The 60,948-nt window shown below is 40.2% G+C and overlaps 1 protein-coding gene across 1 annotated transcript; it reads right to left on the bottom strand.

Annotated features, from left to right (window-relative positions):
- Nucleotides 1–4,726: 4,726 nt before the first annotated feature.
- On the bottom strand, nucleotides 4,727–29,722 carry ITM2B (integral membrane protein 2B). Its single transcript, NM_001035093.2, is given in 6 exon segments — nucleotides 4,727–4,975; nucleotides 6,085–6,235; nucleotides 6,957–7,067; nucleotides 7,931–8,137; nucleotides 9,628–9,756; nucleotides 29,448–29,722. Coding segments are annotated over 6 exon segments (801 nt in total). The 5' UTR covers nucleotides 29,565–29,722; the 3' UTR covers nucleotides 4,727–4,889.
- Between the last annotated feature and the right edge of the window lie 31,226 nt (nucleotides 29,723–60,948).

Genomic DNA, 60,948 nt, shown 5'->3' with positions numbered 1-60,948 from the left:
CGCTCCCAGTTCATGACAAGTAAGAGCACATCATCTGACTAGAAGTTTTTTTTTTTTTTTTTTTAATATTTATTTGGCTGACTATGTCTTAGCTGTGGCATGCAGGATCTTCAGTCTTTGCTGAATCATTTGTTGCAACATGTGGGATCTAGTTCCCTGACCAGGGATGGAACCCAGGCCCCCTGCACTGGGAGTGTGGAGTCTCAGCCACTGGACCACCAGGGAAGTCCCTGTTCTCACCTTCTTACTCACTAGGGCAAGAATTACATCTTTCCCTGGTCATCTAAAAATTACATGCTACATTACACTTTCAACTGTCAACAATGGTGGGAATGGGACTAAAAAGGATGGTAGAAAGAGGGGGGCATTCGCTTTTTACCATCAACATTTCTATATTACATGACTTTTACAATAAAAATGGGAATACAAATGTAAGCTGAAAATTGAATATAGAAACGCCATCAAATTATTTACAAATATAAGCAAGAAAGCTAGGATTACCTTGTTTTATGCCACTTAGAAATGGATTTTGAGCTCTCAAAAGCCCACTCCCACCCATCTGCTTCTTGGGACTCATCTGCAATAGAAGACTGGAGGGATTAAGAGTCCACACCAAATAAAGGCTACAGTATGTGCAGGAGATGCAAGGTACGCGAGTTCAATCCCTGGGTCAGGAACATCCCCTGGAGAAGGAAATGGCAACCACTCCTGTATTCATGCCTGGAGAATCCCATGGACAGAGGAGCCTGGTGGGCTATAGTCCATGGGGTCGCAGAGTCAGACACGACTGAGTACACATACGTATTTTTTAAATCTTAAATTGTGACTAATATTTTGTCAGTAAGATAAAAGCCTGACAATGATCAATAGTGAGAGAGCAGACTAGACTCTGCTTTTCCCTCATGTAATATTTGAATGAGAAAGACCCAGAGAGAAGAAAGCTAACCCTGACTTTGGACAAGACATTTAACCAACTGACAGCTCTGTAGTTTTGTGGAGCTGAAACGATGTCCTTTTTATACACACATACACATGAAGTCCTCACCTGGGAAGCTGAACCCCAAAGAGTTAAACATGCAAGGACTGGTGCCCATCATTCAGAGCAGGATTCATATAATTCCAGCCAACAAACTCCTCTCTAGGTGGAAAGGAGGTGTCCAATGAACTATTAAATGTGCACTTAGCAGGATGTTAGCCATTCAGCCAGCATTAACTCATAACCGCATTCAAATGTGGAATCTGGACTTTTTCCTTCCAATAATCCATTTGCTTCTTGTTTTATTATTAAACTGCCTTTGAGTTTCTTTATAGTCTACACCCCACTTCTGCTGTTTGAGATGAATACCCCTGAGAACACTGTTTTGTTTTGCTTTGTTTTTGCATCCTACTTATTTTAACATGGATGTGGAGAATCTAAAATGGACACAGCAAAAGCAGAAAATTTAAAAACATGCACTGAAAAACAGGATCAGTGTTTACTTGCTAACACGTACCAGTGACGGGGGTTCCCAAAAACCTAGATAGGGGTTGCCAACAACTAGACGGCCCTGTACAAAGCTTTCACATTTATTATTTTGTTCCATCTTCTGCCACAGTGATCGGACCCGAGACCTAACGACATGCAGAGATTTTAATCTTCTGACGTGTGCTCTTTATTCAGCCATGCAATAGGATGTTGCTGGAAGGGAGCTGGATTAGAGCAATCGTAGATAAACAGGCACATATACAAGACGGAGAGCCTCAGGGAAGTCAAGGGGAGGGAAGCATGTATGAGTCTCCCCCGCCCCCCCAGGAAACTGGGCAGTCCTCTCTGCCTGGCTGGTTCGGTCATCTTCTCACTCACTTCCTCTGCCTTCTGCTTTCCCCAAGCTCACGACCACACCACGACTGTAGTCTCAGGCATGGCATATGAGGGTACATATGCCGTGTATGGCGTATGGCATGTATGGCATTCAAAGGGTACAACCCTGAATCTCAGCTGGAGCTCCAAAATTCCTGGGCCACATCTGACTGACCAAGCTTGGGCGAGAGGGACACCTCTGGTCAACTGACTCTAAAAAAGGGATACACAACTCAGCATTTTTAATGGCAAAAATGTCATCCATTACCGAAATGTCCAACAAGAGAGCACTTACTAGAAAGTTACACCACACCCACAATAAATACAATGCACCCTTTAAGATGCACAATGTTCAATGACCTGGCAAAGTGCTTACGTTAAGTGGAGGAAAAGACTATCAAACAGTGAAGACACAGAAGTGCATACACCAAAATAACAACAAAAAACACAGTCAGTTCTTGGTAGGGAATAATTTCCCCTTTTCCTTGTGTTTCTATGTATTTTCCAAATCTACAAAGAGCATGCTGCTATTACAGTAAGATGATACAGTTTTCAATATACACTCGATTCCTTATTATGATTATTGCTGGGTAATGGAATTACAGAGGATCTTTATTTTCTTATGAGTTTTTTTTTTTTTCTTTCATTCATTTGAACTGTCCACTCGTGGTAAAAAAAAAAAAAAAAAGACAACGCTTTGTGTTCAGCACATCATTTTGGTCCTCTTCCTGGACACACCTGATGACTACATTCCCCACCTCCCTTACCACTGGCCTGAGGTCATAGGGCTGGGTTCTGGCCAATGGAAATGGGGAAAAGTGATGCGTACCCTAGCAGGCCCACCCATAAACCCCTGCAGGATCTACCACTCCCCAACTCTTCTTCCAGGGCAAGTCTGAGGATTCAAAGCTGGCACTGTCACAAGATGGGCAAGTCTGGGTCCCTGGGAACCTTTTTGCCACATTGAAGTAATGATGAAAACAGACCAAAGTCCTGCTGTCCGAAACCACTGAGATGCTGGAATTGTTACAGCAGTTCATCTATCCTATTATCCTAAAAACTAAGATGCTCCATCCAGAACACAAACCTTCACTATCAGTCCATGATCTGTTAGAAAGAAGTCCTCAGGATGGCAGAAACGGCCACCATAACCTGGTCTCATGCACTTCACATCCCAAAAATCTCACTGACCCTTCTATGCTAAGTCACTTCAGTCGTGTCCGACTCTGTGTTGACCCCAAAGACGGCAGCCCACCAGGCTCCCCCATCCCTGGGATTCTCCAGTCCATGGGATTCTCCAAGCAAGAACACTGGAGTGGGTTGCCATTTCCTTCTCCAATGCATGAAAGTGAGAAGTGAAAGTGAAGTCGCTCAGTCATGTCCGACTCTTAGCGACCCCATGGACTGCAGCCCACCAGGCTCCTCCATCCATGGGATTTTCCAGGCAAAAGTACTGGAGTGGGGTGCCAAGGCTTCTAAAACGTCTGGACCCAATCTTCCCCTATTCCAGCACCAATCACAACTGTGTTACAATTAGTTGGTTATTAATCAGTTCCTTTCATGAGACTGACAGTCTCTACTAAGGCGCAGTTGTCTTTGTTTTTCACAGGTATAACTTTAACACTTAATGCCATGTGCTGGGCATATAAAGGATGCGACGTATCTGCTCAATGAATTAATAATGTGTTCCTAAGTGTTCATAGCCCCTAAAAACCATGAAATTTTAGTGTCTTGGAGGCAGGGAAAAGCAATTCTCATTTCATCAGAATATATTCTCTTCTAAAACAAATTTCAATCCCCAAGTATCTGTCTACCAGCCTAAAGCTTTTACAGTATTACTGAAAGGAAACCAAGAGCCAGGACTCAAAATAATATCCTTGTTAGCCTAGTACTGGTTCCTAGACTAAATCCTTTATGGGTTTGTAAAGCTTTAAAAAGTCTGACTTCTTAAATTCAGAATTGGAATTTGTCTCAAGAATTTACAGTGAAATTACTCTTAGATATTTTAAATAGAGGTGGATTCTAAATTATTTCAGACAGGAAACAAACTTAGAAATATAAGAATCACCACTGTAACTCAAAATGCTCCGTTTGTGAGGAGATACTCCCAGGAAAGCACTTTAGTTTATGCTTCTTGGAAAGTTTAGGTTTAATGACAGCCCTTTCATTAAATACAAAAACATTCCTTCAAAATGTTTAAACAACATCTTGAGTCTTAGATGTTACTTGAACAGTATCCATGAAGAATACAGTTATAAAACCTATGACTTTACCCACTGTATATAGAGAACTGGATTTTTAAGAAATAGTTTCTTCTTTAATATGGATTACCTCAAGATATGAAGAACCAAATTACTCTTTGGTTTTATTATATGGGAAAAACAACACACAGTCCTTTAGTCAAACAACTTTGTGATATTTATATTCCATTGCACAGGTAGAGATTATACAAATTAGTAATACAAGTTATTTCCTTAAATTCCAAACAGTTTCTAAAATATCATTACACCAGATGCCTAGAATATTAAAACATCGAGGTGGAAATCATACTCTAAGTAGTTAAATATGACACTGAAAATATTACACATTTTAATTAGAGGAGAAAATTAAAATGTGTGCTAAAATGCTCTAACAAACTAAGTAGCAGGGCAACAGCTACAAGTAAGTCCCCGTGGTCCATTTTTACGTATGCATATATGTGATTATTAGAGAACCTCTCTTCTTGAAAATGCATAATTAAAACAAAAAAATCTGGATACATGGATTAATGAAATTTAAACATTTCCTAATACCTAAGCTCTATGATGAAGTGTACTATTACCTATGACTTCATATAACTAATTCAAGAGAAAAGACACCACACTTGGAAAAAAAAAAAGATTTTTAAAGATAATGGTTTTAATTGAGTTAATGAGATGAAAAAATCGTGAAGCCCTATGTTCTACTTACATGAAAGAAGATTTTTTAAAAAATAATCACTGCACAAAATACAAAGGGTGGGGTTATGCTGTGGTATTAAATTTCTCTCCATTATGTTTTTCTTGACTGTTCAAGGGCAAATTAAAGTTTCCACGGCAAATCTGTTCTCAAAATGCCGAATCGTAACACAGACGTCAGCTGAACGTTTCTGAATACCTGTTTGAAAAGAAAAGTTTTTAAAATTTCTGGTTCTTTGGTAATAAATATTCATATTAATCTTCACAACTATTATTCAGACATATACAAATATTTTACTCTATCTGTAGTCCATTAACTTCTGTAGTTTGATTTAATATGGCAGAAAATAATTTCCTCTCTTTTCTAAACTAAGTATCTTTACAGAGGTTGATAACAGTAACAATGCCATACGTACAAATTTGTGACCTTGAAGGTAACAGAAACATTCTATATCTTGATATGGTGGTGATCTGTTGAAATTCAGAACTACACACTAAAAAAGGGTGAATTTTATTATACGTAAAATTATGGCTTTAAAAAAATTATGAACCATGAAGTTCATTTCACAATGTAAGACATCAAGCCTCAGGTTTCAGGTAACTCATCATCAAAGTATCATCAAACAGCAGATCAGAATCATCAAAAGTGCCAACAAAAAGCCAGGAATGCATTTAACCAGGTGCCACAATTTCAAAGAAATCACATCATAGTGTATCTGCGTGGCATGTCTTACTTTCTAAAGCTCCCTCACCTGTACTTTCATTGTATTTTTTGAATGATCTTGAAAAGAAATGAGGAGATAACATCATCACATGAGAAAACAAAGGTTAAGTGATTTGGCAAAGCTACCGTAGTTGTGTCAATGCTTTTAATTCTTCAGTCCAGTTCCTTTCTAAACCACCTGACTGGTTATCTTCAATGTGATCCAAAAGGCACACACTGCTTAGAACCTGAGTGCACACCTGAGAGCTACTTTAGAGACTCTTTGGGTAAGCAGAGCTTGCATAGTGTGGCTGAACCAAAGTGGGAGAGTGGAAAGGCAGACAGGGGGACCATATGGAAAGTGAACTAATAGCACATCTAGGAAATGAATTTCACATTCACCTATGCTCTACATCTGAAAAGACGAGATTTAGAATTAAGATGATTCTTCAGCAATCTAGAAATATACAGTGTACAATATAGTTTTATTTCTTACTCATGGCCAATGTATTGGTAACAATGACAAGCTTACAACTAAATCTAACTTAACACAATGAAGTGAAACAAACTTTTCTGCCAACACTCTTAACATTCAAAAGTATTACCTTTAATGGTTTCTCTGCGTTGCAGTTTATAAGTTTCCTTATCATGGCACAGTCGATAAATATAGAAACCCAGGTGATCAATGTTTTCAATGCGATCAGTGATGACCATGTGTTCATGAATCAGATATGACTGAGGCAAGTAGGTCCCAGCCTACATTTGGAAAAGAATTATATTACATGGATATCTCAAAACATACATTGAACAGACAAGGAAAACAAACAAAATTTTTAGAGATTGTAATACAAAACAGAGGTTGGCAAACTATTATCCACCATCTGTTTCTATAAAGTTTAACTGGGGACTTCTCCGATGAGCCAGTGGTTAAGAATCTGCCTGCCAGTTCGATCCCTGCTCTGGGGACACAGTTCGATCCCTGCTCTGGGAAGATTCCATATGCCATAGGAAAACGAGGCCCAAGAGCCATAACTACTGAAGCCCATGTACCCTAGAGCCCATGCTCTGCAACAAGAGAGAGCCCGCACACTGCAACAAAGACCCAAGTGCAGCCAAAAATACATAAATCAATAACTTTTTAAAAGTTTTATTGGAGTATAGTTGTGCCCATCTGTTTACATATTGTCTATGGTATCAAAATTGGATAGCTGCAACACTGACCTTATTTCTTTAAAGCCTACTACTTATTCTCTGGCCCTATGATGTAATTTAAGAAATCACATTTTAATTTCAATAAATAAAATATTAAAAGAGACAAGGGGAAAAAACCCCAAACCACCAGTCTCAGTTACCTGTCATAAGATGCTTATTAGCTATACTGTCAGTAAGATGGGCTCCTATAGGGCTAATTTCTCAATAAGGAATTCCAAGATCCTATAACAGCATCAATAAGAAGAAGTGTCTGAAAGTTTTATACCTTTATGTTAATAAGTAGCTCTAATAGGTTTTTGGGTGGCATGACAATGGAAGTGTTCAGAGGAATCACATAGCACTTATCCAGGTTAAGATCCAAATAGGCGGTAAGTTTCTGGGAAGAAAAAGACGATATTTTTGTTAGATTCATGTATAAATATTACAAATATACAAATAGGCAGCAACTGGATTTTTTTTTTTTTTTTTTTTTAGCAACTGGATTTTTAAGAACAATTTGTACCATTAAAATGGGTTGGCTTTACAATGTGTCAATCACTTGCATTTCAACAAATCAAGAATTTGGTAGGATAGGAATGGAAGTAGTAAGGGGAGAGGAAATTCTGCTACTAGTCAGTATTTACATACTGATTAGGTAATAACAAACTATTAAAACTAGCTCCAATACCCTATCATCTGATTAAGAGACTTAGTCCCTGCACTTATAAACCATCATGCCCTCCAAGGCATCCATCTATTGTACATAAAAATTAACTTCTCTCTGATGCATCTAGAAACTATTGGCTAGTTACTACCATCCACCAGAGAACGGGATGAAACTGACTGAAAGAAGTCAATTAAATGACTCTGTTCTTGTGGTTCAAATGAGAAACCATGATTGAGAAAGACTAACTCAACAGGATGGTTCTAAGGATTTAAATGAGTTAAACCAAAACATGTAAATATTTAGATTTCTAAAAGCAATTTAACAGCAGAGAAGGAACAGCATCTGGTGTGCATTAAGACAGACAAGGAAAGGGGAAGAAAAAGTAGGTTCCCTGAGGGTTGGCCTCAGACAAAGAGCCCATCAAATGTTGGAGTTTTTCTTGTAGGGCAGAAAAAACCCAAGGCCTTTTTAAAAACTTTCTTTTCAAACAGTAAACCGTAAATAGAATAAATTAGCCAATATTAAAATTAAAACTACAAAAGCATCCATCAAGGGACCTGCATTCTTTTTACAGTTCAGGGCACCTGGCTCACCTTGTTGAAGTCATGAACGATATTGGCAGGGTCACTATCTGCAAACTCTGGGACAGGCACGCTGATGAATTCAACCTCGTCTTCCTCAAAGATCTTGATATTTTCCTCAATGGTCTGGTAGCGAGAGGCTGGGGCGTCTGCAGAAGGCTCATTTAAGACGACATCATCTTTGATGTACTTTATTCCACAGTAGTAGACGTCATCTGGCTATAGAGAGTTTAAACACTATTTCAGCAATGCAGTGGGAGACAGGTTTTTAAATGGTAAGTATTACTTAAGCTGCCACCTTTATCTAAATAGCATTTTGCTTGCAAACTCCTACTTTTAGATGACAAGTCAGACAGTTTAATTACAAAGTGAACACATTCTTTAAGATCAGGTGTTGAAGTATTGTAAAAAAAAAACCAGTTTCAGAAGGAAAAAAGCAGTTGATTTCTCCTTTACTTTTTGTATTTGATTAAAAATAGACTATAAAAGCAATTATCCATCTGGTGACAAGTAAATTTGAAGAAACACACACCTCTTTCTACCTGCAGACCTTAATTTTATAAAAGGAATATATTCAGAAACCAGGAATATTTTTCTTAAAGAATATACTTTTAATTTTGCTGTGATTCACTGATTACATGATTTTTCTCTTATTAGCCAAAAAAGGGATGGTTTTTCTGTCACTTCTATAGGCATACAGGTAGCTCTCATTTTTCCTTAAAATATACCACAATTAAATGGAAAATATCATATTACAGCAAATCATTATAAAGATTTTTTTAAATTAGGCATATATAATAAAGATTATGAGTATATAACAAAAAGATAGATCAACAAATATCTCTTGACAGTGGAAGTGCAATGACTTTTTATGTCGAAAATACATTTCTTATAAAAAACTACATTAAGAAAGATGACTTGTATTTCACTAATGTCTATCACCATGCTATTATCTCAAACATACAGAAAATGAGCACAAAACTTATACATGCACTATAGAATGTTTCATTATTTTAATAAAATCTATTTGTCAACAGTTTCTCCAAATTCTGGTATATTAAATGAAATAAACCTACTGGATTAAATCCAGAGAAATAAGTCACAAAAGAGAAATCATAAATCTTAATAATCAGAAGAAAAAAAACTATGTCTCAATCCACTGGGATTCCTATTCTATAATAAATTACAAACAACTTTCATCCTAAATTACATCAGCATTATTGCCAAAGTCCCAATTCTTACGATAACCCAATGGCTAAGAAAGAGGCAGAGAGAAATGCAACAAGTGTACTCTGGGCCCAGAAGCAAAAAGCTACTGTAGGGAAGCCCAAAATGTCAATGCAATAAACTATAGTTTATCAACATGACATCTGAGGCTGGTATATTTATTTAATTGGCAACTGAAAAATCCTATAACTTAGCTATTAATTATGGTAGGAAAACTGAGGGTTAGTCAGTTTTGAAAAATCATCCAGCAATCTATATCTTTCAGTCAGCAGCATTTCAAAACAATGTTATTCTGCTTTTAATGACTGTCTACTAGGTTCAGCGAACTTATGCTCAGGGAATTTTTGAACATAACCAAAAACAGAACCACCACTCTGGCTAAAAGGCCACGGACAAAAAGCACAGCCTTAGAGTAAGTTTGGGCCAATCTTCTAGTACAGGTGACAGAAAGGCAGAAGTGTCCTTAGCATTCTCCCACTTACTTGAAATGCAAAGTATTTGTACAGGTATGCTCCCCCCAGAATGACACCTGCGAGCATAAACGCCAGTCCAAAGCACATGCACCAACACCAAGCTCTTCTTTGGCCAACCGGAACCACTTCATCTGGGTCCTGAAACGTGAAAGACTGAGGGTCAGTATCTTATCTCCAGTCAGAACCACAGAAATGTCAGGCCTGAAAGAAACCTTAAGAATTAACACTTTGTAAACAAAAATACAAAAGACCAAAGAAGTCAGATCGCTACTCACAATTCACCAGGAATGATTCAGTGGTGGCACCGGGCCCCAGCACGATGCCTCCTGAGCTGAGACACCAGGCCCTTGGGAGAGTTTTCTTCTGACGTTCAGCATCCCACCTGCCACCCATACCTCTAGAGCAATCAGTAACATACTCAACAATTTCTACTTTCTGTGCATAATTTTTGTGGTTAAAATATCTTCTAATATTTAAAAATTCAGAAAAGGCTACAACTTTGTCATGCAAAATTATGGTGCTGAGTCATGTGTATCGGGCTTCTCCTATGGCTCAGTGGTAAAGAATCTGCCTGCCAATGCAGGAGATTCAGGTAGGTCCTTGGGTCGAGAAGGTCCCCTGGAGAAGGAGATGGCAACCCACTCCAGTATCCTTGCCTGGAAAATGTCATGGACAGAGGAGCCTGGCAGGCTATAGTCCATGGGGCCACAAAGAGTCATACGTGACCGAGCACGCATGCACGTCTTGTGTATTACAACTTCAGGGTATGTGAGGTTATTCATAAAATTATATGTCAGCCTGCTGCGGTAGTTAATATTTCACACTAGGTACAAAGCCATTCCTAACCAAACACAAGAAAAATTAACCGGAAAACTGGGACAGACCAAATAATATTAAACAGATTCTTTAAATAATCCGAATCTCAAAGAAGTAGGACAAATATATTCAGAAATAATTCCATTAATGCATTGCTCTACCCTAAAGAATCCCAGTTTAACAAAGTTTTTCACTTTAAAGATAGAAGCAGTAGAAAATTGAGGAAAGACTCAGTAGGAAAAACTTAATGATTAAGAGACATACAACTAGTATGCAATTGTTAGAATTCTGATTCCGACCCATTCAAGGAGGTAATTTAGCCCTGAAACATCACATCACCAAGGATCAGGATATGAACAGTCCTTAGATACACTTGCCTTCTAACTCAGTCCTTCCACCCTGCCACGTCAAAGTTGCAGCTAACTTATCTGTACCCAGGTTTATGTGCAAAGAGCTAACAAAAAAATGAGATTAGCTGCTGGTGTTATATAACAAGTGGCTCAAAAAACAGTACAGACAGCAAAAGAGAGGCTCCAATGGACTTGGAACCAACATAATAAAAGATGACCTAGTAAGTAGGATGTGTGTGCAGCCTCTCAAGTACTGTACATAACTCTGACCTTTACTTGGAAAACTCACTATTGGATGGGTTAAAGGACAAAGTAGACTTGACCCCACAATTACATAGATAAATAGGATATAACTTGTAAGTTAGGAATGAAAACTGTATGAACGATGCTGGAGGGAATTCTCTGGTGGTCCAGTGATTGTGACTCCGAACTTTCAATGCCTTGGTCCGGGATCAATCCCTGGTTGGGGAACAGGGATCCTGCAAGTCACGTGGCACAGCCAAAACACAACAACACAACAAAAAAAACAACACTGGATATAGTTGAAGCAAGAGCTCAGAGAGGAAAGAATGAAAGCTAAAGCTACGTTTTCAATTCTAAGATGAGGAATCTTAACTTGCTATCACTCGGGAAAAGCCCAAGCCCATGTAACCCAGCCAACCAAGGACAATTTTAAGGCACCTGGGTTGGTTGAAGTTTAAACACTGTAGAAAAAATGTCTCTAATTCTAGGGATTAACTCAGATGCTGTGAGATCATCACACTTTGCTGTGGTAGGTGTACCTGTCAACAGACTGTACGTATACTTAGAGAGGACGACAAGTGCATTGCAAGAAGTAGTGTGTACCAGAGAATACACCTAAGGAATGTATCAGGTCAGGTAAGACATCCCATCTGTGAACAGAATTCCATGGAGTCATCAGGCATTATGAAACCCGAATACCAAAGAACATACAGTGTTTTGCTTGAGCCCTTGTCTGACACCAATATCTAAGAAGACAGGAAACAGTTCCAAGGATAATTAATTTTAGGGTGGAGGCAGGGTGGGGAGATGCAAATGACAGATGGACAACAGAGAATTCTACATATTTGGTATCAGCTGCTGAGACCGTCAGATGTGTGTGTAACAGCCCCCTGTTTTGGCAGGCCCTCTTCAGTAGCAGCACTTCAAGGAGCAGCCAGAGAGCATGCGCAGACCCTCGTAAAGGAATACGCAGTCCCAACTGTTAATCTGATGACAAGTTTCCAGGCCTTTTGCTCTATCATTTCTAACGAGTCAACAAGCAATATTTTCAAGACTAAATTATAAACGTCCACTATGGGCCAAGTGCTATGGGTATATAGCCACGGCCAAGAAAGAGAGCATTCAGGTCAGCCTGGAAAATCAATCTACAAAAAAGAACATAAATATGATACAAGCTCTAATAGGAGAAGGTAGAGAACACAGGAGGACTGATTTGGGAAAGACTTCTCAGGGGAGAAAATACTGGAGTGGAATGAAGGACAAATACTCATTAACGCAGAAGGTGGAGTTAAAGGGCATCATATGTAGGGCAAAGAATGAATAACCAGAACGCGCTACTTCTCCAGAGCCCCCTGGGGTATGGCTAGAGTGCCCAACGTGGTGGCAACTGATGCAGAGATGGGAATGGACAAGTTACTGGGGCAGCTCACAAAGGTACTTTATGCAACATGCTATCTCTTGTTCATTCAAAAATCACATTTCAGGACTACGGCAATAAAAATTTAAATTTCCCCAAAGAATCTAACTTCTACAATCATTTATTTCTTAAAAGAGGTACCAGGTCTTCAAAGTCTAACTAATCTCTTGTTTTCTCTAAATTCCTGTAAGGTTAGTATGGTAGCACCAACCCAACCTTGGCATTTAGTTGGCACTCAGTAAGTAATTGATGAGTGGATAAAATTTAAAAGCTTTAAAACTTGGTTATTTTTTAATGACCGACCCCCAAAGTTACATCAACAGCCAGCATGGTAATGAAAGGTGGGGGCAACATAAGAATTTATTAACCCACAAGAGACTGTGGCTCTTTAGCGAAGAATAGTAGCCCTAAGTGGGAGAAGGCAATGGCAACCCACTCCAGTGTTCTTGCCTGGAGAATCCCAGGGACGGCGCAGCCTGGTGGGCTGCCGTCTATGGGGTCGCACAGAGTCGGACACGACTGAAGTGACTTAGCAGTAGCAGCAGCAGTAGCCCTAAGTACTTAGCCCAGCTCAACATTAAGGGCCTGTTATTTGCAACGTGCTGTGCTACGTCCTGTGGGAAATTCAAATGTGATTAAGACATGGCTGAGACCTTAAGCAATTTACAGTTAAAATTAACAGTATGCATGACAGTTAAATGATGTTCCTTTATTACAGTCTTAGTCATGGAGAAGTGATGAAAATATACTCAAGATAGAAGAGTTTTTAACCTAAGTGACTTAAAAATGTATTTTAAATAACTAAACTTTAAAACTTGAAAGAGTAAGCTCAGAGGGAAAAAAAAGCCACATATAAGATTAAAGAAGAGCCCCATGACCATCTCAAAATACGTAGGAAATGCATTTGATAAACTCTCACTCCCATTCATAATAAAATCTTTTCAAACTAGAACAGTTGAAATTCATTAACATGAAAAAGGTTAATGATCAAAAATCTGTCCCAAACCTCATATGTAACAGTTAAGCTTCAGAGTTAAACCATAACCTTTCAAGTCAGGAATATGAGGACGCTCACTAGAAATGATTCTTTTTGTTCCAACGCTGTACTAGAGATCCTACGTAGCACAAAAATGACAGAACGTGGACAGAAAAGATTAGGAAAAAGAATACAAAGCTGTCATTACGTTAAGTGATATAACTGTCTCTGCAGAAAACCTGAGACAGCCACATTATTCAAACTAATTAGAGTTCAGCAAAATTGCTTTAGATCAGTAATTAAAAATCAACAGGTCAAAGATTTATACATAAATAGTCAGAGCACCACTATTCATAATAGCCCCAAAGCAGAAACAACAGAACTATCCACTAACTGACACATGGATAAATAAAGTGTGGTTTAATCACACTGAATCTCAAAAACATTAGTGTGAAAAAATTCCAACACAAAAGACTAGCTATGAAAAGGAAAAACTACAATGACAGAAAGCAGCTTAGTGGCTGTCAGGGTGAAAGGAAGATAGAAGAGCCCTGGGGAAATTTTTTAGGGTGATGGAAATGTTTCATATCATGAGTGGTGGTGGATATATGACTTTACACAATGACCATAATTTCAATCAAGTTATATACATAAAACAAGTGCATTTTACTGTCTGTAAAGTTGTGTCTTTTTCTTTTTGGCTGCTCTGGGTCTTCGTTGCTGTGCGTGGGTTTTCTCTACTTTTGGGGGACGGGCTTCTCGCTGCAGTGGCTTCTCCTGTTGCAGAGCATGGGCTCTAGGGTGCACAGGCTTAGCAGTTGAGGTGCACGGCCTTAGCTGCCCCTTGGCATAAGCAATCTTCCCAGACCAGGGATTGAATCTGTGTCCACCACACTGGCCGGTAGACTCACTAGTTCACCAAGGAAGTCCTACTGCCTGTAAAGTTTATTTCAATATGGGGAGTGAGAGAAAAAAATATCAACTGAGTTCCCATACTGTCAGAAATAAAAGAAAGTCTAACAACACCAGCGCTGGAGAAGTGTGGAACAATGGGAATTGAGAACTTTCGCACAAAGACAGGAGCTGGTACAAATGTTTTGAATGACAATCTGGCAGGATCTACTACAATTAAAGGTATGTATATATCTTACAAGCCAGTAATTCCATTCCTAGCACTATAACCCTAAACACTTTTGTACACAGAAAGAGGCTCAATAATGATAACTGCAGAATGGTCATTAAGAAAAAAACTGGAAATAAATGTCCATCAAGTAAAAAATAAAGTATTACAGGTTCATACAATTAAAGTCTAAATGAAGCCAACTAGCACTGCTGACTTTGAGATTAATCTTAGAAACAGAATTCTGAACCCAAAAAAAGTCAAGTTGGATTAAAAAATGACACCACATATTCAACACTTAAAAAACATTTAAAAAAACATAAATGGTACTCTAAACTCTTCTTTTTTTTCTGGTATGCTTGGATTATTTCATAATTAACCACAACAGTAAGAAAAAGGAAAACCACTCATGAACAAGAACATCTTCACTGAGATCTGTAACTTCACTTGGCCTAATTTAAATAAGTAACAGACATTTCCTCCCCTGGTACTGCAATAAAACTGGTGCACCTTAAATTATGCTGATAAGGTAAAAGAACTCCCACAGGTGCTATACAATTATCATCTCATTAATCTTCCTAAAACCTCAAGTTTTATCCCAGTTTATAAATGAAGATGCTGAAGCACACGCTGGCCCAGAATCACCCTCGTCACCCTCCACAGTAGGAACAGAAAGAAACTGCTTCAAACGCATTAGCACTCTGACACTACTAATCTCTGGTTCAAATGAATCTTACCACCGTATTATAAAGTCAAATTATTTAACCAGTTATATCTTAAGCAAAATGAAGGATAAATTCAGTTCTGGTACTTCAATTAGTTAAGAATTAGGTCACCTCAATGAGTTCCCTAAGAGGCTTTAGTAAATGTGCTTCAATTATAAACTGATCTCAGACAAGATGCAAGGGTTTTCATATACTTTTTATTCTGTTCCACACTAACAACTCACTTCATGAGCCTTCTTTGCAGAATGAATGAGGAGACATTTTTTCAAAGCTCCCAGAAATATTACTTTGCATTATTAGAGCAAACGCAACAACAATGCTGTAAGAACCAGAATCACCAAAGAGGAAACTCTCTCTCAGAGTTAAAAAATCATATTACAAAAAAGAAAAAGAACGTGATGGTGTAAAAACGCTTTAATATAAATACTGACATTCAGGGGAAAAAATACAATTTATTCAACTCAGAATAGCATCAGAAGTAGATTTAGTTTATTTCAAAATATGTACTTTTTAAAACACATTCAGTAATATGGATAAACATGGGGATGCACAGTCTGGCTGCCCGGGGGTGTGCTGTTTAGCCTGTACACTTTTTTACAAAATATAGAATTAGCTGCCAACATTTTAAAAAATCTAATAATTCAAATTTTCATAAATAAACTTCTCATCTATGTTCTACTTTTCTCAACTCCTCCTTCATCATTTTTCTTCCTCAGTTCAGTCGCTCAGTCGTGTCCGACTCTTTGTGACCCCATGAATCACAGCACGCCAGGCCTCCCTGTCCATCACCAACTCCCAGAGTTCACTCAGACTCATGTCCATCGAGTCAGTGATGCCATCCAGCCATCTCATCCTCTGTCGTCCCCTTCTCCTCCTGCCCCCAATCCCTCCCAGCATCAGAGTCTTTTCCAATGAGTCAACTCTTCGCATGAGGTGGCCAAAGTACTGGAGTTTCAGCTTTAGCATCATTCCTTCCAAAGATATTCCAGGGCTGATCTCCTTCAGAATGGACTGGTTGGATCTCCTTGCAGTCCAAGGGACTCTCAAGAGTCTTCTCCAACACCACAGTTCAAAAGCATCAATTCTTTGGTGCTCAGCTTTCTTCACAGTCCAATTCTCACATCCATACATGACCACTGGAAAAACCACAGCCTTGACTAGACGGACCTTTGTTGGCAAAGTAATGTCTCTACTTTTGAATATGCTATCTAGGTTGGTCATAACTTTCCTTCCAAGGAGTAAGCGTCTTTTAATTTTATGGCTGCAAGCACCATCTGCAGTGATTTTGGAAACCAGAAAAATCAAGTCTGACACTGTTTCCACTGTTTCCCCATCTATTTCCCATGAAGTGATGGGACCAGATGCCATGATCTTTGTTTTCTGAATGTTGAGCTTTAAGCCAGTTTTTTCACTCTCCACTTTCACTTTCATCAAGAGGCTTTTGAGTTCCTCTTCACTTTCTGCATAAGGGTGGTATCATCTGCATATCTGAGGTTATTGATATTTCTCCTGGCAATCCTGATTCCAGCTTGTGCTTCTTCCAGCCCAGCGTTTCTCATGATGTACTCTGCATAGAAGTTAAATAAACAGGGTGACAATATACAGCCTTGACGTACTCCTTTTCCTATTTGGAACCAGTCTGTTGTTCTATGTCCAGTTCTAACTGTTGCTTCCTGACCTGCAGACAGATTTCTCAAGAGGCAGGTCAGGTGGTCTGGTATTCCCATCTCGTTCAGAATTTTCCACAGTTTATTGTGATCCACACAGTCAAAGGCTTTGGCATAGTCAAGACCAAACACACTAAGTTCTTTTCCACAGTCACTTAGTTTTGAACTTCAATCTTCACTTCCATACCTATGACTAGGTATGTATGATTCCCTCTGAGTATCTAATTTTAAACCAGTTCTCCACATAAAAGGATTTAGAGTTCTGGGTTGTAGAGACTAGATTAATATGGTGAATAAAGCATCTTAATCCTTTAAATGACAGAACAGGTATTCTTTGGCAAAGAATAAATCCAAGCATGAATGGCATAAGCAAAAATGGTGACAGAGACGAGCCGGGTATTGGATAAGCTCAGAGAAAGCTATGGTCCAAGAACTGTGGGCATCAAAGATGTTCAAGATGACGCCCAGTTCTCAGGACAGGAACAATGAGAATGAAGGACAGCCACTCCCGGTATAATACCATCAGTATGAGGTTCTGGAAAAGGTAAATTATAGAAACAGAAAACTGGAACAGACTACGAAGTGATATGATCACACAACTGCATATCTTGGTCAAAATTAACAGAACTGTATAAAGCTCGACAGGCTGAAATTTTCAGTATGTAACTAATACTCCAATAAATCTGAATTCCTCTCCTTTCCCAGCTTATGAGGAGCAAGGAGAGGATTTTTTCCTAAGACCCCATAAATGAAAGATTGAAGGCAGTAGGAGAAGGGGATGGCAGAGGATGAGATGGTTGGATGGCATCACTGACTCGATGGACATGAGTTTGAACAAGCTCCAGGAGTTGGTGATGGACAGAGAAGCCTGGCGTGCTGCAGTCCACGGGGTTGCCAAGAGTCGGACACAACTGAGCGACAGAACTGAACAGCAAAGTACTGAAAAAGCCAACTGAAAAAGACATTACTAGAGAGGAAAAGAAAGTGACTTCCTATTCCAATAAGAATTAAAAATAAAAACCTTGGTCATCACTGAAGATCTATTTTTAAATATTTCCAAAATAATTTCCTAACTAGACCCTTCAAACCACTGAAGTAACATAGGCAATTGCTCCATCTGATTCCTATCATGTGGAACAGCAGTGTCATTCATTTACCATAGCACTTGTTCTAAAGTCACCTGGCTTCTACATTAGCTTTCTTTCCCCTCATGGAAGCATCAAAAAGACATGATCCAGCAACCTGTTCACCATTAACAGCATTAACTGGTTACCAACTATATTCCGCTATATGTAAAACACAAAAATCTACGGCTAAGAAGCTAAAAAATCTATAAAGCCACCAAACATCTGTTTGCAGTTTCTGTTGCTTATTTAAATAAGTAAAACTGAATTTTATCTCCTCATTTGATTTTTCAAGTAAGTAAGACTGCTACTATCTCAACCATGTGAGAAAGTCCACATGAGAAATCTTATGTACGAGATGCAAAAAGGGAGCAGCTTTCAAAGTGATTGGCATTATATGGATAATAAGGTTATTGCATTATTTTACACTTGAGTAGGGAGAGATTTTTCAAAACAGAAACTAATCTAAAATTATAATGTCTACAAAACCAATTTCTCTTTAATGTCCTTTATTTGTTAACAAATCCTATGACACAAAGAGCAAAACAGGAATTAAAAAATTAATAATTTAAATCCACTGCATAACAATTTACGTGAGAAATACGAAAATCTGAACCAAATTATTGGCATATGTAAAATTAGCACAGGCCGAGGTTAAACAAAAAAATAGGCCAGAGCTATAAAAAAGAAAAAGATCAGGCTGTAAATGCTTTTAGTGATGGATTGTCACTTGATCACTTTTTACATGATTAGGAGCAAGCAGAGTACCTGGTACATAGCAGAATATTAATATATGAATACCTTAAAATCTTCTATTCTTTTTTCTACTTATTTTAAAAGATGACCATTTCTACACAGCATTTATTCCATTTACACTGAAGAGAAGTGTAATATTTCATCAGGTTTTCAAATTCATATTAGTGAGATATAAAGGTAGTGGGTAGTCAAAAGAAAAACCTAGACTAGCAGTAATAGACAGATGTTTGTAAACAACACTATTATATACAAATGACATTTACTGTTAGTAACAGTCTTTACTAGGGATAGACAAATTGGTCAAGACAGATTTCTTCTGCTACTGGTTGAATCATGAGTTCATACTGTTCTTAATGAGAGTATCAACCATCTTCCAAAGATTTTCAAATATGATAGGAATGCTCTACTCTATAATTCATCATAGAATTACGTGTCAAGATTAGAGGAGGGGGAAAGGAAACCTGTTCTGGCCTCATTTTTGTATACATCTTTGATTTTAATGTCATTCAACAAGATAATTATACATTTGTATTCAAATATGAGTCATTCCATCTAAAATGCAGAATTTTTGACAAGAAAATTCCACGTATAGTCTTTTAAAAGCATAAAATAATTCAAAGGTGGAAAGCTATATCTTCCATCCAAGTTCAGAAATTCAGAAGTTATACAAAATGACTATTAGAAAAAAATAATTCCAGTCCTGAGGTCACAGATATTTGTATCTATATAGTGAATACACTGTAAAACGTGCTTTTCACCTACGCCTAGCACCAAATACACGTACAGTAATCAGCCAGCAGTCATGTGATCTCGCTCCCTTATCCCCCTACTCGCCTCACTCTTGGATCCAGGAGGGTTGTTTTCTTGTGAAAACAGATACAGATATTTAAGTAGGTTGTGATTAATTTGGTTTACATAGTTGGTCGGTCTCTCTGAGTTACACTCGGGGGTTTTTTGAAGGTTGGGCGTTCAGTAAATTTTAACTTCTTAGTATAAGGTCTGGTCATGCAACAGTGGCCTCTGACTGTGTGATCAGTATACTTCTTAGAAAGAAACGATCCTCTCTACAAGAGCCATGAGAGGTCCTTTAGTCCAATACGTCATTTTACAGATAAATATCCAACCAGAAATGACCGGAGTTTCTCCAGCTTTCCCCTATCATAAGAGGTTTACTCAATCGAGTCACACTCACAGGAAGCACCACGTGTTAACCGTTACAACAGTAGTGTTGTTGTCATTAACGTGCTGACGAAGTTAACAGAATTTTTCTCTATTACTCATCAAATTCACAAAGGATAGTAAGAAAAAGTATTTAAAGCATATGCACATGAAGGAAGAACAATGAAGGAAAATAACTCAGGCTCACTAGGATATAAACATTTCAGAGATGAAAAAGGCAAGATGTTATTACAAAAATGAAGCCAGTAAAGTTACAGAAATAAAGCCACAAAGCAAAAATCATGAAGTTGGCAGTGAGGGAGTTGTGTCTAAAATTACTCATGAAAAGACAATTTTGGAATATTAAAAAAGGAGACAAACAGATGCCTCTCTATAGGTTATCCTGTCAGACCTTAAATTGATGCTAATAAAAATGAACATGGTTTCCCATTATTATCTACTATTCCTATTGTTTTCTATTATTATCATTAAAATTCCATTTTCAATGTTAAATAAAACGATCTAGTAAGTCTTAAAGCTACAAAGACAGCTGAGTTGAAAGTCCTGTTATTGATTTCCAGTTAAACAGTCATCTTTACTTCCTCCTGAAAGCTCAACAGAGTGATGGTAAAGGGATAAACAAATAAACCATAAGCCAGAAAATGGAAATGACAGAAGATAAAGTATGTCAATAGAAATTTTAAAAGCTGAAAACATAAGGGAAAAAAACCTCAAGCTTCCTGAGGAAAAGTAAAACCAAAGTGGTCATATTCAAAGAACCAGGAACCAGAATGGCATCAGACTAGAAGATGGAGCAACACCATTAAAAGCTGAAAGAAAATTACAGCTAACCTAGAATTTTATGCCCAGATAAATTATCAATTGAATGTAAAGACAGAATAAAGATTCTCAGACAGGCTTAAAAAAAAAATTCATCTAAATGCTGTTTCTTGGATTTATAAAACTGAAGATCCAACAGAGGATGGAGGCAAAGGCAGAATAATTCGAGGATAATAGTTACTCTCAGGACATCTGTGCAGCCACATACCTAGAGTACAACCCTCTGGGTGGAAAGATTGAAGAATGACAAGTGAAATATCACCAAGAAAAATAGAAAACTCAGTAAATTATCTGATAAGTTTGTAGATATGAAAGTTTGTTATCTGAAAGTTTGTCAGAGACATTGAGGATGAACTAACAATACACAGAAAATTAAGTAACCCTCTTTCGACTCAAGAAGCCAATTATCAAATTCAGGGAAAATAATGGCTTTGTACAAGAAAGGAAGTAGAAAAAGTTATACTACATTACTCCGATCTAAGTTTCACGTCAATTACAATAAAAGCATGGATCAGCAATTTAACCAGACATTACTATAACTATACCAGGAGAAGAGACTATGTATATACTATATAAACAAATAAAAAAGGCTAAATAGTCACTTCGTATTTAGGAAGGTAAATACCTACCTTTAGAAAGGTATTACCAGTAGGTAATACAAAAATTGCAAAAAACAAAAATGAAAACAAAAACCATGAAATAGCAAGTATTTAGAAGTTCTCCAAATGCGCTCTAGGGACAGACACCACAATGTGAGGGGGGTCCACAATGTCAAAACTAATTTCGTAATAAAAATAAGACTCCCCCCCAATTCTCATTCTCTGGACAGTGTACAGTGGAGTTTCCCAGAAGCTGAATGTGTGACACAGCACAGAAGCTAACTGGAGAATTCAGCTGTCTTCTATTAAGCCACTCCATAAAGGGTAAAAATTTAAAACAACATTGCTCTTACTGTTCTTAAAGTCTGTTGGTTATATGGAAATTTTTATTTATAAATGTTATTTTTGCTAACATGTTATAGGTTTTGTATTATTTTAAATCTATAAATATTGTTTTAATTTTGAATACCGTTAATAAATATAACCAACATAAATCAAAAGCTCCTTGGGACCCTCAACAATTCTTAAGAATACAAAGGGGTCCTGAGACCAAAAAGTTTGAGAACCATTAACGTACAAAGTGGGTTCCCCAAAAAATGTGCGTTCTTCAGAGATAGGGCAGGACAGTTATTTGCATTTTAAAACTAAGTATTACTTTGGTTAAACCCCAAATTAAATTTATAAAATTATATAACGTTCTATTCTGTAATAAGAAATACTTCTATACAAAAATGGACATAGCTACTGAACGCTAAGGATTTTTATGTTGCAGGAATGACTCTCTGGTAGAGTATCTCAGGGGAGCAGGGTGTTATGTAACAATACTGCAATTTAACTGACATGTGAAGTAGGGATGAGCAATAACAGTAACACAAGAAGTAACATTCCAACAGAAGAATGAGGAGGGGGGTAAAAATGGGACTTTTAACAGATGGGGATTTGGGGGAAAGTGCTAACATTTAATGAGTTTCTATGTACCAGGGACTGTTAATTCTACCACAAGAACACTGTTTAAGGTCAGTGCCATTATATTATTTTACCAGTGAGGGAACTGGGGCTTGGGAGGTTCTGGGACTTGCCCAAGTTATCAGATCCAGGTAGTAATATTAATCTTTGCCAGTAGGCTCTAACACTATCTGAAAACAGTGTTGAATTTGAGGTATTAGTCTATAAAAAACAGTATAAAATGAGTAACTGCCCTGCTTCATTAATTTTCTTCTACCTGGCTTCCCCTATGGCTGAGAGGGTAAAGAGTCCGCCTGCAATGCAGGAGACACAGGAGCCTCAGGTTCGATCCCCTGGAGGAAGGAGGAAAGGGCAACCCACTCCAGTACCCTTGCCTGGAAAACGCCATAGACAGAGGAGCCTGGCGGGCTACAGTACATGGGGTCGCAAAGAGCTGGACATGACTGAGCACTCAGGGACATCCACCCTGAAGTCTACTTCCAGAAATCTTGCAGTGGTGCCAAATAAAAGTTTGAATCATTAAAAAAAAAAAACTGTAGTAGTAATAACAGCATCTACTGAGTCATACACTGTTCCAGGTACTGTGATACACTTTTTATAAGTTATCTTATTCCCCAGTTAGCTGATGGAGGAAGACACAGAGAGTTATAGTAACTTCCCCAAAGTATTGCAGGAGATGGTAGAGACAGAATCTAAACCCTTCAAGTATAAACTGCATAGTCTGAGTTCTCAATAAGCAGACGGTGTGGCTTCCCAAGCGATACCCCTTTTTCGACTGTGAGGGAACTGGGGCAAATGGAAGAAATTGACTATTTCTCCCCAAACATCTAAAAATGTATTTTAAAAAAATCATTCTTAGCTCATGGGTTATACAAAAACAGGCAGTAGGCCATAATCTGCCAGTTCTGCTCTCCACTGTAAAGGAGACTGTAAAACAGTGGCCTGTGTCCGTCATCTGTGTCTCTGCATGAAATTCTTGTATGAATTAGTTGTTAATATTTAAAAATCAAGTTTTAAATGAAACTGATTCCAGCTTGCCTTTAAAACCTGGAGGATCAAGCAACATTGGATCCTTCACTTTTTAAATGAAAATGAAGACTAGTCTAAGTTGCTTAATATGCAAAAAAATGAAAAAAGAAAAAAGCTTGGCTTCACTAAAACATCTACTTGGGCCCAAGAGTATTGAATTTGCCAACTCTGCTTAACATGCCTAGTTTTTGCTCGAGCTAAAACTGATGGAATTGGGAAACTCTTCCTAGCATTAAAATGAAAGCAAGGTAAAATAAATTGAAGAGAAAGCTAGAAAATGAAAAATGAAAAAACTGCCATGGTATATACAGCAGAAATGAGATACTAGAGAGGCTGGCTGGAAAAAAAAATGAATTTTAAGAAATGCAGACCTAGGTTCCCGGGTGGCCTAGTGGTGAGGATTCCAGGCTTTCTTGCGTGGCCAGGGTTCAAATCCTGGTTGGGAAAGCAAGATCCCACAAAACCCACACAGTGTCCTCCCACCCCCCAAAAAACTGCAGACCTAGATGGACTGACCTTGAAAAGTCATTTTTCCAAGCATAAAGATGATTCTTCTTCTGGATGTTGCAGTACGTGACTGAATAATGCAACTTACCTTTTAGGTTTTTATATTACAAAATTTTAAACATCATAATCATAGTTAAAGCAGAGAAAACAATCCAAGATTAATTTTGGCATTAAAAGTTAAAAACATCCAAGCATACAAAACTTCGTTAAACCTTCTTTTTTAAAATATGAAATTCAACTATGCCAAAAAAGGTTTATGCAAGTATTTCAGAATATGAAAGTACTAAACACCTCACACCCACTTAGCATGAATTTTTCAAATAAACTCCCTACATTTTTAAATTGAAAATGTTTAGGATTTATAAACTGTGCAAATTTAATTTCAACATTAATTTATCTTTTGACAAATATATCTTAGCTCTAGCTCATATAATTACTGCTAGAAACTTATCAATGTTAATATTATCATTTATCAATAAATATTGATAATTAAATGAAAGATTAGAATATCTATCATAAATACAAGAGTAATTTTGTCACTTTTAAAGAATTCTTCTGTATAAGTTTATGTTCATTTTACTTGATTTTCCCCCAAATGACAGAATTATAGAAATACTTCATTAAGTTATTAAGTTCTTTTTTTCCCTTTGATCAATTCAAGAATTCAAAAAAACTTCAATTGTTTACAATTTTGCTCAATTGTTGGTAACATAAAATAGGATTATTTAAAGCTATTAAGTATATGTATCATAAACACTGATTAAAAGGGAAAATCACAACTGAATGATTTTTAATGATATTCTTAGGGTGTATCTGTAAAAAAATTTCTAATTTTCAACTTTCAGTTGTCTACCCTGTAAAATTTTCATTATTAAGCTGTGCAAAGTAAATAGGAAAGACAGGAAATAACTACACATAAGCTTCTTGAAAACATAACTCCAGTGTTATTGCTTTCTACAGCATTTTGACAAAAACCACCACATTCAGAAATTCAGCACTGTCAAATCCTTTATTTTTAACAGGCAGCAGCTATGGCCTGAAAAAGTCCTTTGACGGCAAAGTCCTTAACTCCTTTAGTTGAAGCTCTAATAAAAAGTGACAAGTTTACCAAAAAGTTTAAGAGGATGGATTCACTGATGTCATTTTGAAAAGACAAATTTTTTTCTGGCTCTTCCTCTGCTGACACTGTGATAAACGAAAGAGTTCCTGAAGTTCTAGTTGTGCCATGAATTCAGAAAGCATTTTCCTTTGGGGGTGGGGGGGGGGGGCGGAAAATGCCTTTTAAACAGACATTCCAGGTATTTAGGTTAGAGTATGAAAGAACAAATAAGAAATAAAATGTCCCACCTTACATCAAGCTCTAGCAAAACACATTGAAAATTTTTAAGTTAAATTCTAAGTGAATTTAAATAGGCCTGTACCATGTGTTCCGAGAGATATTTCTGGTTAAAGTAATACTTCTATGCACCTAAATCTCTAATATGGCTGAGATGAATTCCAAAATGTCTTACAGGTTGATGATTTTGCCAAGGATAATATATTTGGTTCTATCTAGTCCGAAGAAGATTATGTTTAAGGTGACACTGGGAAGACCCCAAGCAGGGTCTTGGGGCAGTTTCCAGCTGCACAACATACAATTTTTCCACCCTCTGGAGCAGCAGCTGCCCATGAGGCATGTGGACACAAGAGATTCTACCAAGGTCACTTGGTATGCACAGGGGCAATTAATTTATCTCCCAGCACTAAATCCTCACTTCAGATATCAATACCCTCATAAAGAACTAAAATGCAGCGACTGTAAAGTTTTTGCTGGTCAATGGTTTACCGACACTAAATTATACAACGGGGTAATGATATGCACTTTTGTTGAAGGGAAGCAAGCTCCCCATCCCTTCTCTAAAGACCAAAACATTTCAGTATATGGCGTCAGATTTTATGTTCCTCCTCCCCTCTACCTCCCCCCCAAACAAAAAATAAAATGAACACCAACATCACCAAAAAGCTAAATGACCAGTCCTGTTTTATGCAGAGAGAAATGCCAGAAAGTGAAAAGAATTAGGAGGGAGATAGCCGTTTTGTGATGGGTGACTCAGAACTTACTGGGTTAGTAGTCCTTCACTTAGGCTTCCCATCCTGCCCTTTCTTTCCCCTCCACAAGCATTTCACTTTTCCTTTTAAGGATGTCTACAACTACGATGCACTGCAGAGAAGGGGCAACATTATCAGCAAAACAATTTACAGGGATACCTAGGAAGAAAACTTGAGCTTCTTCAAGGCCTGATACTGGAAAAGGCATTTCATAATCAGGCATGACAACACGAGTTATTGACAGCTACTGTTCTACAGTGAGGTAACCCAAAATGAAAATTTAGCTTATTACATAATACCTCTAGCCATCTCCTTTCTCCGTGACCCACAGCTACTTAATAAGAGGAAGGCATGTAACAAGCTGAACAAGGGGAGGAAAAAAAGGAACAGTCTAGTTAGGGTGAGAGGGGAACTATTATTTTTCACAGTTAAAACAATCCGACTCCTGCCAAATATAATTATGTAATTCTTGCCATTTTCATAGAATTTTAAAACTGGAAGAGTCCTCTACAGACCATCTGGTCCCACCCTGTCATCTTATACATAAAGAACTCTTCAAAAAAAAAAAACCTTAAACCCAAGATCAAGCAGTTGTGTACTGACAAAACTGGGACTTCTGACTCAGGACATTAAGTATTTTCTTTGATATTTACACGTATATAACAATGTGTCAAAGTTCAAAGTAAAAACACAAAAGTTCATGAATGAATTGCTGCCTCTCACATAAAACATTCATAATTTCAAACTCACCTCTATTACATAAAACCTAGGGGGAAATGTAGAGAAAGAATAATAAACAGCAAGCTAGTTGAGACAATATAACCCACAGATGTGGCTGCTGGGATTAATAGCTACTGAAAAGACAAATCTAAAAGATAGGACAATGCAACAGCTTCCAGAGAAAAGAGCTAAAGAAATGGCCAAAGACAGGAGCAGTGTAAAAGTACTGGAATGTGAGTTACATAAGCCAGCCGACTGGAGGGATCAGAATTCTTTACTGCAGAAGGTCTGAAGAATCTGCATTTTTAAACCAGAATCCCAGGTGATACCAGGTGATCCTTAAGGGGACATCTGGAGAAACAATGGTCTTCAGGACACTGTGGTCTGGGAGAGTTAAAGATACTCAAAATTCTTGTTTAGGAGTTCTTGCTCATAACTAGCTAAACCGGATCCTCTAGACCAACCAGGCAAGGAAATGCCCCAGGCAAACACAGGAAGGCTGATTCTGTGCAAAATTCGGAGAGTCAAACTCAGTGGTCAAGATACCGTCACCCGAAGGAGTCAGAGAACATTATGTAATCACTGTCCCAGCTCTAAGAGACCGTCTGCAAATGCCTGTTACTAAGTAAGGTTTGCTTTTACTGTTAAGTGACTGACGAGTTATAATGATTCTCCTTCTAATGTACAGCAATATTCTGTCACTCACTTAAGAGGTCTTTGAGTTCACAGCTCGAAAAAGTATTAGTCATTTTATATCTGCCAGTTCATCCATGACTGCTGTGTGGTTATAAAGGAAGACAGGCCCTCACAGCTTAGTTCCAGTATTTTTCTTTGGATATGGGGATCTGAGAAAACAGAGCTAGGAATGGTTACTTTTTTTTTTTTTAACTGCTGCTATGACCACAATATTTGAATATGGTGAAATTGTGAGAATCTGAAAACACAGTCACCGTTTCAGAAATGACAATAAATGGCCAAAATCAGATTTACAGCTACCCAGCAAATTATTTCTGATTTTTTCAAATCTCCTTCACAACAGGAACACGGAAAAGCTATCTGAAGTGACATCATTGGATCCTTTCTTCCTCTCTTTTTTAATGAGAGGAATTGTATTTGTTCATAGGATTTTTAAAAAGATATGTAATAGGATTAAAATCTACCTAATCTCTATATATGTATTTCAGTCTGTTATGATGGGGTTCTTGAATATCAAATTTAGGTACAATGAATGTTAGACAAATACAGAGCTCTGATAATAATTTGCTGCTGGAATTATCCTCTGTGGATTCCAAACATTTTCTCTAAAACGTAGACTCTTTGCAATGGATTCAGGCAAACAATACCAATACCAAAACGCTTAATCCTTTTAGGGAATCTGTTCACTTCCTATTTCAAGGCAAGACAGTCATTTAAAAATCAACTCCTGACATTTGTGTTTTTAACTAGAACATTTTCAAAAACCCAGTACAGGCACGTGCAGATTAACACTGTATTTTCAAACATTTTTCACACTGCGTTTCCCAGTAGTAGTAATATATTAAAAAACAGTCCTTATATCTGCCCAAGTTACTGGGTTTTTTAAAGTTAAAACTAAGTTTACCCTACTTATAGCAGGTCTTGAAAAATGCTAACAAAAAAATAAAAAGTTACGATCATAAATAATTCTACAACTAATTTGTATAGGATTAAATTTTTGCAGCCTGAAGAGGATCTGGTAGAAAGGTTGTGAACCTTTCCTGTTTATTCAACTTCTGAGACAATTACAATCACATCCTAAATGAGTATTACTGTAGCACGATAACAGTTCCTCTCCGGATTTTTGCTTAGGGCTAAAGGGGGGATTTTGTAAAATAAAGAAAAGTTGTTGAAGGGACGGAGGACAATTTTAAAAGGGATGAAGGACAATTTTGAAAGAGACGCAGAACAAGTTTGTTTAGTTTCACTTAGCTTAAGGGGTTCTCGTAAAGTTGCTGATATAATTTAAAAGTGAACTGTCGGTTTTACACTAACATTCAGATAGCTATCAGTAACCTTTACTGGGAATATTTCAGTTACAAAGTGAACAGCCAGAACCTATTCTGAGCAGACCATCACCTTGCCTTCTCCCCTCGCCCGCTTCCTCCCTCTCCAGACCCCAAGGCGAAGTTCACCTGCCGCTACCAAAAGGCCGTGGAAAAAGAGGTTAAACGAAAAAAAAAAAAGAAACGCTTTTAAAATTAAGAGGCTTACAGGAGCCGGACTTAGTCCCAGTGCAGTTCAGCCTGGAAACGAAAGTAAGGAAGCAACTGCGGTTTAGGCTTGTAATGATGTCAGCCATCTTAGGGACATTATTTATACTGGGAGGACGTGCCAAACTCTTGTTGTTGTTTTGTCGTTTTGCATGTCGCCGCTGGTCTCCAGGCGGAACGAACCCCGGCCCGGACCCACGCACATTCCTCGACTGCACCAAGCACCGTGCACTCGGCCCGGTTCTCCAATCCTCCCGCCCTGGAGGCCCCCAAGCCCTCGATTGCGCGCCGGGCACCGCTTTCTGCACACGCACTTTCTTACAAAGAAGCTGCGCCGGACAAGAACGGAGAGCAACCCGAGAAAAGGGAGCGCTCGGCCCTCTCGGGGACCCCCGTCCCGCGCGCGCCCCGCGCTGTCCCGGGGCGCACAGCCGCCCTGGCCCCGCGCAGCTCTCCCGGGGCCCCAGCGGGCCCACTTCCCAGAGCCCCGGCCCTCGGACCTTGCAGTCCACGGCAACGGCGTCCGGAGGAATGATGAGCGCCTCCTCGCCGCTCTTGGACTCGTCCTTCTTGGCCTCCTTCTGGGCCAGAGCCGAGTTGAACGTCACCTTCACCATGGCGCGGCCTGGGGCGCCCTCGGAGGGCGGTGGCGGCGGGCTCGGGGCACGGGCTGCGGGCTCCTGGCGGCGGCGGCAGCCTCCTCGGCAGGGCTCCGAGCGCGGCTAAGCGGTGGCGGAGGTGGACCGGCAGCTGCGCGGTGGCCGAGGCGGCGACTGCGGCACCAGTCCTACAGCCTCGCAGCTCGGGGGCGAGGGCGGAGACGGCTAGCTCCCCGCCGGGGGCGGGCCGATCGATGTGGGCGGGGTCAGGGGCGGGGCCGGAGGCCATATGGGCGGGGTCCCGAAGTCTGACCCCCAAGTGACCAACCGATTGCTGGGGGCGGCGAGCCCTGCTCTCATCCCGGGTCGGAGGAGGGGATCGGGCAGGGAAGGAAAGAGGGGTGCTCCTGCGCGAGGGCCTGGATTTTGCAGTTCCGATTTCGCTTTCCAACCCTGTTTACCTCTGCGCACAGGATTTGCAGCTTTTTAGCAAAATCAGGTGAACTTTCCTGGATCCGCCCGGACCGTGCGTTAACCTCTGGCAGAACCAGGTCGACCCTTCCCTGCCTGCTGCCCCCCACCGAGAACCTAAAGGCTGTGGACTCTGGGGGCCTCCATACCTCCACTGTCTAACTTTATTATGGATCCGACTCAGTGGAACACAAATGTTCAGTGCTCTCTACCCTTGTGATCTCACTTATCTTTCCCGGGCCCACCCAAGGGCGTTACCTGGCTCACACTTGCCTTGTTTTCTCCCCCCGCCCCCCCACCCCGCGCCGCCCTCGCAAGGTCCCAGGCTGCCCTGCCTAGTCCCAGAGCAATACGGAGGAAGGTTCTTGGCAGATTTGCATTTCATACGTCTCACATTTCTAAAACAAAATGTTCCCCTCTTGTGTAGACTTGGACAGAACCCACATGCACACGGGGCTGATTTGTGATTCATATTCTCTGATGAGTCTTTAGCGGCTTTCTGCAAAAGTAAAAAAAAAATATGGATAAAGCAAATGTTGTTTTGAAGAGATTTCACTTACAACTAATTCAAGAGAGGATAAGGGCCTGCAGTGATAACCGAGTTAATGACGGTCAACAGATGACCCTTTGGACTAATGGTTGATCTTGAATCCTTGTTCCACTCCACTCTGTCCGCATTAAGCCAGAGATGTGGGTGTACTCTAGAATGTTTCAGTTGTGTCAACTCTGCTCTGAGTCAACCGTGAAGAAAGTGGGTTGAGTGTGAGGTTCTGGGGAATTTGGTTCTGTTCAAGGAGGGGGTTAGGTCTCTTAGACTCTCCACAGAATCAGACCATGCCTGAGTGCTAAGTCCCTTCAGACGTATCTCTTTGCAACGCTATGGACTGTAGCCCACCAGGCTCCTCTGTCCATGAGATTCTTCAGGCAAGAATACTGGAGTGGGTTGCCATGTTCTCCTCCAGGGGATCTTCCCCATCCAGGGATGGGAGTTGTGGTCTCTTACATCTCTGCATTGGCAGGTGGGTTCTTTACCACTAGGGCCACCTGGGAAGCCCATAATCAGACCATAATTCCCTGCAATCATACCAAGATCTCAGAATCTTCCAGATCATATATTTCCAAGAGTCATCCTGGACTGAGGTAGAAATCCAGCTCAAAACTTGAGTCTGCTTAAGCATTCTGAAATTCGAGTACAAATGAGTTATGTGTTCAGTTGAAAATACTAAGAGATAGGTTCAAGTCCTGGCACATATGACCTAGCTAGCCATATGACTTGCAGTGACTTATTTAAACTCACTGGGTTTCCCTGGCCCAGGGATCAAGTCTGTGGGGTTGACTCTGTGAACTGACATAGTTTCAGAGATTTCTTGAAACTCTACAATTGAAGACCAATAAATTCTGGAAGCAAGATCTAGATAATTATAAATGGTTGTACATACATCCTTCCTGCTTCCCTTTTAATGATACTAGAATGGTGGGAAAATACCCAAGGCATTTTGCACTATAGAGAATTGGGGAAGAAAACAAAATTATAAACAGCACTGTTAAACAAATTAAGAAACTGAGGCAAAGAAAGAACAAAGATGTTTGACGGAACCGAAAATTAACTAGCCCCTCCCATTTCTAGTCTAAAAACTCAGGAATAAAACACTGTTCCTTGTTTTGTGTACCAGCAGCAAGCACTAATTTAAAATCAGCTGGCAAGCAGTCTGGGAATAATCTGGTTTTGTTTCTCCACTTTATCTGGTGTGTCTATAAAACTGTGTTGTACACAACAGAAGAGATAATGAAGAAGCTGGAACAAGACCAAACAAAGCAAATCCAGTCCCATGATTTATAAAGGGTTGCCCAATGACCCTGGAAACTGAGAGGGGAGGAGGAGTCAATGACTCCACAGAACAAAGTTGAAAACATAGTCATAAGTTACCACTAACTACTGAATGTAAAGAGAGTCTTGGAAGACCTCTGTTTTCCCTTTTCATGTTGATTTTGAGAGAGTGATGGGAGGACAAACGAGTCAGCAAAATAAATTCAAGGATCTTAGATCATTTAGATTTGTGTGATGTGCTGGAAAGGGAATCTGAGGGGCCAACACCCTCCCTGCCCCACCCCCTGTCCCTGCCTGCCCCAGGGTTCTTTTACATCTTCATACTTTCTGTGCACTCTCCTTCAGATTTAGCAGTTTGATTAGGAAAACATTTTTGCAAATATAGGACCCTTAGTGAAATAACATCCCTGAATATGTCCTTTAAAATGTCTTCTTGACAATGTCCCTCTTAACCCAATGTGTGACTGTAGCTGAACAACTTGTGGCTTTGTCTTAGCTTTTATTTATTTATTTATTTAAAGGTGTTTCTTCTAGGCAAAAGGTGAAGGCATCTACTTGCTTCTCTCTAGACTTAGGAAGCATCACTACAAACAAAGCTAGTGGAGATGATGGAATTCCAGCTGAGCTATTTCAAATCCTGAAAGATGACTCTGTGAAAGTGCTGCACTCAATATGCAGGCAAATTTGGAAAACTCAGCAGTGGCCACCAGGACTGGAAAAGGTCAGTTTTCATTCCAATCCCAAAGAAAGGCAATGCCAAAGAATGTTCAAACTACCGCACAATTGCACTCATCTCACACGTTAGTAAAGTAATGCTTAAAATTCTCCAAGCAAGGTTTCAGCAATACATGAACCATGAACTTCCAGATGTTCAAGCTGGTTTTAGAAAAGGCAGAGGAACCAGAGATCAAATTGCCAAGATCCAATGTATCATCGAAAAAGCAAGAGAGATCCAGAAAAACATCTACTTCTGCTTTATTGACTATGCCAAAGCCTTTGACTGTGTGGATCACAATAAACTGTGGAAAATTCTGAAAGAGATGGGCATACCAGACCACCTGACCTGCCTCTTGAGAAATCTGTCTGCAGGTCAGGAAGCAACAGTTAGAACTGGACATAGAACAACAGACTGGTTCCAAACTGGGAAAGGAGTATGTCAAGGCATTATATGGTTACCCTGCTTATTTAATTTATATGCAGAGTACATCATGAGAAACGCTGGGCTGGAAGAAGCACAAGCTGGAATCAAGATTGCTGGGAGAAATATGAATAACTTCAGATATGCAGATGACACCACCCTTATGGCAGAAAGCGAAGAGGAACTAAAGAGCCTCTTGATGAAAGTGAAAGAGGAGAGTGAAAAAGTTGGCTTAAAGCTCAACATTCAGAAAACAAAGATCATGGCATCTGGTCCCATCATTTCATGGCAAATAGATGGGGAACCAGTAGAAACAGTGTCAGACTTTATTTTTTGGGGCTCCAAAATCACTGCAGATGGTGATTGCAGCCATGAAATTAAAAGACGCTTACTCCTTGGAAGGAAAGTTATGACCAACCTAGATAGCATATTCAAAAGCAGAGACATTACTTTGTCAACAAAGGTCTGTCTAGTCAAGGCTATGGTTTTTCCAGTGGTCATGTATGGATGTGAGAGTTGGACTGTGAAGAAAGCTGAGTGCTGAAGAATTGATGCTTTTGAACTGTGGTGTTGAAGAAGACTCTTGAGAGTCCCTTGGACTGCAAGGAGATCCAACCAGTCCATCCTAAAGGAGATCAGTCCTGGGTGTTCATTGGAAGGACTGATGTTGAAGCTGAAACTCCAATACTTTGGCAACCTCATGCGAAGACCTGACTCATTGGAAAAGACCCTGATGCTGGACAAGATTGAGGGCAGGAGGAGAAGGGGACAACAGAGGATGAGATGGCTGGATGGCATCACCAACTCGATGGACATGGGTTTGGGTGGACTCGGGGAGTTGGTGATGGACAGGGAGGCCTGACGTGCTGTGGTTCATGGGGTTGCAAACTGAGCAACTGAACTGAAATGAACTGAGACTTAAGCAAGCACTGTTTTCCTCACTCCTTCCTAATTTCAAAATTGTTGTTCTTGTTCAGTTACTCAGTCATATCCAATTCTTTGTGACCCCATGGACTGCAGCATACCAGGCTTTCTTGTCCTTCACCATCTCCTGGACCTTGCTCAAACTCATGTCCATTGAGTGAGTGATGCCATGCAACATCTCATTCTCTGTGGTCCCCTTCCTCTCCTGCCTTCAATCTGTCCCAGCATTAGGGTCTTTTCTAATGAGTTGGTTCTTTGCATCAGGTGGCCAAAGTATTGGAGTTTCAGCTTCAGCATCAGTCCTTCCAATGAATATTCAGGGTTGATTTCCTTTAGGATGGACTGGTTGGATCTCCTTGCAGTCCAAGGGATTCTCGAGAGTCTTTTCCAACACCATAGTTCAAAAGCATCAGTTTTTGTCGCTCAGCCATCTTTATGGTCTAACTGACACGTCTGTACAGCTACTGGAAAAACTATAGCTTTGACTAAATGGACCTTTGTTGGTAATGTCTCTGCTTTTTAATATGCTGTCTAGGTTGGTCATAGCTTTTATTCCAAGGAGCAATCATCCTTTAATTTCATGGCTGCAGTCACCATCTGCAGTGATTTTGGAGCCCAAGAAAATAAAGTCTGTCACTGTTTCCATTGTTTTACCATCTGTTTGCCATGAAGTGATGGGACCGGATGTCATGATCTTAGTTTTTTTGAATGTTGAGTTTTAAGCCTGCTTTTTCACTCTCCTCTTTCACTTTCATCAAGAGGCTGTTTAGTTCCTGTTTGCTTTCTGCCATAAGGGTGGTGTCATCTGCATATCTGAGGTTATTGCTATTTCCCCCAGCAGTACTTCAGATAGCCTTTATTGTTTCTAAATTTCTTACCTCCCAAGTTAATATATTTTATTGCCTCCCCACCTCAATTGTTGTTTGTTGTTCAGACGCACTAAGTTGTATCTGACCCGGTGACCCCATGGACTGCAGCATGCCAGGCTTCCCTGTCTTTCACTGTCTCCCAGAGTTGGCTCAAACTCATGTCCAATGCCATCCAACCATCTCATTCTCTGTTGCCTCCTTCTCCTCCTGTCCTCAGTCCTATATATGTTTTCCAATTATTTTATTTTATACCATGTAACTGCTTTCCCTGATGAACTAAATTAGTTTTTAAGGGTTTTGTAATATGCCAGTATTAGTCACTCAGTCATATCTGACTCTTTGCAACCCCATGAACTGTAGCCTGTCAGGCTGCTCTGCCCAAGGAATTCTCCAGGAAAGAATACTGGAGTGGGTTGCCGTTTCCTTCTCCAGGGGATCTTCCCCACCCAGGGATGGAACCTTGGTCTCCTGCATTGCAGGTGGATTCTTTACCATCTGAGCCACTAGGGAAGTCAACCTGTAATATGCCAACCCTTTGGGAATTGTCTTATTTATAAATGCAGTTCTCTTTTGATTCGATTGACTGTGGCATTGACATTTTTACAGTATTTCAGTTTGATTGTGGGAAGAGTAGGTATGTTCCACTCTGAGTGCTTTAGTTTTCTAGTTGCCATCTGTCTGTTGTCCTTCTCCAAAGCCTGGCTATCAAGTCCATTCATGCTAAGGATACGCTACGAGTCTTCACATTTAAAAGAGAGGGCTGGGGGAGAAACCATAAGAAATCAAGTTAAAAAAAATAAATGACAGAGAGGAACTGAGAGATATGGCAAGAAGGCACAAAGATAGTCCAACGGACAGAATCCACTCAGACCTGAACCCTACTCTGGCTTAAACTTCATCTTGCCTCAGATCTTATCAGCAATACTCAACAAATAAACCATCTGTTCAGAGTAAGAGGTTGGAAGCTGCAATGCCTGGAGGGGCCTGGTAAGTTTTCACCAAGACAAGATTTTAGTTGGAGGAATGGGAAGGATTCGGATACAGGGAAACCAAAGGGAAGAGCACCTGAGTGGAGGAAACAGTGAGAAAAACACCAAGACCACTAGAAAGGACTGAACCAGGCAAAGAGCAGCCTCTGGGAGAGGGTGTATGCTCAGCAAGGCGGGCATCAACAGCTGCAGAAGGTGGATGGAGCTGCAAATCTGCATGTCCTTTTAGAATAACTAGTGTGGAATTTTTCCTGAGGGGATTGCTGAACATTTCTGCAAATAACCTGTTTGAAAAAAAAAAAAAAAAAGTTTTCTCTATAAAGATTAATCTGGCATTCTGAGCAAATAAGAAAGAAGGAAACACCAGAAACCATTAAAACAGCTTTCCAGACCATTGAATCAACTTCCCTCTTTAAAAAAAAAACATGAGGATAAATGTGTTCCTTAATGCTTTTATTTATGTTAGAATAAAGGATACCATATAAACCAGCATAGCTAATAATAACATATGATAGAGAGAGAGAGTGTGTGTGTTTCTAGGTCAAATAAGTTATTATAAAAGTCAGGCGCGCAAAGACTAGCCGAAGACTATAGAAACTCTGCCCTGCTCTAGTTAAATTTTACCAAGCATCATAGGCCTTCCTTCATCCAGGAAGCCTAAGAACTTTCAGGCAAATGGTGCAGAGGTGCTGCTGTTGTCATAACTATTATTTTGGCAACACAGATTGTGGGGGAAGGCGCTAATATTTCTCTATTGTGAGTGCATGCGTACAGAGCCCCCACACACAGGCAGTGTGTGTTTGTGAGAGTGCATGTGCATGTGTGTAGCCTAAACTTTGTAAGGTCCTCTATCATCGAATCAATCTAATGTCCCCAGTGAACTCTCTTCAGTCTATTCTGGGCAGTCTTCAGTGCAGGAGTTTGTCTGACTTGTACCTTTATCAGAATCTTTTTTCTCATTAATACAGAGAAAGCAGGTAGTTTGCCATTTTGTTACAACAAAAGAGGAATGAATATGAAATCAGTACTCATACATTTATTTTCATGAGTTTCTTAGATGTTTGATGAAATTTCCAGATAGTTCCATTTTTTTTTGTTCACTTTTTAAAAAATTAGACACTGTATGTAGTGTTACTGACACTTTTGAGCCCCAACAAAGGTTCTCATGCCCGATGTTGCTTGAACCAATAGACCAAGACCAAGTTCAGTTCAGAAGCAAAGGAAATTAAAAAAATTTTTTTATTTACAGTTTTATTTGGCTTCACCAGGTTTTAGTTGCAGCATGCAGGATCTCTAGTTAGAGGATATGGGATCTAGTTCCCTAAGCAGGGCTTGAAACTAGGCCTCCTGCAGTGGGAGGGTGAAGTCTTAGCCACTGGACCACCTGGGAAGTCCTGGAAACATTTCTTTTATCAAAGAATGGAGAGCCAGCTGTGAGCTTGGGCTCCCGAGCACCTAACTCCACAGGCTGTGGGCGAAGCTGCTTTACAGGGACCTGTTCAGCAGGGAGGGGGCAGGGTTCTCCCAGGAAGCTGCCCCTGAGCAAAACGGCCTGTCCGCACACAGCCCGCCGCTGCCATTTTGAATTGAGGTATCCCGTGTGTGTGTGTGTGTGTGTGTGTGCGCGCGCGCGTGCGCGAGATCTGCAGATGGCCCTCCCAGCTGAGGTGTGGAGGGAGCCATTTTGAACCAGGAACTCTGGTGTGAAGTGCCAAGTTCAAGCCCTCTGCACATGGCCCTCTATGAGCACGTGAAACTAGACCAAGCACAGAAGAAGAAAAAAGGTTGGATTTTATTTTCTATTTTGGTTTCCCAGGAATTATTAACAGGCTTGGTCAATGATAGAGTAAAGTGAAAGTGAAGTCACTCAGTCGTGTCCAACTTTTTGGGACCCGGTGGACTGTAGCCCACCAGACTCCTCTGTCCATGGGATTCTCCAGGCAAGAATACTGGAGTGGGTTGCCATTTCCTTCTCCAGGGGATCTTCCCAACCCAGGGATCAAACCCAGGTCTCCCGCATTGCGGGCAGACGCTTTAACCTCTGAGCCACCAGGGAAGCCCATACAAACTCCTGAAGGCAGACTTCATCTAACACTGATTTTTTTTTTTTTTTTTTGATGTATTCATTACCCTAGGATTAACAGTCCCCATGTGATTCCTAAATACTTTTCTCTTCCTTACTTTTTGACTTTTTCTTTACAGCTGAAACAAAAACAATGCCCACTACATGAATTCTGCTGAGTTATTTACCATTCCGACACTTTAGTGACATGAAGGAAAGACTATCACTTAAACCTAACTCCAAAAATATTATTTGAAGTGTAGGTGCATTCATTATTGGAACATATGGCAACATATATTCTCTCCTGGAAATATTTTCATAAATTTAATTGCCAAATAACTTGTAAAATTAATTTGCCTAGAAGCTTTATGAGAATGGCTAAGATAGTCTAATCATGGTTTGAGATACCACATCTCTAAATATTTTTGTATATTATATCTTGTATTTAATATATACTCATTAATTACATCTAAGGTATATATACAATGTTAAATCTAGGTCAAAAATAGAAAAATTAAGGTTGGGCAGGGAATTTAAGAGTTAACTTGGCTGTTTGGGAGTAGTCAAATTTCTGAAAACCGTAAATGTAAAATCTCATGTTCTCAAACTAAATAGCCGGAAGATTTTGCCTTGTGTTCAGTGTTCTATCTACTACAATCATAGTCCTAGAAAAGCCTTCAAGAAGTCTTCTGATAGTTCTTTTACTGCTTTGTCCAAGAACAGACTGCAATATAATCTAATGCGAAGGCCATGCTTCCTCAGACACAACGCAAAATAACTTTCCTTCCGATCGTTAAAAAAAAAAACAAATTCAAAAATCAACAAAAAACTTGAATTTGTTTGGTCTCCTGCACAACTGTTGTCAACTGAGCTATGACCACTAAAATGACATTTCCAACTTGGGACCTCAAGATACATTGCATCCAGCAATGGTTATTAAGCAAGGAAAACATTCATAAAGCAGCATAATTAATGGGGTAATAAGAGTAAGGGCTTTATTCCACATTGAATCTTCATGACTTCTAGGTGGTAGTACAACCCAAACCCAGCCATAGATACTGGTAAGGAGGCTATGTGTGTGTTCCTGCTAAGTTGCTTCGGTCGTGTCTGACTCTGTGCAACCCTATGGACTGTAGCCCGCCGGGCTCCTCTGTCCATGGGATTCTCCAGGCAAGAATACTAGAGTGGGTTCCCATGCCATTCTTCAGGGAATCTTCCTGACCCACGGAACAAACCCACGTTTCCTGCATCTGCTTTTTCCAGCGGTAAAAAGAATCCAGTACCGCTGAGCCACCCGGGAAGCCCAATGAGGAGGCTATTTCCTGTTTATTCAGAGATCATTTCTTAGATCACCATGACACTCTATGCCTAACTAAAACTTTCCCTGTATTTCTAACCCTTAGTAGACACAAAGACCTGGGAAAGACCTTACAATGAGTTACTAACAAACCCTTAGCACCTACTGGCACAGTTAATCTGTGTTGCCCGGTTCTGACTCCTTGCTACTACACTCCCAGGGCAAACAGAGGTGGGGCATATATTCAGAGCTGTGTTTCTTAAACTTGGTAATAATTGTAAGATCTTTGGGATGGTGACTGAATTGTTTTCTTCTCTTCAGTTCTGCCCCAGTACTCTCTAAAAATACTTTAAGGTTGTTCCATGCCCAAGAGGAGACTATTAAAAATATATATCTTATCTGTAAAACAAATTAGCAGACTACAACTAAAGGAGCTCAAGATAAGATTTATAACAATGAACTGTGCTGTGTGACCCATGCCAGGGACAAAAAAAGGTCTTGGGAAGTATGTTTAAGAGCGTCCCCATCACAGATTGCACCTTAAAAAACACTTGGATACAAAAGGAATTATTTTATTCCCCACCTAAGGAATATGGGTCCCAAATCACTTTAACCAACTGCAAAAGAACATGAGAAATGCAAATAAGTCCACCAGAGCAGGAGAAATGTACTTGGATTTTTACTTTGAATGTGGTATCATCAACTTCCTTCTACTTTGAATCATTGCATAAGAGGGAAGGCATATACCCAAGAGAAAAATTATACTTTGAGTCAGAAAGCATCTAAAGGGATCATTTCTGTATAATCTTTCATTTAGTTTTCCTCTGGCTAAATTTAAGAAAAGGCAGGGGGTGGGGGGAGTTTGATTTATGAAAACTCTAGAGAATCAAGACCCAAGTATTTATTTAGAAACTTCTTTTTTATGTTTATAATTTCCTTTAAAAGATGTTTCAGGCAGATAAAATAGGAGCAGAGCTGGAATATACATTTTGAAGGCCAAGGGAAATTCAGACATGTTAAGTATACTAAACACACACGTTTCTCCTTAGGATGTTCTTGGAGCTGGTTGATTACACTACATAATAGGCCTAAAAAATCCATCTTGAGAAATCACCTGACCTAAGCCAGAAACTGCTCATTTAGCTGCCATTTGCTTTAAGAGATTACATGAAAGGAAAAGAAATATTATAAAAGAAAATCAGATAAGATGCTAAAAGATAGACTGAGGAAGTGACCCACCTTTGGTTTCATCAGAGACAACAGCAAAGGAATAAAGAATAGTATCTTCTTCCTCTTTCAAAGTGCTCACTCTGGGCCATTTTTTTTTTTTTTAGATGTAGAAGAATTGAAGGAATAAACACAGTAAGACATTCCCTGAAAGAACAAAATCGTGCAGAACTGCAAATAAACTTCCAGTCATACAAAAAAAAATTCCTTGTAGTTTCAGAAATGTCCATACACTTAGGCACATATTTAAAGTAGCCTAGTCTCAATGATCATCCTTTAAGTTACTAAAAGAAGGGAGACATGGGGGCAATACTTCACTGTGGCTTGCACTATTCAGAAGAGGACTATTTGTTCTTTTTTTTAAGATTTTTTTTTTTTTTGATGTGGACCATTTTTAAAGTCTTCATTGAATTTGTTACAGTATTGATTCTGTTTTATGTTTTGGTTTTTCTGGCCATGAGGCTCCCTGAACCTGCACCCTCTGCACTAGGAGGCCAAGTCTTAACCACTGGGTCTCCAGGGAAGTCCGAGGACCTTTTGTTCTTAACTCTTTCAGTGCCTCTCAGCGCTGTGGGTCAAAACATCACCTATGGAGCTTGCTGCTCTAGATACACCATACCAAATTTTTCTTTCCTTTGGGTTATTCAGTTTTCAAAAAATTCATTTCTTTATGAAAGTGAACTAGTTACATTTTTGCAAAAAGAAAGATGATACTTTGGAGGCATAATAAAGTATATTGCATTATAGACAATCCCAAGAAATAGCATGGCCATCATTCTAAGACACCAGAGTTAACTGAATGAAAATGAGAGTGCTTATAACAGACACAAACATGTGTATGCTGCAGATGAGGAATCTTAATGACATTTAACCAAAGCAATTCAATTCAATTTTTTAAGAAACCATTTGCCACAGTACCTATCAGTTCAGTTCAGTTCAGTCGCTCAGTCGTGTCCGACTCTTTGCAACCCCATGAATCGCAGCACACCAGGCCTCCCTGTCCATCACCAACTCCTGGAGTTCACTCAAAACTCATGTCCATTGAGTCGGTGATGCCATCCAGCCATCTCATCCTCTGTCGTCCCCTTCTCCTCCTGCCCCCAATCCCTCCCAGCATCAGAGTCTTTTCCAATGAGTCAACTCTTCTCATGAGGTGGCCAAAGTACTGGAGTTTCAGCTTTAGCATCATTCCTTCCAAAGAACACCGAGGACTGATCTCCTTGAGAATGGACTGCTTGGATTTCCTTGCAGTCCAAGGGACTCTCAAGAGTCTACTCCAACACCACAGTTCAAAAGCATCAATTCTTTGGCACTCAGCCTTCTTCACAGTCCAACTCTCACATCCATACATGACCACTGGAAAAACCATAGCCTTGACCTATAGACACTTTATAAAAAAACATAACTGAAATAATGAGGGTGAGGAAAGGCCCTTGCTAAAAAACAAGTAGATTCCTTGTTAATAGCAAGTTGGTTGCAGAACAGTGTGCAACGACACAAAGATAAAGGAAGACGTGAGTAAAGAGGGTGCGGTGTATGAGAAGTGGAAGAGAGGACACGTATCATTAAGGACAAGCAGGTTCTGCGAGGCAAGAATTTAAGCTAAAGTATCTTATTGTCAAATGCAGTGCATCCAAAAGGAAAGTAAATGGCTGAGTGGCTGCTTTCGTCAGGTTTCCAGAAGACTTTCTTACAGAGTTCCCAAGAAAAGCCAGTCTTTTGGAATCTCTAGCACCCATGATCTAAACGGTATTTTCAAACAACTGAGGAGGGAGGCAGGACTAACATGCTTGAAGTCATGACTTAACAAAGAAGACAAGGGAGGAGAATCATTGCTAAACTGAAGTTAACCCCGAACCCGAAGGTGCAGAGCACACGAAGCTCTGTTCCCAAGGCGATGCTACTCTCATTTGGGGAGCTTCTCCTTCCCAGCCAAACTGAGAATTCTTACTTGGAGCAGGCTCCCTTTGGAAGAAACTTGAGGAAGATAGAACACACACATCCACACACACACACACTCACACACACACACACACTCACACACACACACACACTCACACACACACACACACTCACACACACACTCACACACAGAAAAGGAAGCGAAAAGAGTGTTTTTAGTCTCACACATCCTGTGCTTTTTTCAGCTGCTATTTTGAAGGATAAACATTACATTTGTGGTTGAATTTTTCCCTAGGGTCAAGAAAAACAAAACAATATGGTCGTGAAAAGAAGAGATTTGAGAGGGAGCTGGTGACCTTGGAAATGCAAGCTGCTTTCCTGGTTTTAAAAACAAAATAAAACAAAGAAACCTTTAAAAAACAAACAAACAAAAAAAACCCCAAAACATAAAGTGGCTGAAAAAGAGTGAAGACCTTGTATCTATCTCCAGTGCCCATGGGGCCCCAGGCTGGTTCTCAAGGAGCCTAAACACAAAGACACTCTGTCAAGTGGGAATTTCTGTGAGCGGAGAAATGGCACGCTGTACCTGAACGGCTGCATTCCATTTTCAGGTTTCATTCAACTGGCATTTTATAAGGCGGGACATTTTGCTCAACTCTGGTCTAATGGAAACTAGAATGTTTCCATATTCTTCTCAGCCAGATAATTATAGCCAACTGTATTCAGGAAACTGGCAGAATTTTTTTCTAGATGTGAAGGAACCTGCTTTACCAGTGTGTCAGTTCCATACAATCTTTTGTTTTCATATTAGACATCAAAGGTAGTTCTTACTTCTAAATCCAGGAATCCTGCTGTCATTACAAACACTGTCCTAAAGGCTAGAGTCTCCCGAGAGATGGGAGAATTTGAAAGGCGACAGATCCTTGGAGATCAACCTGCACAGAACTGGTGGGGGCCGTGGGTAGAGGCAGTGCTGATCTACATACTATTGAGCTGCCTTGAAAAATGACTCAAGCTGGCTGATAACGTAAGCGTGGAAGGGTGCTATAAAGCGGCTTCTTTCGCACAGTCTACAGTGTGATTGACTTGCATGGTGCCATTAGGTCAGAACTGGAAGATAAAAAGGGTTTCAGGATCCCGCAGATGTATGATTCTTAAATCTCCCCATAACTGAAAAAGTATTATTGGATGGGAATCATATTCACTTCTTATGGCGGCTCTAACAAATTATCTCACAAGTGATGGCTTCAAACAATAGAAATTTATTCCCTCACAGATCCGGAGGTCAGAAGTCCTGAACTCATATCACCAGACTGAAATCAAGGTGTTGATGGAGCCACATGTCCTCCAAAGGGAGAATCCATCCATTGACTCTTCTTGCTTTTGCTGGTTCTTGACATTCCTTGGCCTGTGGCTTCATCATCAAATCTTCAAGTACAGCATCTTTAAATCCGTCTCTGCTTTCTCCTCTTTGTTTAGTCACTAAGTTTTGTCTGGGTTCTTTTGTGACCCCATGGAATGTAGTCCACCAGGCTCTGGCACCTCTGGGATTTCCCAGGCAAGAATACTGGAGTGGGTAACCATTTCCTTCTCCAAGGGATCTTCCCAACCCAGGAATCGAACCCGGGACTCCTTCATCTCCTGCATTGGCAGTCAGATTCTTAACCACTGAGTCATCCTGGGAAGCCCATCCTCTACAAAGCTAGAATTTAAAAGTAATGAACCACCTGGACAATTGCACGTATCTCACATGCTAGGAAAGTAATGCTCAAAATTCTCCAAGCCAGTACATGAACCGTGAACTTTCAGATGTTCAAGCTGGATTTAGAAAAGGCAGAGGAACCAGAGATCAACTTGCCAACATCTGCTGAATCATCAAAAAAAAACAAGAGAGTTCCAGAGAAACATCTACTTCTGCTTTATTGACTATGCCAAAGCCTTTGACTGTGTGGATCACAATAAACTGTGGAAAATTCTGAAAGAGACGGGAATACCAGACCACCTGACTTGCCTCCAGAGAAATCTGTATGCAGGTAAGGAAGCAACAGTTAGAACTGGACATGGAACCGCAAACTGGTTCCAAATCGGGAAAGGAGTACGTCAAGGCTGCATATTGTCACCCCACTTATTTAACTTATATGCAGAGCACATCCAGCACAAGCTGGAATCAAGATTGCAGGGAGAAATATCAATAACCTCAGATGTGCAGATGACACCACTCTTATTGCAGAAAGCAAAGAGGAATCAAAGAGTCTCTTGATGAAAGTGAAAGAGGAGAGTGAAAAAGTTGGCTTAAAGCTCAATATTCAGAAAACGAAGATCATGGCATCTGGTCCCATCACTTCATGGGAAATAGATGGGGAAACAGTGGAAACAGTGTCCGACTTTATTTTCTTGGGCTCCAAAATCACTGCAGATGGTGACTGCAGCCATGAAATTAAAAGACTCTTGCTCCTTGGAAGAAAAGTTATGACCAACATGGACAGCATATTGAAAAGCAGAGACATTACTTTGCCAACAAAGGTCTGTCTTGTCAAAGCTATGGTCACATATGGATGTGAGAGTTGGGCCATAAAGCTGAGCACTGAAGAATTGATGCTTTTGAACTGTGGTGTTGGAGAAGACTCTTGAGAGTCCCTTGGACTGCAAGGAGATCCAACCAGTCCATCCTAAAGGAGATCAGTCCTGGGTGTTCATTGGAAGGACTGATGCTGAAGCTGAAACTCCAATACCTTGGCCACCTGATGTGAAGACCTGACTCCTTTGAAAAGACCCTGGTGCTGGGAAATATTGAAGGTGGGAGGAGAAGGGGATGACAGAGGATGGGGTGGTTGGATGGCATCACTGACTCAATGGACATGAGTTTGAGTTAACACCAGAAGTGGATGATGGACAGGGAGGCCTAGTGTGTTGCAGTCCATGGGGTGGCAAAGAGTCGGCCATGACTGAGCAAATGAACTGAACTGAGCTGATTGATTAAACAGGGGCTTTCCAGGGGGTGCTAGTGGCAAAGAACCCACTTGCCAAGGCAGATGTAAGAGATACATATTTGATCCCCAGGTCAGAAAGATCCCCTGAAGGAGGGCATGGCAACCCACCCAGTATTCTTGCCTGGAGAATCCCATGGACAGAGGAGCCTGGTGGGCTACAGTCCATGGGGTTGCACAGGATGGCCATGACTAAAGCAACTTAGCACACACACATTGATGAAACAGCGTATATTATCAGAATCAAGTTGTATACTCTTCAAAGTGTTCAATGAACATTGTAGTTGACAGTCCAACACCTATTCCATTCTAATCACATTTAAGAGATTTGGCTATAGATTGAGGACATACCCAATTTTTACCAATGGATGTAAGTCTTCAAAGAAAAGCTTTTTTCCTTTTATGAGAGCACCAAGAGAGAGATGAGTTTTCTTGTTCCTCTATATTTTGCTGTATCTGGACATGAGTTAGAATTATTTACACACTATGTTACTTTTTTTTTTTTTTCCTTTTTGGCCTTGCTACACAGCTTGTGGGATCTTCATTTCCTGACCAGAGACTGAACCTAGACCCTTGCAGTAAAAACAGAGTCCTAGCCACTGAACCACCACAGAATTCCCCCCACTATGTTACGAATAGAAAATCTAAGAGCTAAATAGAACCTGGGTCTTTGATGGCGTTACAAAAAAATATGGTAGTGAACTAGTTTATTCTTATTTTTTTTAGTTTGGCTGCAGTGGGTCTGTATTGCAGCATTTGGGTTTTCTCTAGTTGCTGTGCTCAGGTTTAGTTGCCTGGAGGCATGTGAGATCTTAGCTCCCCAACCAGGGATCGAACCCATGTCCCCTGCAATGGAAGGCTGATTCTCAACCACTGGACCACCACGGAAGTCCTCGGATGTCAAGATCGAGATAGTATACTGACCCACTGCAGATCTCACCTTACCTCTGATTAGGTTCGTTAAGCTATTTCCTTTTTTAGTCAGTTTTTATTTTGCTTTCTTTTTACCGTGTTTTCTGTAGCTGTACTGGAAAGAATCCTGACTGATACCAAGTATAAAAGTAAAGTAAATGTGTATCAGTGCAACTTTTTTGAAAAAGAAAGAAAGAAAACACGATAGAGAATATGTGAAAATATGTAACTGCTGGGAATGGCCAGCATTTAAATAAGGTTTGCTGTTGGCTGGGCACTGGGCTAGGTGCTTTATATACGTTAACTCATTTTATCCTCATAATACTTCTAATGAGGTGATTACCATTATCATCCCACTTAACCGATAACAAGCTATCTTTGACAATTTGTAAGTGCTTGGCAGAGCCAGAATTTGACCCCAGGCAGTCAAATTCTAGAATACTCATATGTTATGCTGTATTATCTCTCATATCTCTATATTTCTCTCTCTCTTTTAAAGTGGCTCTTCCAAATAAAGAGTTAAACAACCACGTATCAATATTCCTAACTGCACTTGAAAAGTGGTTAAAGGAGATATGCACACTGTATCCGTTATCAACTGCTGGGTTACAAATCAGCCCCAAATTCTGTGCTTTAAAACAAAAACAATTATGTATTTTGCTCCTAAATCTTTAATTCAAGCAGAACTCAGCAGGATCCCTTACCTCTGTCCTCACCCCACAGCATCAGCAGGAGCGACTAGTTTGAGCACTAGTGAGTCAAGATGACTCATGCCTGCGGTTAGCAAGTGGGTGCTGGCTTTGTCCTGAGCTCAGCCAGGGCCACGTGTTGCAGCCCTCTGCACTGCTGCTCCACCTGGACCTCCTCACAGTGACTTGGGCTTTCTCACAGCAGAGTGGCTGAGTCCTAAAAGCAAGCGTAGAATGCGATGCACTTATTTTGAACTGAAGCAGACACTGTATTGCATTTTTTTTTTTAACTTAGCCTTGGAGGTCACATAGTATCACTTCTGCCAGAGTCACAAGCCCACCCAAAATCAAGGGGAAGAGCATAGAGCTTATCTCTCAGTGGGAAGAGTGTCGAAGAAAAATGTATTGGATGATTAGGTTGATATAGACAGATTAGGGAAACATAATCTGCCACAAACACGTTTATGCCTGGGACAATAGAGATAGGAAGTCACTGAATGGGAAAACATAGTCACAAATGTAAAAAAAAAAAAAGCCAATTTACAAACTTCCCAAAGAATAAAAGATTTTGTGTTTGGCAAGGCTGAAGGTGAATTGTAAATGGGGGCATGTTTTTTGGAAAGCCACCTGACAGTATTCATACTCTTTGACACAATATAAAAATATTGGATTGAACTCGTGTCCCCTTACTTATACAATTATCATACAGAATGTAAATCGCCCATATTTACGGACATCTTCTCAGTACATCATACATTCTGTATGATAATTGTATAAGTAAGGCTTCTCTAGTGGTGCAGAGGTTAAGAATTTACATGCTGAGAGACAGCCAAGCCTGTGCACCACAACTACTGAGCCCACGCTCCCTAGAGCCTGTGCTCCACAAAAGGAGAAGCCGCTGCAAATGAGCAGCCCATGCACTGCAGCTAGAGAACAGCCCCTGCTCCCTGCAACTGGAGAAAGCCTGAGCACCTCAATGAAGAGCCAGCACAGCCCTAAATACAGTTATTTTAAAAGTAATTAGGTGGGTAGTAAAAATGGCAACTTTGTAGAACTCTAAGTATAAGTAAACACATACACTAACATAACAGCACAAAAATAGTATGTATAAAGTATTGCTGCTGCTGCTGCTAAGTTGCTTCAGTCGTGTCCGACTCTGTGTGACCCCATAGACAACAGCCCACCAGGCTCCCGCGTCCCTGGGATTCTCCAGGCAAGGACACTGGAGTGGGTTGCCATTTCCTTCTCCAGTGCATGAAAGTGAAAAGTGAAAGTGAAGTCACTCAGTCGTGTCCAACTCTTCGAGACCCCATGGACTGCAGCCCACCAGGCTCTTCTGTCCATGGGATTTTTCAGGCAAGAGTACTGGAGTGGGGTGCCATTGCCTTGGACTATACCCTTGCCTGAGGAATCCCATGGATGGAGGAGCCTGGTGGGCTGCACTCCATGGAGTCGCTGGGGGTTGGACAGGACTGAGCGACTTCACTTTCACTTTTCACTTTCATGCATTGGAGAAGGAAATGGCAACCCACTCCAGTGTTCTTGCCTGGAGAATCCCAGGGACGGGGGAGCCTGGTGGGCTGCCGTCTGTGGGGTCGCACAGAGTCGGACACGACTGAAGTGACTCAGCAGCAGCAGCATGAAATATGTGTACATATATACTGACAGATTAAAAGTGAACTGGAGCAATAGAAATAGAATTTAATGGCTTTTGTGGTCTTCTGTAAATCTACTTAAACATATAGCATTGATATATCATTTTAATATACTATATAAATTAAATATATCATAAACTCCAACAATGATAAGTATAGAACATTAAAGAAAGAACCCATGAAAATAGAGCCCTACTACTTCATCATATGTAAGCTAACACATAAGATTTGTTACGAATGTAGAATATTTAGTGAAGAATAACTTAGTCTTTTAGAATTTAGAAGATTCTTGGTAAATTGGAGGATTGCTGATACAAGTTAAAATAACAGTCTATGGAAGTTAATTACCACCTCAACCTCCTTTTTTAAAAATTATGGTAGAACTGTCCGTCTAGAAGATTGATTTCAGATGGAGGACTATAAGGAAAGCTGTCCCTACCCACCTGCTCTAGTCCCTCAAAATTACAAAAATTATAAAGACAAAGCAGAATTCATACTATTGCTTGAAAATAACAAAATATGCTATGATTAGGTCCTTGTGTTTGAAGAATTCTAGAAATATTGAAAGTTTGTATCATTGGATTAACAGAGCAAACATCAGCTGAAAACCAAATGCCAGTTGTAACCAATGCACCACACTGAGGCGGATGTTGATGGTGGGGGAGGCTGTGTGTGGGGTGGGGAGGGAGTGTATGAGAACAGCCTGTACTTCCTGCTTGATTTTGCTGTGAACCTAAAACTGCTCTAAAGAATAAAGTTTTTTAAAAGAACAACAGCAACTAGACATCCTAGTACATCAGAGACTCTAGAGGTAGGAATGACTCGGGGAATGTTGGGATGTTCTAAGCTCAGAGGCACTGAATGAATGGAGAGTTTTTTGGGCTACAATTTTCCAAGCAGAGAGGCTTCCCTGGTGGCTCAGATGGTAAAGTATCTGCCTGCAATGTGAGAGACCCAGGTTTGATCCCTGGGTCGGGAAGATCTCTTGGAGCAGGGCATGGCAACCCACTCCAGTATTCTTGCCTGGAGAATCCCATGACATAGGGGCCTGGGAAGCCCCAGTCCATGGGGTCGCAAAGAGTCGGACACGACTGAGCAACTAACAGTTTCATGTTCACTTTCTAAGCAGAAGGCAGTAAGAGCATTTACCTCCAGGACACTTGGTGCAGAAAGGCAGGAATGTTCTTCAGAGCACACGGCATCAGCTGGGGGTGTGTACACTATTGCTCCTGGTGTGGCAAAAATCGATTTGGGGGTGGGGAGAGAAGAAAAACAAAAAACACCTTAAATATTGCAATAATTTGCGGCCCTCCAAAGAACACCTGATGTGAGGAGCCGACTCATTGGAAAAGACCCTGATGCTGGGGAAAATTGAGGGCAGGAGGAGGAGGGGACGACAGAGGATGAGATAGTTGGATGGCATCACTGACTCAGTTGCCATGAGTTTGAGCAAATTCTGGGAGATGGTGAAGGACAGGAAGCCTGGTGTGCTGCAGTCCATGAGGCTGCCAAGAGTTGGACACAGCTTAGAGACTGAACGACAGCAAAGGACAACAATAAATAAACAGATGTACAGCACATCTGCGGTACTAAAATTCATTGAGCTTAGGCAGTGACTGGGGGAAAGTGTCCTAAAACAGCTTCTGAGAAGAACAACAATGAAAAAGGGGTTGAGAAGCATGTTCCAGAGGGTAGTGAAATTGGGAGGGGAGTGTCTAGGAGGAGGAAGGAGAAGAAGAGGGCTGGAGAGATCCACAGTGACCGTGACAGCTCCCAGGAGCAGAAGCAGCTCCTACAGACAGGGCTGCTCAAACACGAAGACAAGCAGTACACCAAGAATCAGCAGGCTTTTAAGGAAAACCAACATTGTGGAAGACAGGCACCAAAGGCAATAAGTATAAGCGTGAATGCCCAAGGAAACAGTTTCTAGAACAAACAATATTTCAAGTTAACTGTGATCAATAACTGCAGAGATATGACAGGATACTACACCTGTAAGAGCAGGCAGTTTTAATTAAAGAATCACCTGTTGCTCTTGAAAACAAACAAACAAACAAAAATATGATCATTGAAATAAAAGTCCTAGTAAGTAAACCAAATAAGGGCTTCCCAGGTAGATCAGTGGTAAAGAATCCACCTGTCAATGCAGGTTTGATCCTTGGGTTGGAAGATGCCCTGGAGAAGGAAATGGTAACCCGCTCCAGGATTCTTGCCTGGAGTGAGTATCCCATGGACAGAGGAGCCTGGCAGGCTACAGTCCATGGGGTCCTAAAAGAGTCAGACACAACTCAGCGACTAAACAACAATAGATAAACCAAATAGCAACATAAACACATCAAAGTATATAAACTAGTGAATTTTAAGAAATGAACCAAAAAATTCAGCTACAATAGAGTGTACCAAAGATGAAGTGTAATACACATAAAAGGGAATTTAAAGAAAATAAATTAGTGCATTTTAATCACGTTACTGTATTTTTCTGGGGGAAAAAAAGAAAGCAACTTGTATCTACATATAAATGTGGTAAGCAGTTTTCTAAAATGAATCTTAATGATCCCTGCCAGTAATGTGATCTTGTAAAGTTTTAATCTACTTTTCTATAAGAAGGGAACGTGATAGGCCAACATTATAAAGTGCTAACTTCATAAGATTGGTGGGAGAAGAATTATTACAAAATAGACCGCAGTTGCACAGTTTATCAATTACCACACACTTCCTTTCCTTTCCCTTCTGATATGGTGCTATTGCCTAACCATGACTAAGATTTTTTTTGCCCCATTTCACAATGGGATCTTAGCATCAATAAGCAGGTTTGAAATGATCAACAACTTTCTCTAATTTTATTGGACAATGGTAGTGAGTAGAACCCTGAGTCAGTTGGGAAAAAAAAAAACAACAGCATATTTTAAGTCAGGTGAATAAGAACCACTTTAATAATAGTAGCCTTCAAACTGCATATTTACAGTAATTTACAATGAGCAGTTAATTGTAACAAGAAACTAATTGCCCACATATTACAGCTTAGCAAAGTAGAAAGGCAGAACTTGCATGACTTTCCAAAACCTGTGAAACAGCAATACAATTGGAATATCTCATAATCCCTAACTTTCTGATATTCCCTTAGACTTCTACAAGGGACTTGAGGCTCAGATAGACTTAATTAGACTTAGATAATGAAAAGAGCTAATACCTACTGAGAACTATTATATTCCAGATACTATGATAAGTGTTTGTTGTGTATTACCTCACCAAATCCATCCACTGGACATCTATATGAGGTAAGTATTACTACAATTACTCCCACTTTTTAAGAGAAAAAACTGACATCCAAAGATGTTTGAGCAACTTGCTAAGGACTCACAGCTAGTTAGGTAGTAGAGTCCAGTGTGAACTGGGCAGTTTGGCTCCAGAGCCCACGCTCTTGACTTTATGCTTTGGGGAGACGCTTTGGGGCTGTGGACCGAAAGGGTGGAGGGCTTTGAAGAGTTTTAATGAGGTGGGAGTTGAGAAATGAAGCGTACTATTCAGCAGAGCTATTGATGCCTGGCAGTAAATGCTGATTCTGCTTCCAACAGGCTTTTATCTTACTCGATTACTCTTTCCCTTGACATCTTTTCTTCCTTTTCTCCTGTGGATTCATATCAAGCTTCAGGACGGGTGGCCACTGATACGAAGCCAGCCGTCCTCATGTGCAGAACAGTGTGTACACACGGGGAAGCAGAGGGAGGCTCACATATGGTGATCTTTCAAAGCAAAATATGGGAAGCCTAGCTTCATTCATTTGCCATATTGTTTTTAAAATTACATCTGTTATTGGTTTTGTTTTTGTCAAGATTTTCATAGAAAGATATAGCTGTACTGTACTAACTGGTGACTATATTTTTAAAAACTGTGATACTTATATATACTCATCGTAAAAAAAAAAAATCAAAGAGTTCAGATTTGTGTAGAACAAAAACTTTTAACTTGGATCAGAGACTCAAATGTAAAAATGAGCCCATAAAATAAGTGGAAAAAAAATTGGTGAATTTAAATAATAATATTGAAGTGAAGGAGGAACTCTAAGTGTAAACAATACCCTGAAATGATGAAGGAAAACATCGACACATTAGATTGAATGAAGCTTTCTTGTGAAAAAATGTATCACAAACAAATAAAAATGATTAACAAAAAGCAGGAGGACAAAATTTAACACCTATCAAAAATAGCTATTTGAAAAATATATGCAAAGAGATATCTCAAATCAATAAGAAAAATACAATTAAATAGAAAAATAGGCAAAACATATCAACAGTTTACAAAACACAGCAACCATAAAAATATTTTGACCTAGTTCAGTGTAATCACTCAGTCTTGTCCGACTCTTTGCGACCCCATGGACTGCAGCACTCCAGGCTTCCCTGTCCAACAACAACTCCCAGAACTTGCTCAGACTCATGTCCATTGAGTCGGTGATGCCATCCAACCATCTCATCTCTGTCATCCCCTTCTCCTGCCACCTTCAATCTTTCTCAGCATCAGGGTCTTTTCAAATGAGTCAGGTCTTTGCATCAGGTGGCCAAAGTAATGGAGTTTCAGCAACAGTCCTTCCAATGAATATTCAGGACTGATTTCCTTTAGGATGGATTGGTGGGATCTCCTTGCTGTCCAAGAGACTCTCAAGAGTCTTCTCCAACACCACAATTCAAAAGCATCAATTCTTCGGCGCTCAGCTTTCTTTATGGTCCAACTCTCACATCCACATGTGACTACTGGAAAAACCATAGCTTTGACAAAACGGACCTTTGTTGGCAAAGTAATGTCTCTGCTTTTTAATATGCTGTCTAGGCTGGTCATAGCTTTTCTTCCAAGGAGCAAGTATCTTTTAACTTTATGGCTGCAGTCACCATCTGCAATGATTTTGGAGCCCCAAAAATAAAGTCTGTCACTGTTTCCACTGCTTCCCCATTTATTTGCCATGAAGTGATGGGACCAGTTGCCATGATCTTAGTTTTCTGAATGTTGAGTTTTAAGCCAGCTTTTTCACTCTCCTCTTTCACTTTCATCAAGAGGCTCTTTAGTTCCTCTTCGCTTTCTGCCATGAGTGGTGTCATCTGCATATTTGAGGTTATTGATATTTCTCCCAGCAATCTTGATTCCAGCTTATGCTTCATCCAGCCCGGGAGTTTTCATGATGAACTCTGCATATAAGTTAAATAAGCAGGGTGACAATATACAGCCTTGACATACTCCTTTCCTGATTTGGAACCAGTATGTTGTTCCATGTCCAGTTCTAACTGTTGCTTCCTGACCTGCATATAGGTTTCTCAAGAGGCAGGTCAGGTGGTCTGGTATTCCCATCTCGTTCAGAATTTCCCACAGTTTGTTGTGATCCACACAGTCAAAGGCTTTGGCATAGTCAATAAAGCAGAAGTAGATGTTTTTCTGGAACTCTCTTGCTTTTTCAATGATCCAGCAGATGTTGGCAATTTGATTTCTGGTTCCTCTGCCTTTCTAAATCCAGCTTGAACATCTGAAAGTTCACAGTTCATGTACTATTGAAGCCTGGCTTGGAGAATTTTAAGCATTACTTTGCTAGTGTGTGAGATATGTGCAATTGTGTGGTAGTTTGGCATTGCCTTTCTTTGGGATTGGAACGAAAACTGACCTTTTCCAGTCCTGTGGCCACTGCTGAGTTTTCCAAATTTGCTGGCATATCAAGTGCAGCACTTCCGCAGCATCATCTTTGAGGATTTGAAATGGCACAACTGGAATTCCATCACTTCCACTAGCTTTGTTCACAGTGATGCTTCCTAAGGCCCACTTGACTTAGGACTCCAGGATGTCTGGCTCTAGTTGAGTGATCACACCGTCGTGGTTATCTGGGTCATTAAGATCTTTTTTGTATAGTTCTTTTGTGTATTCCTGCCATCTCTTCTTAATATTTTCTGCTTCTATTAGGCCCATGCCATTTCAGTCCTTTATCGAGCCCATCTTTGCATGAAATGTTCCCTTGGTATCTCTAATTTTCTTGAGGAGATCTCTAGTCTTCCCATTCTATTGTTTTCCTCTATTTCTTTGCATTGATCACTGAGGAAGGCTTTCTTATCTCTCCTTGCTATTCTTTGGAACTCTGCATTCAGATGGATATATCTTTCCTTTTCTCCTTTGACCTAACCCATGAATAAAATATTAACTCATTAATGAGATGTAATGTTCATCTGATTACCAATGGTTTAGACTTTTTATAATACCCAGTATCGGCAGAGGTGTGAAGAAATAAGTACACTCACATATCCATAATAAGAGTGTAAACTAATAGAACCTTTTTATTAATGAAGTAAACTAATGAAGACAACTTAGCAGTATTTAAGAACATTTAAAATTCTCAGACTTATTGACCAAACAATTCTATGAGGAATTTATCTTATGTACATATTAATATAGACACTCCAAAATATGTGTCATTGTGCCACCATCTGTAATAAGGAAAATCTGCAAACAACCTAACTGTTCTTCCACTGAAGAAAGGAAAAACTCTGACTTTTCCCTTTGAGAAAAGACCATCCAGCATTTAAAATAGTGAAGCAGGGCTAAATGTTTTCACTTGGAAAGATGTTTAGAATGTATGACTTAGTGAAAAAAGCAATTTGCCGTACAAAATCTATGATATGATCCCATTTGGGTATGTGTGTTTTACAGTATAAGCATGTATTGGTTAGGATGCTTTTGTTGTAAGTAAACAGATAATCATGAAACTGATCAGATCTCATGGTTTGTAGTGTAGGGGCTTGCTGGATATAGGGTTTAGCTTCAATGGCTTAATCTGCTGGCCCAACTCTGTTCTCTGATTCTCCTGGCCCAACCTCCTCTGTTGACTTCTCAGACTAGTTCTAGCAGTTCTGGGACTTCTCCAATTATAGTTCTCATGAGAGGAACCCCGCCCCCCCCCCCCCCCCCCCAGCAAATTTCTTCTTGGGTCTTATTGGCCTGAACTGAATCATGGCCGTGACTCATGAACCCATTCTCAGCTGAATCCCTGGGACAGGAAAATCCCTACAAGGATAGCTTGGGCCTAGCATTCTGAACCAGGTCCCAGTAAGGGAAGATTTGGGCTTCCCTCATAGCTCAGCTGGTAAAGAATCCACCTGCAATGCAGGAGACCCCGGTTCAATTCCTGAGTCAGAAAGATCCCCTGGAGAAGGGATAGGCTACCCACTCCAGAATTCTTGGACTTCCCTGGTGGCTCAGACAGTAAAGGATCTGCCTGCAATGTGGGAGACCTAGGTTTGATCTCTGGGTTTAGAAGATCCCCTGGAGGAAGGGTTGGCAACCCACTTCACTATTCTTGCCTGGAGAATCCCTGTGGACAGAGGTGCATGGCGCGCTCTAGTCCATGGGGTTGCAAAGAGTCAGACACGACTGAGCGACTAAGCAAAAACAGCACACAAGGGAGGGTTTAGCATGCTTATCTGAGACCAATTTGAGTTCACCCAAGAGGTGAGGTCAAGGTCATCCTACCTCCATCTCCCACCCTTCCCCCGAAAATCCCCAAGCAAATAAATGGCAACTAGGCATAGAATGGAATGGAATTAAAGGCTATGGGGAAGAAACAGATTTCTTTTTTCACTTCTTAGCCTTCTACACCATTAATTTTTTTTTTTTTTTAAACATAGCTACATGTGTCTGACTCAGGATCAGAGCAGGAATCCTATGAACAGATGACATATTCAAAAGGGGTTGATGAAGAGACTTTAATAAAGAGATGATTTACACATGTATGGGTGAGGTTAAAGGAAGAATAAAAGGGATGGGAAAGCGTGCAGGGACTAGCAACAGCAGGAAGTTGTTCCTAACCCCAGGCCTATGGGCAGGGGTGCAGTCAGAGTGGGGAATGGTGTTAAGGGAGCCTAGAATGAGCTGGTGCTGAGGAAGTGGGATGAAGAGCAGCCACTCCCTGAACTGTGCTGAGCAGGAAGAGAGTGTTTGTGCAGGGGATAAACGAATGCCCTCATGCCCTTCAGGCTCCTGATGGTGCTTCCCATGTGCCAACCCAACTGCAACCAGAAACCAGAGGGTGAGGGGGAAGGCAGTCTGTAGAAGTCAGCCTCCTGGGACTCAGCAGGGCAAGGAGGCTAGAGAATGTCTGATTGGGGGCAGGTGGAACAAACAGCTAGCACAACATACATTACCTAACTGAAAACATCAGTCATTTTTTATGATTAAAAAAACCATGGGAAATCCTGCCTGTGCAAGGATGTGCATGGATGACCCTACAATGTGGATGCTTGAGGACATTATGCTAAGTGAAATAGATCAGTCCCCAAAGGACACACATGATTCTGATTCTCCTGTGTGAGTTAACGAAAGTAGTCAGGTACATAGAAACAGAAAGTAGACTGCTGCTTGCCAGAGGCTGGGGGATGGGAAAATGCAGCGTCATTGCCCAGTGGTTATATAGTTTCAGTTCTGCAAGATCAAAAGACGTCTGCAGATTTGTCACACAACAGTGTGAATAAGTACTGCTGAAGGTGTGCACTTAAAATGGTTATGATGGATAGTGGCCATTTTAATAAGCATGCAGGGTATCTCATCGTTTTAATTTTCAACTCATAACATGAAGCTGAACATTTTTTCATGTGCACATCTGCCATCTTTTTACATCTTCTTTAGTAAAGTGTCTGTTCAAGTTCCTTGCCTATTTTTAGTTGGATTGTTTGTTCTGTTATTGTTGAGTTTTAATGGTTGTTTGTATACTTTGGACAACAGTCTTATCACATATATCTTTCACGAACATGTTCTCAGTCTGTGGCTTGTCTTCTCATTCTCTTGCAAGTGTCTTTTGCAGAGCAGAAGTTTTAAATTTTAATAAGGTGCACCATATCCATTCGTCTTTCACTAACAATACCAAATAGTAGTGAAGATGTAGAGCAACAGCAATTCTTATTCGTTGCTAGTCAGATACAAAATGATATAGCCACTTTGGAAGACAGTCTGACAGTTTCTTGCAAAATGAAACATTCTCTTACCATATGATTTAGCAGTCATGATCCTTCATTTTACCCAAATGAGTTGAAGACTCACATTCACACAAAAATCTGCACACAGATGATTATAGCAGCTTTATTCATAATTGCCAAAACTTGGAAGCAGCCAAGATGTTCTTCAGCAGATGAATGGATAAATAAACTGTGGTATATCCAGACAATGTATTCATAATATTAGTGCTAAAAAGAAATGAGCGATCAAGCTATGAACACACATGGAGGAACTTAAATGCATATTACTAAGTGAAAGAAACTATCCTGAAAGGACTACCTACTATATGATTCCAGCTATATGATATTCTGGGAAAAGCAAAACATGAAGACAGTCAAAAGATCAGTGGTTGTCAGAGGTTGGGGGGAAGAGGGGGATGAATAGGTGGAACACAGCGGATTTTTAGTGCAGTAAAACTACTTGACATGATCATTATGATGTCATGGTCAGATCATTATACATTTGTCCAAACTCATGGGATGAGCAACACCAAGAGTGATTCCTAATGTAAACTATGGATTCTGGGTGATGATGTTGCGTCAGTGTAGAGTCATAAGCTGTAACACATGCAGCAGTCTGGTGGGCGATTTTGATATGGGAGAGGCTATGTGTACATGGGAGAAAGAGGTATTTGGGAAATCTCTATACCTTCACTTCAGTTTTGCTGTGAACCTAGTACTGCTCTAAAAAATAGAGTCCATTGTCTATAGTTTTATTTATTTAGTTTTGGCTGCGATGGGTCTTCACTGATGCCAGCGGGGTTTCTCTAGCTGCAGCGAGCCCGGTCTCCTCTTCGCGGTGGTGCGCGGGCTTCTCACTGCTGTGGCTTCTCCTGTTGTGGAGCACGGGCCCCAGGTGCGTGGGCCTCAGTAGCTGTGGCTCCCGGGCTCTAGAGCGCAGGCTCAGTAGCTGTGGCTCGCGGGCTTAGTTGCTCCGCAGCATGTGGAATCATCCTGGGCCAGGGATCGAATCTGTGTCCCCTGCGTTGGCAGGCGGATTCTTAACGACTGGTCTACCAGAGAAGTCCAATAAAGCCTATTTTAAAAAATTGGTTATAATAGTACATTTATGTTCTGTGTTTTTTAATCACAGTTTTTCAGAACGTGAGGGTCTTTTCCTCCTCACTCCCTCCTCTCAGCAGCAACAAAGACCATTAAAGTGTCCATATTTTTAAACAAGTTTTAAACTTTACACTCTTTTATTTTCTAAGATAATGATTTAAAAGCGATCTTATGCTCAGAGAGAGGTCCTGACTACAGAAGTATCGATTTGTTAGTTACCAGCATGGGTGTGATCCTTCTATCATGGACTGAAGGAAATCTCCAGGGACTGTGTGCAAAGCAGGTAGGAGAGGCTGAGGAGGAACCCAGGAAAACCAAATTAAATGGAGAAGGAAATGGCAACCCACTCCAGTATTCCTGCCTGGAGAATCCCAGGGACAGAGGAGCCTGGTAGGTTACAGTCCATGGGGTTGCAAAGAGTCGGACATGACTGAACAACTTCACTTCACACATTCCTGTTGTACATACTATAGTACCAAGTACTGTATGAGACACAGTATAAATACTGATGCAAATTAGGTTCAGAAGGCATATATCCAGAGGAAAATACGGTTCAAAGGATATATGCATCTCAGTGTTCATTGCAGTACCACTAACAATAGCTCGGACATGGAAGCAATCTAAATGTCCATCAACAGATGAACAGATAAAGAAGACGTGATACATACAATATATTACTTAGCCATTAAAAGAATGAAATGATGCCATTTGCAACAACGTGGATGGACCCAGAGATTATCATACTAAGTGAAGCAAGTCAGACAAAGACAAACTTCATGTGATATTGCTTATATGGGGAATAAAAAATAAAATAAAAAAAAAAATGAAAAAAAATTTTAAAAATGAAACAAATGAACTTACTTACAAAACAGAAACATACTCATAGACTTAGATAAGGAATTAATGTTTACTAGGGGAAAGGGTGGTGGGAAGGGATAGCCTGAGAATTTGGGACTGACATGTATACACACTGCTGTTTAAAACATAAAACCAACAAGGACTTACTGTAAAAAAAAAATAATAATGAAAATTAAAGAAAAAAATACTTTTCTGTCTGGTAAAAAAAAAAAAAAAAAACCAAATTAAAGAGGCAGAGAAAGATGGAGAAGTCAGCCAGGAAGCAGGAAAAGTAAACCAAGAACCAATATGAAAGCAGGAACCAAAGACAGAGAGCATTTTAAGAACAAATGCATACATTAAAACCACAGTGAGATACCAGTTCACACTCAATAGGATGGCTATTATTTTTAAAAAGACAGAAAAATAAGTCTTGGTGAGAATGTGGAGAAAATTCACTGCTGGTAGGGATGCAAAATGTTGCAGCTGTGTGGAAAACAGTTTGGAAATTCTTCAGGAAGTTAAACATAGAATTACCATATTGTAAAAGCAAAGACCTTTGCATTCTATTACAAGTTGATCACTAAAGGGATGTTGCCCTATAAGCTTAAATTATACATAATGGCCCATCTCTGGGAACCCTGTATCCCAGGTAATAAGCATTAAGCTAAAATACTTTGTTTAGCTCCCAGGAAACACCCTGACCAGGCCCACATATGAATGACTCCAGGGAGGAAGAAATTAACACATCTTCTCTTGTCTGGCTGGAACCAGGACTTTTCTCTGTTCTCTTTTGATATAAAAGAAACCTGAATCCTAACTCAGGGAAGATGGTTCTTTGGGACACAAGTCTACCATCTTCTTGGCCTACCAGTTTTCCAAATAAGATCGTTATTCCTTACCCCAACTTATCTCTCAATTTATTGGCCTGTTGTGGGGCAAGTGGTATGAGGGTGTACTCCATAACAACATGACCATGAATGCCACTACTCAAAAGGATTGAAAGCAGGGACTCAAATGGCTATTTGTACACCACTGTTCACAATAGCCAAAAAATGGAAACAAGCTAAATGTCCACTTTTGGATAAACAAAGTCAGTAATCAAAATTTGGTATACGCACACAATGGACTATTATCATTATAAAAGGGAATGAAGTTCTGTTACAGTGTGGATGAATCTTGAATACATTGAAAGTGAAAGTGAAACTTAGTGTCCGACTCTTTGTGACCCCATGGACTGTAGCCCACCAGGCTCCTCTGTCCATGGAATTCTCCAGCAAGAAAACTGGAGTGGGTTCCTATTTCCTTCTCCAGGGGCTCTTCCTGACCCAGGGATCAAACCCAGGTCTCCTGCATTGTGGGCAAACTCTTTACCAACTGAGCCACCAGGAAAGCCTTTTGTACATTGCACTAAGTGAAATAAACCAGACACAAAAGGGTAAATAGTGCTCGATTCCACTTACATAAGGTACTTACAATAGGCAAATTCATAGAGACAGAAAGTAGAATAGAAGTTACCTGGGGCTAGAGGGGAGG

This window comes from Bos taurus, chromosome 12 (genome assembly GCF_002263795.3).
Source record: "Bos taurus isolate L1 Dominette 01449 registration number 42190680 breed Hereford chromosome 12, ARS-UCD2.0, whole genome shotgun sequence".
NCBI lineage: Eukaryota > Metazoa > Chordata > Mammalia > Artiodactyla > Bovidae > Bos > Bos taurus.
Note: the sequence above shows the minus strand (reverse complement) of the source record. Positions and strands in the feature narration are given on the sequence as shown.